Source organism: Danio aesculapii, chromosome 16 (assembly GCF_903798145.1).
Source record: "Danio aesculapii chromosome 16, fDanAes4.1, whole genome shotgun sequence".
NCBI classification, from domain to species: Eukaryota; Metazoa; Chordata; class Actinopteri; order Cypriniformes; family Danionidae; genus Danio; species Danio aesculapii.
Genome location: NC_079450.1, coordinates 36,438,980 through 36,511,068, shown reverse-complemented (window position 1 = coordinate 36,511,068; position 72,089 = coordinate 36,438,980). Strand labels below are relative to the sequence as shown.

Sequence of the window (72,089 nt, the reverse complement as noted above, 5' to 3'; positions counted from 1 at the left end):
TGCTGCTTTGTTTACTGTTTGTTTGTGTGCAGCACTAGTTCCGGTTTCCCTTTTGTGGGGAGACCATACCAAAGACTATATATATTATATAGAATATATAAACTATATATATGACTATAGAATACTACAAGACATGTCACTAGTGTAGTTTAGAATGGGGAAAAATGTAACGGTCAATATGGCGAATGAAGACCCATCTACTTGTACAGGAGCCAATCAGAGATCTCTATAGACTGACATTTCTCCAAGGGAAAAGCTTGGAGCAGACGTGTGTTTTTACAACAGTTTGGTGGTCAACAAACGCACTGGAATCTCAGCAAATACATGCTTCACAGACATAGGAAATATATCCAGATAAAGCTTGAAATTTGTACTTTTGAATGAACCAAGTGCACTTGAAAACAAAAGTTTTTTGGTTTTGTAATCTGTATGAAATGAACGCAAGGTGCAGTCTGTCCTGTCAAACGCACATCACTTGACAGCAGCAACAACTCAAACGCCCACAAACTTGTAAACAAAGAGTCGCTGTTATCTCTGGAGGAGACTCACCATCAAGACCAAGTTGTGGATTATTCAGAAGATCAGTGCAATCTGACAGTCATTACCCAGAGGATGATAATGTGTAGAACATAATGTGAGACAGTTGTTGTTGAATTTTATTGGTCATTCCAAATATGTATTGTAATTGTAAGCTTAGCAAACAGTCTTAGCAAGCAATTTTTGTTTCCCCATTCAGAGATAATGCCCGAGCATACTGCCCAAGAGGCGTTTCCAAGACGGCCGCCGAGTGCAATGATTTAAAGGGACTTTGACCATACACACTACAGCCACCTGCGGGTATAGAACGATACATCCTCTCACGCAGGTGAAGAACATACGTTCTCATTTCTGTCAACGCCCACCTGTTTGGTGTGTTCAGGTGCAGCTTTTTGGTTCAGACATGACCAGACCCAGCCAAAGCGAGTCAGTTTCAGACGCAGCTAGTACTTAAATGTTGGTTTGGTGTGTCCTGGGTTTCCCTCTATAAAATAATGCTCAGAGTAATCTTGGTCAATCCCAATTCTATTTTTGTACTCCTACCCCTTCCCCTTGGCCCTTGAAACAGAATGATAGGTGAGGGGCTTCAAAATTTATGCCTAAGAAATGGGACATCGCTACAACACTTGCACACATCATCTTTATCATCCTGATCTCTTGCTTCATATGAGATCGACGATCGCGACTGCTGTAATTATTCCAGTTGCGTTCTTTTTGGTATTTTTATTCAGGAAATCACTGAAGGCAACAATATCATGTTATCATAATGATATACTGTGGCAATAAGATCGTAACTATACTGCGCATTTACACCATGCCCATATTCACCTACGTAAACACACAAACACAATATTAACATTATAGCAGACCCTGTAAAAAGCTCATTCCCAGCCACTAGACCTTTCTGACAGGGTATTAGAGTGTCATCAAGTGACAGATGCGAAAGTATGTTGTGGGACTGCCATACAGGAATTATTAGTAGGGATTATAGATAACGGAATTTAGCAGTTTTTATTTTAGCATTTTTAAAAAAAACATGATGGTAAAACATGAACGCTGTTATGAATGTATTAAAACGTGCTTGTTTGTCGTAAAAATTCGTAATAATGACAAAAAAATACTAATTTGTGCATCTCCTTACTACTGTTTCGAGGTCTATGTAGCCCTTTGCCTTAGCCCTATGCCTTCAAGCTAAAGATAATTGGGACACCCCTACCCCTTCATGTGAACATGCAAAATGAGGGGTAGGTAGGTACGGGCTAAAGGGTAGAATAGGCATGGGCCTCAAACTCTCACAGTGCTGGTAGCCATTGGCTTGAGTTTAAAGAATCTTCTTTAATATTCTACTGAAGAAAAAAATAACCTACGTATTAGATGGTTTTAGGGGGAGTAAATTAACATTTAATTTTTGTTTTGGACAAATTATTCCTTTCACAGCCATATTCTAGCTGTTTCATGAATTGTATTTCCCATTTATTTTTAAATAAATCAGTCCTGGATGATGATGACTAAATATATAAGTGTCAAGTAATTGATACAGATTTTTAATAAACCTACAAAACATAGGCAAGAATGAAAAAAAAAAGAGGGGTCAGATTACAGGACCGCCAGAGTTGATTTCCCCCTGTTTCCTGACGTTACATCATCATTTGAACTCCGCCGGGCCTTAAGCAAGCACATGCCATATGCCTCCCACCCAGAACACACACAGTCTTGACAAAAGAGGCATCAGTCTCTCTATATTTGGGCCGAATCAGTTCTGGGAGGAGCCTGGGAAAGGACAGAGACTGATTCGGAACAGCACAAGCTCAAGCTGCTGTATGATTGTGGTTCATCTGGATAAACGTAAGGAGGAGTGAGTAAGAGAGAAACGCAGACATAAATTTCCATACCCTCTTTAGATAATGCATTTTGTCGAACAGAATGGGAGGAAGAAACGGCTATGTCATCTCCTGTTAAGACTGAAAGGATGAAAGCAAGAATGAAGAATCGCTAATGTTTTCTTAAGTCGAGCAGCCACTGATGTGGAGAGAAAGCTGTCATTTGGCTCGGTGTCAAACTCCGCCTACAGAATGATTTACAAATGGCAAGCTGTAATTTACTTGAATGAGAATGCATCACTGGAGTTAACAGGTGATGTCAGAGGGCTTTCCAACATATCGCTCGCGAACACACACACACACACACCCTATTGCATGCTGCCATTCACAAAGACACCTATTGAAGGGATCTTTGATAGATTGTAAAACAATGCTGTTTAACACACAAGTACACACAGGTTTTTTGGCTGTGCCTACAAAGATGAAGAGTAGGCTACCTGTAAATGTGCAGATTAGCTCATCTCACATAAAAGTTACTGTATATAAATCAAGCTTTACTGTTTTTATGCGATCATTATGATTTTAAGTACACCATGAAAAAAGGTACTTTGAATTATTACAACAGTAATAAAGACAGATAGTTGAGTTTGTGTGATAAATTAGCAATCAATATTTGGTCTCAAAATATAGGTGTCAATCATAAATGTAATACAGACTTTTTCTATTTACGTACATTAGAATTATTCAATTTTCTATCACACCAGGATTTACATTTTTTCAAACATATTTTGAGCATTTTAGTTTCACAAAAGGTATTTTGTACATTTTACTTGTACACAGAATCGGGTTTGCATGTTTAATTAGTCACTGAGTATGTTTACATTGACACCAATAATCCAATTTTAATGTGATTAAGACAATACTCTGATTAAGAGTCTACCATGTAAACAGAGATTTTTGAGTTATTTAATTCGATTAAGGTCATAATTGAACCAAACCATGAAAAACCTTTTATTATGTTTGGCTAGCTAAAGCGATCTACTCCCAGGAGGGGGTAGAAATTAGGGGCTGTGCAATTTACTTCCAGAAGGAAGTTGAAATTGGGGGGCACGTAATTAGAGTTGTAAAGCTTAACTTTTCGACTTTAGGTGGAAAATCGAATCTGTTGGAGACATACGATAGATTAATAGGTACCAAAAACGTCCACAGAGGGGTGGGTGATGCAAAGAATGGGGAAATCCCAGAGTAAAATGAGAAAATATGATACACTGGTGTTTTGGAATATGAAAAAACTGTCTTAACTCTGTTTTTATATTATTTGTTTTTATTTTCTTTATACATTTCTCTTTTATTCCTAATTATGTAAAGCACTTTAAATTGCCACCGTGTATGAAATGTGCTATATAAATAAACTTGCCTTGCCTTGTCTTGCCTAAACAGATATCGAATTAAGACATGGAATTTGCTGATTTTAGTCACATTATTGAAGTGCAGTACAGACATGTAAACACCTTAATCAAACTATTACCGTCATGTAGGATTTTTGCAGCATTTTGCAACAGGATAGTTTATACACACACCGCTGTTTGACACTATTCTCTGCACCTATCAAGTCAGCATCTACCGACACCTGCATCACAAAATGTGGAGGTATTTTCCCCATATGGCATGTGCTATGAAGTTCCATTAAAGCAACACTCTTCCAGCGGTTCATAACCACATCCAATATCTCATTTGTCATGGAGAGCATGCACATAATGTTCCTGAATGAAAGTGAAAGTGCCAAACTGCAGTTAAAGTCGACAAATTACAAATGAAACACCCAAAATGAAACTCAGAAGGAAATGTGGATAGCGCACTCACGCAATGACTTTAAACTAATTATGTGCTATAACATGTACAACGGAATCATGAACGGAATATTCAAAAAGCAACTCATGTAAACACCTTAATCATATTATTGTCTTATTCAGATTAAGGAAAATAATTTGATCACTGATGTCCATGTAAACGTAGTGATTGATTCAATTAATAATGTGGACACATATCACAAACACATGCATGTTCCTGACAACAATACCTTAATATTAGCTGGACCAACAATCTGATACACAGTCAGTGTCAGATATAAGGCACTTGCAACCAAGCAATCGTGAACTCTGTCAACCACTCTAAACCAAAAGTCATTTCTTAAATTTAATGTAATAGTGGCTTCCCCAGTGGCTATGACATCCATTTATATTTTCCACCAATTCCCAATGGTCAATCTGCTCAATTTACAAACTGTTTTTGCTATATTTCTATTATTTTTTTTGGGAGGGACAAAAATTAAATTTGCGACTTGGACGCAAACAACGTCTGCTGTTGAGATGCTTGTTTTGGATTGGTCAAACCATTAAAGCTCCCTGAACTGAAAACACAGAAAGAGAGAGAAAGTGAGAAGCAGAAAGAGAATGAGTCCAAGCGGCTGTTCTCAGACAGTGACTGATGCCATGAGCTCCAAACACAGTGAAGAGGTTAAGTACCTATTATGGGATTGTGGAGGCGTAATAAGGGTTGATGGAGTAGACGCCACAACCAGGACCCAGAGATCCCCATGCACACTCTCACCGAAAAGAGAAAGAAAGAAAGAGAGCGAGAGCTCCCCTTCTGTCCCCTTTCTCCCCTCTCTGACACTAATATGGAAAAAACCATGTTTTGAGTGAATACGAATGCAAATATTATTCTTCCTGACTATTACCACTGCAAGCACCTCTGCGCAGGCAGCCAAAGAGCTGGACAAAAAGGCCAAAGACTTTCTCAGCGCCTTCAAAGAGAGCCTACATAAAATAAACACCGCCATCAGATTACAGCCGCTAACATGGCTCAGTGTTAGGCCGAGGCCGGGCGCGCAACTGCCTGGTAAGTGTGGGGTCCGCTCAGTCAACACGATGACGCAGAACGGAACAAAAGCACGACAGAAAAAGCAGGTCTGTCGGAACGCAGCCCCAACCCGCAGCACCGCTGACCCCGTCCAGAGGAGAGACGAGGGGATGAGAGGAGCGGGGAGGACAGATGAGACGGGATGGCCAAAGGGCTTGAGCTGGGACTCGGGGTGTGGTGTGCGTTTTGGACCAGACCCCTAAACCCGAGACCAGAGCGGAGACTCCCAGGGAAGGCAAACCTGAAAGAGAGCAAATATAAAATGGAGGAAAGGTGGGGAGAGAAATGCAGAGCAAAGGTTAGGGTGGAGTTAGCCCAGCGAGATGAGAGATGAGAGGTAAAAGGGACATGTTTGGAGACAGACGCCAGTGGATAACCTCTTGCTATGACATCACGTTGCTCTTCTAATACGGTGGGCAGCGATGACGTAATGCGCCTGGCAGCAGGAGAAAGTGAATCGGCGCTGGAGGAGAGCTCGGGTGTTTCACTCGTCCCGCGTCTAACCCCAAACCTACACACAGTCGCTCTTTCCCAGGCGCACACGCACGCACTCTGACTATTCAAACACACACAGACCATTTCATATTAGACATCAAGGATTCGCTTCTGTGAGAATGTAAATGAACACTGACACGTGTTCACTCCCTCGCTGCTATTCACGAATAGAAATACACACGCAAATATGCAAGGATAGATTTTCTCTCTCTTTCACACACACACACACACGCACACAAACACACACACACAGACTTTGTCAGAGCAGGGTAGGAAACTCAGGGCAGCTCAACCTCAGTGACCGCAGCGGCTGCAGACACATCTACTGCGCACACACGTCTCCATTTATACTATTTGCCATCTTCTGCTGCAAACATAATGAAGAAATTTTCATAAATAGACATTTGGAACTAAGTGTGCAGAATATTTTAAAACAAAAAACAATTATTAATTAATACCAAACATACTCATTTAGATCCTGATAAATGCATCTGATGGAAAATTGAGAATTTAAACATTTGAATTTGCTATTGTATGCTCTTAAAAAAGATATTCCAAAATCAAATCATTTCACCCAAAAATGAAAACTGTGTGATCATTTACTCACCCTCCACTTTCTTCTGATAAACACTAAGATATACTGAAAAATTTGAGACTTCTATAGTTAAAAGAAATTCAAAAAATGTAAGAACCACTTGAGTGTGAGTAAATCGTAAGGAAATACTCATTTTGTGTGAACTATCCCTTTAAATATCATCCTACAATATTAATACCAGGTTAATGGAAACACTTGCTTTTATTCCTGTACTCACTTTTGTTAAATAGACAAATGTATTACCTAATTATCAGGACAACTCCAAGGTTTTCCAATCTGTGCTAATCAGAATTGAATTTTGATTTAAACTCTTTTTAACTCCACTTTAGTTAAAGTAGCATTACAATTTAAAATTTTTAGGAATTAAAATAAGGCACAGAAACCGAATAGAAAGATGATGTTTATGGGTGTTTTCACACCTGCCTTATTAAGTTTGGTTAAATCGCACTAGAGAATGGTTTTCCTGCTTGGTGCGGTTCGTTTGGGCAGGTGTGAATGTAGCAATCGCACTCGAATGCAAAAAAAGCGTACCAAGACCTCCTTGAAGAGGTGGTCTCGGTACACTTTCAAACTAACTCTGGAGCGGTTCTTTTGTGGTGAAAACATGATCCGAACTAAAACAACCGCAAAAAGTACTGCACCTTTTTGGACTAATCCAGCTGCCGTAGTCTGATGCGCTGTCTTATCTTATGGGGTGTGGAGGAAAAATATTTATTGACAGCGCTTTACCAACAATTTTAAACAGAGAGATAGGGAAAACATTACTTGATGGATCGTTGGTAATATTTTCGGAAGATTACCACGTCGCAAAATTAGCTAAATTATTTCACGCCTCCTCCTGAAGTGACTTGCAATGCGCCTTCGCAATTTGAAATGCATTAAAACATTGTTTTTTCAGCTGCAGCCAGGCTTCATTCTTGAAATGTATAGTTTGTCTGAAGTGATGTATACAAACTATATAGTATACTATGACCAGGAATACAACCAGCCAGCTCAGTCGTCCCTCCATGCCAGTTTGTTTACTTGCGGGAGTTCCATTGGCATTTTCCTGCACATTAATTCTGACCAATCAAAAAGCAGTTTAGCAAATACATTCAATAACATCTGGCCAATGAGTGAGGTGGATTTTGTCACATGACTGCATGGTTCTTTTCAACTGGTTCAGACCAAAGCAATCAGTGCGGTGTGAAAAGGATCCAAAAATGGCAGAAATATGCTACAATGTATCATTTGTTGCCCTTGGTCCAAACCAAGTGAACTGAACCACAGATGTGAAAGCACCTTAAAACTTATTGTATTAAACTCTTAATAACAAAATAAATAATGATTGGCCAATCAGAACCTAATATCATAATTTCTGTAGATTTTTAATTGATAAAAAACTTTTTAGTTATTAAAAAATAGAGACTGTGCATAACTCCAGAATTACTTCACAAATTTGATCCAAACAATCCTGATCAATGCGTGAAATGTAATAAAGAGATAGGAACTCTATATCATTGTTTATGGAAGTGTCCTTTGGTTGAACATTTTCGGGAGACAATTCAAAACTTTTTATCAGTAGAATTAAAACAGGATATACCTAAATGTCCAAAACTGTGTATTCTAATACTTTTTTCCTATTACGAGCACTTTTACTGGTTCAGATAAGAAACTGTAAACTATTCGTTTATTACATGCAAAACTTATGATAGTTTTTTGGAAAAATACAGACAGCCCACATTTTGGATAATGGTTGTGGGAATTGTCGCATTGGTTAACTTTATAAAAATTAACTTATGTAGTCAAGAGAAAACCTGAAAAGTTTTTTCAAAATTTGGAATCCCTTTGTAGGTTTCCTAAAGGAAGCCTCTTTATAACCTGCTATTGATATACCATTGTTGTTGTTGTTGTTATATGATGTACCTTTACATTGTATGTGTAAGTCCATGCATTTACTTTGTATATTTTTTATTATTATTTATTTATTTATTATATATTTTTCTATTTTTATTGTTTTACTTTTCATTTATTATTATTATTATTCTGTATGTTTGGTTTTGATTTCTGTTGTACATGTTAAAAGCTACCAAAATCAACAAAGATTTAAAAATAAGACTTTTTAAAAAGCTTACATTTTGTTACATCACAGTATTTTAAGATCAGTCTATTTTCTTCAAGAGGACACCTGTCCTGCAGCTAGCTAGCTAACCAGACAGACAGACAGATAGACAGACAGACAGACAGACAGACAGACAGACAGACAGACAGACAGACAGAGACAAACAGACACACAGACAGACAGGATAGATAGATAGATAGATAGATATAGATAGATAGATAGATAGATAGATAGATAGATAGATAGATAGATAGATAGATAGATAGATAGATAGATAGACAGATAGACAGACAGACAGACAGACAGACAGACAGACAGACAGACAGACAGACAGATAGACAGACAGACAGGACAGATGGATGGACGGACGGACGGACAGACAGACAGATTTTTACAACAGAGTAAAAAATTACATTTTAGAGAATTACATTAATATTAAATATCTTTAATTAATCAATGGGGTACTTTGAACTCAACCCTTACAAACAAAAGCCAAATACATTTACCGCTAATCTCTTCAGAAATATGCAACTAGCCCAACAACAACATCTTTGGTCATCCGGCTTAACCAGAAAAAAAAAAAAAACATGCTGCTTGGTCAGCTGATGAACAGCATGGCTAATCCACCATCTCGATAAACACCAGCCAGAAACACACCAGCCAGAAACAAATACTCAAGCCAGTGTATGGCGTTCTTTTCTGCAGTGTCAGCAAGCAGCAATTCCCCTATTGGTGGACAACTTTGTTTAATTTCTGATTTGTGTATTCTGTTTAGAGTACTTCAGGCCTGTGTTTTGTTATCCTTGAACAACAGATAAGATATTACTCCCAGAAGCTAAAGAGCAGCTGGCAGCCTGAAGGATCAGGTGATTTGGGCCTTGGCATGGCCCTGGAAAGCCCCAAATTGTGTAATAAAATGCAGAACTCATTACAAAGAAGATTAACACTGTCAAACAGGTGCTTGCATCAGAATTTTGAAAACTTATCCACATCATACAATATTTCCAAGGAGGAAATGTCCCGTACAAATTCAGAAACATGATTAGAGCGCGAGTGTGAACACACATCCCGACACATCTCTCTCTCCCTCTCTACTGACTCAGCGGTTTTGAAGGAAACCTGTGTTGCTTTGAAGAGGCAAGAATCTATCATTACTTGAGAGAAGTAGAAAAAGAAAGCAAAGCAAGAATAAGTGCTCCATTGTCTACCTTGTCAGCCCTCCGCCTCCTAAAAAATAATTGTGTTGTCCTAATTACAGAGAGGAGCTTCAACAGGTGCGTGAAGCTGCACCTGGAGCAATGGGTGTATATCTATGCTTGGCCCTTATGTGTGTGTGTGTGTGTGTTTAAGTGTAATGCAGACAGTTTTAAGGAAAGGGCAGACAGTGACACAGAAAGAGGATGGGGAGGCTGACTGTTCAAATCAACACTGCCATCACTGTCCCATAGCTGTATTACCAGTATGGCTGAAAAACATCTTTACTGCTCTAACTCAAACAATAATCATCAATTATTCCATGATGAACGGATGACAAGTTCAAAACAGCCCCTGGACAGTCTCGCTCATAAACCGCACAGATTTGCAAATCAGAAGTCATATAGTAACTTAATTGATTAAATTTCCAGCAGAGGGAGGCTGAATCGTGACTCACACCAATCTGCCACCGACTTGAGACGATGACATGGCTCGGATGATGATGAGGATGGGGGTTTGGGGCTGGTGCCGTTGGCTGGACAAAATTAAAAATCCTCGGTGATGTAAATGGCTCTCACGGGATCGCATTCTTACCGTAAAAACGGCGGAATGAAACAGTTGACCGGAAGGGATGGAGATCTGGCACGTTGTCAAGATACAACGCGGAAAAGAAAACACGCTTTTACAATAAGTGTGGATTAAAGACTTGATATGACGTCAGTGCGCGTCTTGGGAATTTTTTTCATATCCTCCAAAGCATGTACATCTAAACAAATGTGTAGCAAGGATGGACTTGACGCCACTTCCATCCATGACTGTAAGTGTTTATTTTCGAACGTCACCGTGAGTGAGAAATGTGTTTTATCAGGAAAAAGAAACTCAACAAACAGCAGCCGGCGAAGTGTGTGCTCTCCCTCACATCTTACCAGATAACCGAGTGAGTCTAAAGTAAATATACAGTTGTGAGGGGCTTATTAGCACTACTTCAGCCCTGGGTTTTATAATAAGCATTTTTTTTGTTTGTTTGTTTTTGAGTTTTGTTTACAGCGCGTAGGCCTATCCTTGTTTTTTATTTTAACAATGTAAACGTTTCAGATGGACGTCAGCTGGGAGATGACCAGATATGTCCAGCTTAAACCAGGCTGGTCAAACTGGTTTTAGCTGGTCATCCCAGCCTGACCAGCTATGACCAGGCTGGAAATGGCTGAAACCAGCATGGAAATGGCTAAAACCACTCTAAACCAGGCTGGCCGACCAGCTAAAACCAGCTTAGGGAACATACCAGAAACGTACATTATCTCTCCTTGACATAAAAACATAAATACAGTGAATGAAAAGCTAGTTCTCTCATCCTCCGTAGACAGCAATGGTCACTACATTTTCAAGTCCAGAAAAGAAACTAAAAACATTGTCAAAACATTCAAAACATCATGCTCCATGAAAAAGCTCCAAAGTTGTATTTTTTCCATATATATATATATATATATATATATATATATATTTTTTTTGGCTTACAAGTGTTCTTGAAGCTTCGTATGATTGCAGTTTACAATGCTAAGGATAATGGATCTCTTGGATGTCATCCAAAATATCTTAATTTGTGCTCCGAAGTGAAATTTGTGCTCAGATGATTAGAATGAGGGTGAATAATTAAAAGAAAATGGGTGAACTAACCCTTTAATTCCACAAGTCCATAGATTATCCCATTCATCATTTTAGGTTTCAGAAGTTCTGTACCCCCATTCATACTTCTTATGAGAATGCACAGAGTTGAGGTCAGAGCAGACATCTAGGCCACATGCCAGTCAAAGTAGCATTATGTACCACCAATGTGTACTCAGGGGAAGACCTCAAGGGCTCAGGGTGCCATTTTGGACTAAGCCACAATCCCAGAAATAAGACCAAGGCCCAATCTTAAAATGCCACCCAAAACCCTTGAAGTCTTCATGTGAGTTGTCACATTTCGTTCGCTCTGAGTGTGGGGTAATATGCTGTTGTGCTCTCCTCATTACTTTGTGAAAGAGTGCATCAAGGCAGCATAAATGTTGCAAAAGAGGCTCTCACAAGCACATCCTTTCATGAGCTAACAGATATGCACATATCGTATGCGTATGCGTATATCCTGTATATCCTATAGTCCTGTCTAGCCTACTTTAATTGGGGTACAGTGAAATGGATGAATCCATGCTTTCATGTTGTTGATGCCAAATTCTGATCCTACCATCCAAATGTCGCAGCAGAAATCGAGACTCATCAGACCAGGCAACGTTTCTCCAATCTTCTATTGTCCAATTTTGGTGAGCCTGTGTAAATGGTAGCTTGTTTCCTGTTCTTAGCTGACAGGAGTGGTACATGGTGTGGTCTTCTGCTGCTGTAGCCCATCCACCTCAAGGTTGGACGTGTTGTGTGTTTAGAGATGGTATTCTGCATACCTCGGTAGTAACGAATGGGTATTTGAGTTACTGTTGCCTTTCTATAAGCTGGAACCAGTCTGGTCATTCTCTTCTGACCTCTGACATCAACAAGGCATTTGCGCCCACAGAACTGCCACTCACTGGATATCTTCTCTTTTTCGGACCATTCTCTGTAAACCCTAGAGATGGTTGTGCGTGAAAATCCCAGTAGATCAGCAGTTTATGAAATACTCAGACCAGCCCGTCTGGCACCAACAACCATGCCACGTTTAAATTACCTTTCGTCCCCTTTATGTTGCTTGGTTTGAACTGCAGCAGATCCTCTTGACAATGTCTACATGCCTAAGTGCATTGAGTTGCTGCCATGTGATTGGTTGATAGAAATTTGCGTTAACAAGCAGTTGGACAGGCGTACCTAATAAAGTGGCCGGTGGGTATATATATGTAAATATATATATATATATATATATATATAATTTAATATATATATATATATATATATATATATATATATATATATATAATTTTTTTTTTTTTGAAGGCCCAATTGTCTGACATTTTCTAAAATGTTTGTATGAAGTGCTCATTTAAACCTTTATTTATCAACAAATATATTTTATATGACCGAGTTTTCATTTGAATGAATGTAAGTAAGACATCTAAATGCAGTGTCATACCTGCTATATAAAGTACTATATAGTAGGAAGGGATGCTGCCCTCTTAAATATATAAATATGAAAGTTAATCATTGGTTTAAATGTCAGGAATCTGACTGACACAGACTCTTATAAACACCAACACTCTTATAAATAAAGGTTTTAAAAGGTTTTTTTTGCAGTAATGTCATAGAAAAAACATTTTTGGTTCAACATTGAATGTTTCTGAAACCATTTGAAGAACACTGTTAAAAGCTGTTGGTTACTTTTCTTTAAAATAATGTGTACTTGTATGGAAGTAACTTACTTGTAACTTATTTTTTTATAGTTATGCAGAGTTCATTTACATAATTCTAAGAAAACGGTAACAAATAAAAACCAACTAATTACTTTAAAATCTAATTAAAGTCAATTAATTGTTTTTTTACACTGAGGCTTTTTCTATGATGTTCTTCACACAACCATTGATGCAGTTAAAGAACCTTTATTTGTAAGTAATGCACAGTTAACATGTATGTCAACAGAATGAGACACTAAAGAAGATAACCTTATTATATTTACTCAGGGTTTACCCAGGCGTGGAACTAGTAGGCCTATCTAAATGCTCCATTACCCTTACAAATATTTACCTTGGTAACCATAGGTTCCACCAAAACACTGTATAAACTAGAGGTATTATTGCCATAAAATTGTGATTGCTAGGCATTAGTCAAACCACTGTCAAATAACGTTGTTTAAAAGAAGAGAATTAAATCCCATACTAAAATATTATGGCTCAGCAGTAACAATAACTATAGTAACAGTGGATTAAGATGCGTAAGCACACATGCAAGTATCAGTATTTCCATAATAAAAAAACACATTCATGCCACATAAGGTGTTTAGAACTCACATCTGTACTGAACATAGCATAAATTAATTTTCAAGATACTGATACATGTTGAATATTAGTCATGATGAGTGATTTGCCTTTTAGTCTGATTTAACTGACCACTGGTGGCTTTCACTAACTAGTCCATTGCTATCATGCCACCCAGTGTTGATTGATAGAACAGCAGGTGGTCAACACTTTCTCCAACAAACAAATGAGAATGCATTAATAAAAACTTGACAGCAAGATGTATGTTATTTTATTTATTACATTAATTGGAAAAATATAACCAATTAGCCTGATCATAACATTTAAAATGTTTATGGTAGTATGATATTTAGATGTGTAACAGTGAACAAAAAAATCTAATTTAAAAGAATATAATAAGGAAATTTCATTTATCATTGCAACCAGGCAACGAATCTCCTATAGCATAAACCTTTAAGGTAACTAATGCAATGAATTATACATATTCATAAGTGATCCAGTTATGTCTATTAAAATCAAACGTGTGCTTAATAGGCAAGGAAAGTAGGAATGTCAGAGGAAATGTATTCAATGTGAAGCCTACTATTATCCAAAGACTGATAGTTTGTCTATGTGTGAAGTAGATAATGGTCATAATTTCACAAATGGGATGAAGAAATTTTTACAGTCTCGTCCGCTGATTAGCAGGAAGTTCATCCTGGTCGAGCCCCCACAGGAATGTTCGCAGGCGTGTCACTTCCTTCTGAAGCTCAGGGCTGGGGATTGGCTGAGTCAGGTCCAGGCGTGGCGTCTCATTAGGCAGGATAAGAGGAGGATGGTCCAGGAAACTCTCAAAAATATCTGATAAATTATTAAAGATAGAAAATAATAAATTGTATATAATTTTAAAAATAGTGTATATAGTAAACAGTTGGGGTTGGTGAGATTTTCTTTAAACTTTATTTAAGTCTTTAATGCTCAACATATATGTATATATAAATGGAAATCCAAATATATATGGTGGCACAGTGGCTCAGTGGTTAGCACTGTCGCCTCACAGCAAGAAGGTCGCTGGTACAAGTCCCAGCTGGACCAGTTGGCATTTCCGTGTGGAGCTTGCGCATTCCCCCTTGTTGGTGTGGGTTTCCTCCGGGTTCTCCAGTTTCCCCCACAGTCCACAGACATGCATTATAGGTGAATTGAATAAACTAAATTGGCCATTGTGTATGAGTGTGTGTGAATGAGTGTGTATGGGTGTTTCCCAGTACAACAGTTTATACAACAATTCTCAGAAATATCAGAACTCCTACAGCCTCCTCACCCTTCTGTATTACTCTGCCCACTTAGAGTGACTGCAGATCCATGAACACACTACAGTTGACAAATATTGCAGCTGTTGAACAACGTAATGTACTTTTGAGGCTTTTTTAGGATGTAGTTTTAGAGAATGTAGTTGTTTAGATTGCAACTATGTAGTTAATTTATAAGGATAGAGCCCATTTTTAAATATTTATAGTTTCTGCACGTCGGCATTCGTCAGCCTCCCATTGAACAGAACAAAGATGGTTGACGTTGTCCAACCACATAATGGCAACAGAGACCGCATAATAAACCATTAGAGGAGAAAAGATTGGCGTATTTTCAAACTACAGCTGATCAAAACATTATTAAATAGGTGAGTGACATTTTAAGTCAATTTCTCTCCTTTGTATGTTGTAGTGCTGTATGTATACCATAGTAATTGTAGTGTATGGAGTGTGAGATGGGACTCGCATATCAGGACTGTATGCATTTTGTGTTGGCCACTTTTTGTATAACCCTGAGCTACTTTTTGGTTGGCCATCTGCTTGTTTCTAATGAGTCTTCGGTTTTCGTTACTGCAGACTAGTTCAGCAAAAAGAAAGACAGAAGAAATGCTTACATGTCTTTAGCATTTTTTCTTATCACAGACACAACAGTAATCTGGTAGTGTTTGTGCTGCTTTAGCTTTTTTGGGGTTAATTATTGTGATATCCCAATTGCAACAGAGAAATACTGCGAAATGTCTCTAGACTGATGGCATTTCATGTCTTTCAGCCTTATATTCTTAAAATGTGAACAAAATCACCTGTTTTGTCAGCACTTTAGACATTATACTAGATAATCATTCAAATACTAGTTCTAAAGTGACGTTGATGTATTAGTAATGGTTTCTGCTTTTCTGATGGTCAGCAGCAGATGTGAATGAATGGCAGAAGAAAGTAGTTCCTCATGCAAAATAATTCTTAAACTCTCCATGTTTGATTTTCTTTTTTATATACACGATCATGCCGGCGAACTGTTGGATAAACGCAATATCACGCTCGTAGCAGTGCGATATCGCTGTACAATGCACTGCTACGCATGTGATATTGCTCATATATATATATATATATATATATATATATATATATATATATATATATATATATATATTTATATATATATATATATATATATATATATATATATATATACATATATATATATATATATATTTATATATATATATATATATATATTTATATATATATATATATATATATATATATATATATATATATATATATATTATATATATATATATATATATATATATATATATATATATATTATATATATATATATATATATGTGTGTGTGTGTGTGTGTGTGTGTGTGTGTGTGTGTGTGTGTGTGTGTGTGTGTGTGTGTGTGTGTGTGTGTATGTGTGTGTAACCTTGAATATATATACTATCTGAGTGTTTTATTTTATTATACATTTTAATCTTTTTATATATATATATACTATCTAACCACGCTCCTATTGGTTATTGAGTTGACACTCATCACAGCTGAAGTCATACTGCAGGAAAGTGTCTGAAATCTGAATCTGCCAAAACTTCATTGCATGGAAAATCTGATTGGCCATTAATCAAGTGTCAACAGCCTGGGATTATAGTCTTTAATAATCTTTTAGGATTTCCCAAATGTTTCTCAAATGACCAAATTGTGGCTGAAATCACAGTGTGAGCAGGGCTTTAGTGAATCAAAGTTGGTTAGCCTTTTGGTCCAGGGCCTAAGCATTTTCCTGCCTTGCTTGTCAACATTTCTGAGGGATGAGATATGGGCCTAGAACCATGTGCTTGTGTGTGCGTGACACAATTATGGCCAATTATGCTTTATTTACTTTTATATTATTATAATGTCTTGGTGGCGGCACAGTGGTGCAGCGGGTAGCGCTGTCACCTCAAAGCAAGAAGGTCGCTGGTTCGCGCTGGGTCAGTTGGCATTTCTGTGTGGAGTTTGCATGTTATCCCTGTGCTCGCATGGAATTCCTTGGGTACCCCGGTTTCCCCCACAAGTCCAAAGACGTGCGCTAAAGATGAATTGAGTAAGCTGAATTGGCTGTAGTGTAGGAGTGTGAATGATTATGTATGGATGTTTCCCAGTGATGGGTTGCAGCTGGAATGGCATTCGCTGTGTAAAAGATATGCTGGATAAGTTGACAGTTCATTCTGCTGTGGCAACCCCTGATTAATAAAGGGACTAAGCCGGAAAAGAAAATTAATGAATGAATGAATGAATAATGTCTTGGTTTTCCACCATCTTCTTCCCAAAGGCCAGGAAGCCAGTCAGCTATATCACTGAACCCCTATTATTTTATGTTTTTACTTACCCCCTCCAAGTTCGGTCCCGAGAGGCGGAGCCCATGAAGAAGGTGGGGCTCTTGTTGGCCCAAGCTTATAATGAGTGAGAAGATGGTGAAGCTGGGATGGACTTAGCAAGGGATGCTCTTCCTGTAAACTTGACCAGGATGACTAAATGGATACAGTGGAAATGAATTCAGTTGTGATGGCATGCTTATTTACTTATTAACGGCAAAGGTGAGTTTGTTCTCTCACCTGAATAAGGCGGGTCTTCGGAATGCACAGGAAGTTAACAGTAACTGAAAGCTTCTTCAGAAACTCTGACGCAATATCTCCAAGACCAGCTCCTTGCAGCCAGTCTAAGACCAAGTCCAGATTTGTTCGAATCTGAACCGCACGGGACCAAGAGAAGAGATTATCTGTAGAAAACAGAGCAGTTGAATCATTATAAACACCAAATCCAGATATAAACCCATTGCCATCAGATCTTTAGCTCTTGTGTTTATGAAAGACTGACCTCTCTCTAGAAGTGTGTTGAGAAGAGATGTGTTTGTGAAAAAGAAGAGGTAGCCAAATGTTTGGGAGGTCAGCGGCGGAGAGAGACAAGCTTCTCTGGAGAGCTGGAGAGAGCAGCGATACACTTCGACCAATCCTGCCACGGTGGGTGGCAAAGCGGACCCATCCTCTTCCTCGTCTCCTTCCCCTCCGCTTCCTGTCTTGTCCTTCACTCCTGCTTTCGCTTTCTTCCTCTCCTCGCTGGAGAACGGGTTTGTGTCCAACAGTGCTGGGAGCAAAGAGTACAACGTCTGAAAGAGACAGACATGTAAACACATAAATCCTGTGTTGCCGAAGCCGCACAGACAGATGCACATTCTCTCACCTTGGTCAGATGGTAAACGCACTGCTGGAAAGTGTGCATGATGACGTCATCGAGCTGAGCTAGAGCCTCAGAGCAGGTGTCCATGTCAGCCGAGAGAACAGGGTCACCAGGAGCTGCAGGTTTATGATGAGACACGTCAAAATACAAGTGGACTTAAGGATTGATGAGTGAACTGCGCAAAATTGTTTAAGATGGCAGTAAAATTACACTGAAAAGGTGGTCTTTTTTTTACATTCTTTATGAAAAAGAACTATATTCAAGTGTGTTATTAATATAGTTCTTTAAAACAAAAAATAGAAAGGTATACTTCAGGCTACATTACTTTTCAGAAATATACCTAAAATCACATTTATAGGGATAGTTCTCCCAAAAACGAAAATTTATTCTTATTTACACACCCTCAGGTGATTCCAAATGTTTTTTTATTATGTTGAAGACAAAAGAAAATATTTGGAAGATAGCTGAAAACCTGGTTTAAAGATTCTTCATAATATCTTCTTTTGTGTTCAACAGAATAAAGGCTATCACTTTAAGAGTGCTTGACTTACACTAACAGAAGGGTCTTAGTATACTGTATACACTCCCTGACAAAGTCTTGTTGCATATCCAAGTTTTAGGAACAACAAATAATAACTTCACATCTAGTTGATCATTTGGTATCAGAAGTGGCTTATATGAAAGGAAAAGGTCTCTAGATTGTGCTTATTTTACCAAAATAAAATATTGATATCTTAGAATTTTTAAATTAGGACAGTAAAGTCTGACTTTGCTTAGACAAAAGTCTTGTCACCTAATAGAAATAATGCACGGTATAGAATATAAAGTCATGGTGCAGTGGAAGAATAATTAATATTGTGTGACTCCCATGAGCTTGGAGGACTGCATCCATACATCTCTGCAATAACTCAAATAACTTATTTATAAAGTCATCAGGAATGCAAGCGTTCTTGCAGTTCATCAAGATTCTTTGGATTCATCTTCAATGCCTCCTCCTTCATCTTACCCCAAACATGATCAATAATGTTCAATCTGGTGACTGGGCTGGCCAATCCTAGAGCACCTTGACCTTATTTGCTTTCAGGAATTTTGATGGGAGGCTGAAGTATGAGCGCTATCCTGCGGAAGAATTTGCCCTCTCCTGTGGTTTGTAAAGTAATGGGCAGCACAAATGTCTTGATACCTCAGGCTGTTGATGTTGCCATCCACTCTGCAGATCTCTCGCATGCCCCCATCCTGAATGTAACCCCAGACCATGATTTTTCCTTCACCAAACTTGTTCTGTGAGAATCTTGGGTCTGTGCAGGTTCCAATAGGTCTTCTGCAGTATTTGTGATGATTTGGATGCAGTTCAACAGATGATTAATCTGAGAAATCTACCTTCTGCCACTTTTCCAAATGGTCAACTAGAAGTCAAGTTATTATTTGTTGTTCTTAAAACTGGGATCGACTTTCGTGTATGGCGTATACTTGTTCATTGACTTTAAAGTATAAAAATACTGTATATCCTACAGTAAGTATACTTGGCTTGTACACTAAAAACAAAAGATTAATTGCATTTAGTAAAATTTTTAAGGTAAGTGGCTGCAAACAGTTTATATTGGCTGAATTTATTTAAATATTTAAATTTAGTAATGTTCATCTTATTTTTTTTTGTTTAAATTCAGCCCAAATAAATTGTTTGCAACCAGTTACCTTAAAAAAAATGTAAAAGTACGGTAAAGTTGTTTTAGTGGCCTATAACATTTTTCCCCAGCATAATATGACATCCATCCATGGTTTCATTGACAAAGTTTAAGACAATTCCTGGATTAAATTGCATGTTTGAGCTGCTTTAACTGAAAGTAACATCTAATTTAACTAAAGCCTACCCAGGTGAAACTAATTTGTTAAGTACACTTGCATCATAACACTAGAAAACTACTAGTTAACAAAAAGTACACTAAAAGAGCACTTGTAAATACACATGCAGTATAACATTAGGAAGTACTAATTATCTAAGAGCACACTAAGAACTGTTGCGGTAGTCAGTGTCAGTAGCCTTGTGGTTAGTGTGCTGACATATAGTTATATGGTTCTTGCTGCAACCCAAGTTTAAATTCTGGCTTGAAGTCCTTTACTGATGCTGTTGCCCTGTGTCAGCACCCCATGCTTTCGTGTCAATCCCAAAACTGATTCATTCATTTGCCTTTGGCTTAATCCCTGATTATCAGGGGTTGCTACAGAATGAGCCAGCAACTATTCCAGCATATGTTTTATGTAGCGAATGCCCTCTCACATTCACACACACGCTACTGCCAATTTACTGTAGATCATCTATAGATCACCTTTACGACATGTCTTTAGACTGTGGGGTAAACGGGAGCACCCGGAGGAAACCCACGCGAACATGGGGAGAACATGCAAACTCCACACAGAAATGCTGTAACAGCTGTAAGTTGACAGTGCTGACCACTGAGCCACTGTGCTGCCCAAATCCCAAAACTGTCTTGTCAAATTAAAGGTGAAAACCCTCTAAAATGTAACTGTAAAAAAGAACTGCATAATAAAACTAACATTCTAGACAGTATACTTCAACTGGTACTTTCACAAATTAATTAGTTCATACAATTATTACAAAAATAAATGCCTAGTTCAGTGTTTCTCAACCACGTTCCAGGAGGACAACCAGCACTGCATGTTTTGAATGCCTTTTTTGTCTATCACACCCATTACAGGTCTTTATGTCTTTCGTAATGAGCTGTTGATCTGAATCAGATGTGTTGGTTAAAGAGATTTGGAAATGCTGGCGGGCCTCCCGGAACATGGTTTAGAAACACTGGTCTAGTTTACATATAATATCACCAGCAGTATATGAAAACGTAATTGTGAACTATTTGTGCATTTATTCTACTGTTAACTACTGTTGCACTTACTGTTTAGCTAACTTAAAAGTATACTTTTATATACTAAAATGGGCCAATTTAGTGGCAAAAAGTATTCAAGTAGTATACTTACAAGTATACTGCCAGTACATAGACGCTAGTATCCTTACTACATAAAGTATACTTAAATATACTGTATACTTCAGCATTACTTTAGCATACTTCATAATTTTTTTTAGTGAAGGATAAACCCTTCCAAGTGACTTCTTACTTTATTAGCATTTGAAATCTGTCATAAGTTTAGTTTGTTTTAATATTTATTGACAGTAGAATGTCTTATTTTACAAGATCATCCTTGAAAGATTGGCAACTGCTGGTTGGCAAGTATGTGTGTAATGCGTATATATTTAATGTGTGAGATTAATTTAAGTGTTTCACTCTTGGAAAATACAAGTATTTACTATGTAATGAAGCCTATCGAAATGCAGTTAGAATTAAATTTTGGATTGGTTTTTATTTTAATAAATCATGACACAGTTAAGTAATATGATATCACTCAAAATAGAACGCAAATTTCACAAATAATCAATGATTTCATATAAAATTGTTGCTTTTATAGAACAGTTCAACAAATAAGGTTAAGGTTGAGTGAGTAAAATTTTAGATACAAAGCCCCAAACTATTTATATTGCATAAATATAAGTTTATGAAACAAAAGTAGTAGTATTTTAAAATATTATAAATCTTTTTAAAGCTTATAAAGGCCTATTTTGCAGGGCATGATGTTTGCTTAGACTAGCAGGATTCCCAAAAAGAACAAGATGCCATAATAAAAGATGAGAATTAACAGATTTAATCTAACAAAATACACAAGATACTCTAGAAGATATGGCACATTAAGAAGATCTCTTTTGCTCACCTTCAAATTCCCACTCTTTCTCCAGGGCTTCAACTTTGACCTGGAAGAAGTTGAGGAGCTCTGTGGCGTTGGACATCCAGAACATGAGAGGCCGGAGGTCAGAGGACAGTTTCTGAGCGCTCGGTGGAGGAAGATCAACCTCAGCATCTGCTGAGCTGAACACACATCAGAGAAATGGTACAAAACCTCAGCATGGTGCACGAAATCCACACACAGCTGTTTAAAGCACAGTTCTCATACTGTATTTTTAAAATATGGATACATGGTTGGTCAACATCTGAAGTTTTTAGTTTGTGGCTAAAAAAAGCTTAGGCTAGTGTGGACAATTCTAGTTCTAATGTTTTCAAAGTCTTACGGGGATAAACATTAGACATTAAAAAACATTATATATACAGTTAAGGCCTGAATTATTAGCCCCCTGAATTATTAGCCCCCTGTTTGTTGTTTTCCCCAATTTCTGTTTAACAGAGAGACGATTTTTTTCAACACATTTCTAAACATAATAACTGATTTATTTTATCTTTGTCATGATGACAATACATAATATTTGACTAGATATTTTTCAAGACACTTCTATACAGCTTAAAGTGACATTTAAAGGCTTAACTAGGTTAATAAGGTTAACTAAGCTGATTAGGGTAATTAGGCAAGTTATTGTATAATGATGGTTTGTTCTGTAGACTATCGAAAAAAATATTGGTTAAAGGAGCTAATAATTTTGAGCTTAAAATGTTTTCAAAAAAATTAAAAACTGCTTTTATTCTAGCCGAAATAAAATAAATAAGACTTTCTCCAGAAGAAAAAATATTATCAGACATACTGTAAAAATTTCCTTGCTCTGTTAAACATCATTTGGGAAATATTTAAAAAAGAAAAAAAATATTCAAAGGGGGGCTAATAATTCAACTTCAGCTGTATATACAGTATATACACAGGGGTTTGGTCTTTTTAACCCGCCCAAAGCCAGTTTAGCCAATTGTATTACAGTATTTAATTTGGATCTAACAGCAGCTGTGCACAAGATGTAATATTGATCATTTTATAAAGCTTTACTTGTGAATTCTGGTTTTATATGGATGGTTTTATAAGCCTTTGATGCATACAGTAACAATGGTGTGATCAGTCGTGGCTAAAACCAGATATTTTCACAAAGAGGGCCAGAATGACGGTTCAAACTTTTTTTGTAATATTGTGTACAAAAATTATTAATATTATAAGTGAACTTCAAGAACATTTAAAAATAATTTTAAAAATCCATGTCATGACCTCTTTAAATGCTAGTCAAATTTTTTATTTGTGGCACAGTTTGACCAAAGCATAGATTCAGCCAGATAAGGAAGAAAATGTGTCTGTTTGGTGTTTAAATCATGTCATGTTTCAATTTTACTCGTCAGTTTTTTTTACTTTTGACATTTGTTATTCTAAACTATTTAACTAAATATAAAGTTTTATGTGTACTACACAAATATGATATTTGTGTTCACTTTTTTCAAATAATCCATGGACACTATACAGTGTTGGGATAAAGCAAGTTACGTAATAATATAACTTTTCTAAGTAACGAGTAAAGTAACGCATCACTTTTAAAATATTACTAATGATATTTAAATTACTTTTATAAAATGTAATGCGATTTACTTTTTAGTTTGTTTAATTAATTAGCCTAAAAATGGCTGAATTATAAATGAATCCCGCACTCAATGAGAGAATGCGCTATCCACAGGAACAGACAGAAATAAAATGGCAGAGCCTTAAATTTCTGTGATGGAAGTATTCTCATTGTTCTGAATGCATCAACGAAAAGGAAAAGGGGATTGTTTCAGTTAGTTTAGTTTGTTTAGTTTGGCAGTTATTTTATGTAACTAGTAAGACATAAAGTACAAAAGTAGAAAACACATTTCTTTCATTTTCATTAATCTGTATATACGGCATGTATAGCTCTAGGTCAGGACCAAGTCAGAAGATTATTTAATTATAAAAAGTTTTTTTTTTAAGTAAATGGAGGTTATACAGTGCGATGTTAATTGCAGAGCTCCTCTATTTAAAAAAAGCAGAAAAAAATCCCTGTAAGTTCTCAAAGAGATTAAGCCTCAGCCAGGTATGAAAAAATAACACAAAATTACCTCAAAAGAAATATAACGTATTACTTACCATAAAAAGTAACTAAGTAACGCAACTAGTTACTTTTTTGGGAGTAACTCAATATTGTAATGCATTACTTTTAAAAGTAACTTTCCCCAACACAAATAATAAATATATATATATATATATATATATATATATATATATATATATATATTTCTTTTATTATTGGAATGTATACAAATTCAAGGCATGCATGCTCAGACATTTCAGAGTGCAGGATTATGTGAAGAATGGCATAACTCAAGCTCAGTGTTGGTAAGGGGAGAGGAATCTGCTGTTTACAGGTCTGTCACTGAGCAACAGTGTTTCAACAGTGTATACAGATGTAGTGCAGCATGCAGAGGTGGTGCAGGTTCTTACTTTTGTGTTGGATGTTTGTCACCGAACTCTTTAATTTTGTCCTGAAAGATGAATAATGGAACAGAGAGAGAGAGAAAGAGAGAGAGAGAGAGAGATTAAAGCAGACTCGGATGAATGCATGGGCGGGAGTGTTTGGCTGATGTGTCCGGACAATGACAGCACATTTTCCAAACGGGTGGAAATGACATCAGTCAACCTCTGTTTACAAACTACGGCGAAATTCCAGTGAAAGCCCATCTGTGTCTGCAGCTGCGGCTCCTCCACCACAGCACTCGCTCCGTGCAGAGAGAGAGAGAGTGTCTGAAGCCTTGTAGATAAACCATTACTGCTGCTGCTGCTGTTTTAAAGGCGTCATGACATGAGAATTCAAATTTGCCTTGATCTTTTGACAAATAAGGGCACTTAATCACATTAAAACATCCTGCAGGATTCAACTCTTAAAGCATCCTCCTTATTATAAACCAAGCATTTATTTAATAATGCTGTAAAAGTGACTTGTCTGCCAATAAAGCTGAATGTGATGTCACAGGAGTGCATATATTTGCATAGATGTCGCCTACATAGCACCAGCTCTACCCATTGACGTTTAGTTACTCAGTAACTAATGCTGTGTTCACACCAGATGCGGAACGCTTGAATAAATCACACTGTCCATGCGTAAATAGACGTGAGAACATTTTTAGTTTGCTCGCTTCATTCAAGCGTCAAATTCACCTCACAACAGATGTGGATTCGCATCATGGGCAGGGCTTCTGTCTGTCCGAAGACTCTAGCTTAGTTTCTAAATGCCTAACATTGATTTTATTTAGAGAATAGCTGTGTTTGTGAGCTTTAGGAAGGCTATGGAAAGAGTATATGTTCAGTTGGCGCCGTGTCTGAGTGCACTAGATCTTTTCAGAGGTGCACCCAGCTCTGAGTTCATCAACTCCTCCAGAAACTATACCTACATGATGGAGGCTTTCAGCGGTGCTTCCGACTGAGCCGTGTCCAGTTTGATGAACTGTTGTCCGGTGTCAGCAAAAGGATTTCCCTTTGGGACACCAACAACAGGTGCTACGTCATAATCACGCTCCTACAAAAGAAAGCTCCTGATTGGTCAATGCGACGTGAATGTCCACTGAAGTTCAGATTTTTGAACACTAGTGATTGAATCGTGCAAAACGATCTACTCATGCTGCTCCATTCGCATCATTAAGTCACATGTAAGTCACTTGGGCTTGACACTTCATCCACGTCTGATGTGAACGCAGCATAACACTTTCCTACCAATGACTAAAGCATTGTGTTGCACCAAAAGCAAGTACAATCAATTATAAATAGTGGTGCTGTTTACAGTATACAAATGTAATAAGACACTGCAAACAGGAGAGATTACATGCAGAGCTGCAGTGGATCTGACAGATGCTGCGCACAAGATGTAATATTGATAATTTTATAAAGCTTTACTTGTGAATTCTGGTTTTATATGGATGGTTTTATAAGCCTTTGATGCATACAGTAACAATGGTGTGATCAGTCGTGGCTAAAACCAGATATTTTCACAAAGAGGGCCAGAATTATGGTTTAAACTTTTTTGTAATATTATGTACAAAAATTAATAATATTATAAGTGAACTTCAAGAACATATAAAAATAATTTTAAAAATCCATGTCATGACCTCTTTAAATGCTAGTCTAACCTTTTATTTGTGGCTCAGTTTGACCAAAGCATAGATTCAGCCAGATAAGGAAGAAAATATGTCTGTTTGGTGTTTAAATCATGTCATGTTCAACATCACCTTTTCACTCCGACAGCGGTCTCTCAGTGTGGTTATAAAACAGCCAAACCACTTTACTCCTACTGAGGCCTGTGATTTCACACGTTAGGATATCTGGATGCTTCATGAACTTTCTTTACCATTTTGCACCATTAGAAAGGGTTGTTGCTAGATTGGATATGGTTGCAGCTGGAAGTTAACGAGAATTATTTATATTATTTATTAAATTTCCCATTTTTTGTATTTTTATTAACATCTACCCCACCCCAACCCTAAACCCAACCATTACAGTACTGTAAAAATATTCATTATTGTTATATAGTGTCATAAAAAATGCTGCTATATTGATGTGCATATCGCTCTTCCGGCCGGCTGCATATACGATCTAGACTTTACCATTTGAAAAGCTCAAGCACTTCTTTATCAACATCAGATAAGAGAGCATGTGCTACTTTTGTACTCATTTTGTACTCATCCTGGATGTAATTTAACAGGATCATTAACATTATTGCTGCAATTACTATTAGAAAAAAAACATATTAGAAAATAACAAATCTTAAATGTACTATTTATGAAAATAACACTTATGTTCTAATTAGATTTACTTTGATATTGGTTTAAAATTGACAAAATATAAATGCGTTCCCAAAAAAATCTATCTGTTGTCTTTTAATTAATAAAAATTTATTTAAAATTTTTGTAAAAACAGTATTTTAAATTCATTCATTAAATTTAATGTATCATTTAATATATATTGTAATTTCATTATTGTTTTTTATGTTTAATAGTGTAGAGTTCCACATATTAAAGGTATATTTAGGGGCCAAGCAGTGAAGTTGCGAAGACACCTATTGTTTTCGTTAGCGTTCCTATTATTATTATTATTATTATATTATTATTATTATTATTATTATTATTATTATTATTATTCAGTTCCATTCTTCTGCAGGATTTGAATGGCAGCCCATATAACCGTATACAGGAAAGTTGTATATTTTTTGGCACAATGTTTTGTCCAAAGTTTCACTTTTGTTTATCTTTAAAACTTTTGAACCGAATGGGCTACAATCAAAATTCTTCCTATGGCGTCATTTTCCGTATTGAAAACATTTTTTTGTATTTTTTTACATTTTTGCAAAGCCTATTTGACTGAACTCATCCTAGGCCATTTGTGCAAGTTTCACTAAAATTGAAACACGTGATCTACAGAACATGGTGACCAAAAGTTATGAAATTTTAATAGTTTTTGTTAAACTTGCGAACAAATCTTACATGAAGCTTGCGAAAATGGACTTGAGGCGATATCTCTGTAACACATTGACGTATTCACACCAAGCTTGGTGTGTGTTATGACAACCATGGTCTGAGGTTACCTGCCACTTTTCAGCGCACTAGAAAGAGATACAAAAAATAGCTTTTTTGCTTAGAACTTATCAATCCTTTGTCCAAAACTCATAAAACTGGTCTCTTCACATCCGATAGAACATGCCAAATCAAATAATGTCTGATTTTCGCAGGTCAGCCATTTTGGGCATCGGCCATTTTGATTTTTGACCAAAAATGCTATAATTTGCAAACATATTCATGTATCATTACAAAGCATGGTATGCATCTTCAACACCATGCCCTGAAAGTACTCGAAAACGTTTGGAGCAGTGTCACCTTGTGGCCAGAAGTTATATGGCCTCTGGACTGGTTTGCTCATTCTGCCTCTGGACTGCTTTGCTCGTTATGGCTCTGAACTGCTTGGCCCCTTAATTGCTGCTTGCAGCTATATTTCCATTTAGTTTCATATTGATTTGGCAGACATTTAATGGGATGTAAGAAAGAAAAATCTAATAAAATTAATTTAGCAAAGTTGCGAGTTAACAAAAACACAAGCACAAAAAGCATTTAAATGTAATAAATTTAATATAAATGGCTAATACTTATTTTATATATCCATCCAATTGTTATTGTTTTTGTATGTATAAAAAATGATATAAAGAAAAATCAGATTGTTGGGGATCACTGCTCTAGACTAAATTATTCATTAAAACAAGTGCAAAATGTATTTCAAGTGAAAAAAAGTCCCACATTTTTAAGTTATTATTCCATTTAGTTTATGTTGGTTTGGCAGACATTTGGTGGGATGAAAAATGACATGAAAAATCACAGATGCAAAGCCTTGGTTGTGATTCACCACTTTAGACTTTCAGATACTCACCCAAACAATTCCTTTGATCTGATTGGCTGCCTTTAAAAGCAGCTGTGGTGTTAGTTCGGGATCCAGATGTTTAGAGGCGTAGTCAATCATGAGTGACAGAAGATATGCAGGTGCCAAAGCTCCGCCCCCTGAATCTGGGCTTGTATTCTTTAAAATAATTTCCTGAAATAAAAACAGCAGTAACCGATTCATTTAAATAAATATTATGAAGCCATGGCAAAACTGAAACTACTGCAGTATTTGTCACACTAGTTTACCAGTGATAATATTTTCCTCATGCCATATTGCTAATGCTGTATACCATATTATAAACAATGATGTAGAAATTGTGGCTTATCTGACTTTTGAACACAAGACACTGCAGGCGAATATAAATACCTAATAATTGTGACCATATTTAATCTGTTGATTGATTCTGTTAATACCTGCATAAAACTGTGTATCCCTAGTTTTAAAAATTGTCTACATGAGCAAATGGGCCATTATTTCATTAAATATTTGCATACACTCACCGGCCACTTTATTAGGTACACCTAATAAAGTGCTAATTTTTAATGCATTTAAATGCATTTAGGCATGTAGACATGGTCAAGATGATCTGCTGCAGTTCATACCGAGCATCAGAATGGGGGAGAAAGGTGATTTAAGTGACTTTTATCGTAGCATGGTTGTTGGTGCCAGACGGGCTGGTCTGAGTATTTCAGGAACTGCTGATCTACTGGGATTTTCACGTACAACCATCTCTAGGGTTTACAGAGAATGGTCCGAAAAAGAGAAGATATCCAGTGAGCGGCAGTTCTGTGGGCGCAAATGCCTTGTTGATGCCAGAGGTCAGAGGAGAATTTCCAGACTGGTTTGAGCTGATAGAAAGGCAACAGCAACTCAAATAACCACTGGTTAGTGTTAACCGTCGAATATTGAGGCAGATGGGCTACAGCAGCAGAAGACCAAAGCTAAAACCAGCTAAGAAAAGGAAACTGAGGCAACAATTTACACAGGCTCACCAAAATTGGACAATAGAACATTGGAAAAACGTTGCCTGGTCGGATAAGTCTTGATTTTTGCTGCAACATTCGGATGGTAGGGTCAGAATTTGGCATCAACAACATGAAAGCATGGATCCATCCTTCCTTGTATCAACGGTTCAGGCCGGTCGTGGTGGTGTATTGGTGTGGAGGATTTTTCTTGGCACACTTTAAGCCCACTAGTACCAATTGAGCATCGTGTCACAGCCTATCTGAGTATTGTTGCTGACCATGTCCATCCCTTCATGACCACCGTGTACCCATCTTCTTATGGCTACTTCCAGCAGGATAAATCATGTCAGCAGGAGAACTGTCTCAGACTGGTTTCTTGAACATGACAATGAGTTCACTGTACTCAAATGGCCTCCACAGTCACCAGAGCTCAATCCAATCGAGCCCCTTTGGGATGTGGTGGAACGGGAGATTCACATCATTGATGTGCAGCTGACAAATCTGCAGCAACTGCGTGATGCTATCATGTCAATATGGACCAAAATCTCTAAGGAATATTTCCAGTACCTTGTTAAATCTATGCCATGAAGGATTAAGGTAGTTCTGAAGCCAAAAAGGGGTCCAATTCAGTAAGGTGTACCTAAAAAAGTGGCCAGTGAGTGTACAGTTGTAACACACAAATCCATGCATTGGATGAAGTTTTACAGTGAGGATTTTGGAATTGTTTTTTACACCATAATTAAAAATAAATGTTTTTTCATTTAATAAAATGTATATTATCCAGCAAATTATGTCACTCAGTTAAAAAACACAACAGAATATGAATAAAACTGAAGTTTGGTGTATGTAAGTGCTGCTGAAGAGGAGATTTGTGGCTCATTGCAGGAGAAAAAACCCATTTTGATAAATCTGCTGTTAAAAACATGCATTGAATTTGAAATATACTCAAACAAATTGAGAAAGTGTGACAAAAAAAAACTTAAACAAGTATGTTTCTTCATATTAGACCGAAAAAACTCTATGAAAAGCCAAGAACCACAAAATGTCAAAAAAAAGCACAAAATGTCAAAACTGACAGGTGCTTGACAAAACAGTTTTGCCTTAAACAGCTGTTTTGATAGGGGAGTTGTGTATTGGCATGCACTGGTGTTTGTTTTACGACGGATAAATGAGATTTTATCAGTGTTTACCTGCAGCAGGGCATCAGCGTGTTTGGCCTGGTATCTCAGCAGGGACTCTGTGGACCCGAGATACAGCCGGAGCATTTCCTGTCTGTCTGTCATCCCGCCGGGCCCGAAGGAAGTCGAGATGTCACCTTGCCATGGTGGCGGTAGTGCCAGTGGCGGGACGGGAGTCACACGCGGGTCACGGTACAGGAAAAGGAAGTGGCTGCCAAGACCAAGAAGGTCTCCTGGCTTTAGGACTGCTTCCCTGTAAAGCGGAGCTCCATTAAGAGTAGCTTGTCCTCCTCTGAATGGACGTGCCAGGGCTGAGGAAAGAAGCATTAAGTAAGAATTTGAAGTTCAAAATATGATGTTTAGTTTATGTAAATAATGAAAATCCAAAATTTATAAAGGTAATCTCTCTTGCTGGTACCATTAATCTGCTTTTATTTGACAAAGTTGATGTGTTTTAATACTCAACTCTGTCGTCTCAAATAGACAACATTTAATCTTTAAATAAATCAAAATTTGGAAAAGGTATTTGCTGGGTTTTCAGAAGTAATTTAGTAGCCTATAGTGTATAGCCAAACACTTCACACTTGTTTGATACGTTTTAACTGCATTGTTGCTGCAGCAATATTGTTGATAGTTATTGGCTATATGCTAGCATAATTATATAATTGGCAATGCCAGTTTATTCTTAGTATTGCTTTTTTAATGTCTGCTGGTCTTTTTGTGTGCACACACACGCACACAACACTACTTTCACACTACTGTTATTTTTTTAAGCACTTTTACTGTTGCAGTTTTGAGAATTTTTTTATGTTCAAAGGGTCAAGAAACACCAAAATTATTATTTTATCATTATTTTATACATTTTATAAACACCAAAATTATTATTTTATCATTATTTTATACAGTATTATCCCCCCTCAATTATTAGCCCCCCTGTTTATTTTTTCCCCAATTTCTTTTTAACAGAGAGAAAGTTTTTAACACATTTCTAAACACAATAGTTTTAATAACTCATCTCTAATAATAATAATATTTGACTAGATATTTTTCAAGACACTTCTATACAGCTTAAAGTGACATTTAAAGGCTTAACTAGGTTAATTAGGTTAACTAGGCAGGTTAGAGTAATTGGACAAGTTATTGTATAACGGTGGTTTGTTCTGTAGACAGTCTGAAAAAAAAATAGCTTATTAGCTTAATAATTTTTACCTTAAAATGGTTCATAAAAAATTAAAACTGCTTTTATTCTAGCCGAAATAAAACAAATAAGACTTTCTCCAGAAGAAAAAAATATTATCAGGCGTACTGTGAAAATTTCCTTAATCATCATTTGGGAAATATTTAAAAAAGAAAAAATTGTGTTAAATTCCGGGAGTTTTCCGAGAGACAGAACAAAACGGTAGATGGGTCTAAAATACGGGAGACTCGCAGGATATATGGGAGTGTTGGCAGGTATGGCCGGTACAAAGTGACGTCATTGAGTTTTCAGCACATGAGTGCATTAATTCATGAAAAAGACAAATTAATTCTATTGTGAACGAGATGCAACTTAATTAATATGCATGATACATACCTGTCAACATTGGGATGTGAAACTAAGGGATATGCCCACTAAAACGCACCGCTATATGACTGTTTTGAGGATTGCATAGGAGGGGCGACGGCACTTGTAACGAAAATAAAGAAAATCATGCCGGTTTTTAGTTATTTCAGTCTTTTCATGCCTAAATAAAACAAAAGCACAGAACAGACTCAAATTTAGGAGTGAGGGGCGCCCCCTGGTGTTTCGGCGGTATGGGTTTCGTATATTATTGCCACCCTTCATAGAAAGATTGAAAATACCTTTACGGGATGATAGCAGGATAGAACTGTAAAAACAGGAGGGTTTACAGGTATGGCATGATATTGCTTCGAAGACTCCTTTTACTTGTTACAGTGTTCAAAGGGACGCCGCGTTGTGTTGCCAACCGTAATTCAAACAAGTAGTAGAAGAATTGTTCAAAGACATGGGTCGGCAGTGTTGCGTTTTTAAATGTGCCACAATGAATGTTTCACCGCAATGAGAGCAGAGCTCACATGTGAAGCCACATCAGTGGATTACAGTTGTCTGCTAACACGCAACAAAAATATGTTTGCAAGAAACATTTTTTACTCAAGAGCTTTTCGAATCTGGAAATGGTGAAATCCGGATTTACCTCTCGTCTTGTTTTTAAAAAAAGACGTGGTTCCAGTTCGTGTTGATTGTACTGTCTCTACGGATTTGGTAAGTGAGTGATCAATGATTTTTGTTTATGTTTATTCAGATGGCAGATTTAGCCACTATCGTCAGCAGTACTCTTTCAGTTTTTAAAGACATACCTTAGTCAAAACGATTTAGTTACTTAGTTTACAGTAATATCACTACAATATGATGGACTGAAAATCCTCCACTTCCACAGAGCTGTCAGATCCACTGTAAATGCTGCTCTCCCAAACACTGTCTATCTCCCCTGCATCTGTGTTTGTGTTGCCAGTGTGAAAATCAGCTGTAGTGGATGTAATGAAACTCCCCTTTTCATGCAAACGCTGTAACGAAAGTAACCCGAATATATTCTGTTGTACAGTACTTTAAATGTCCAGTAGGTGGGACCACAAATAAATATATTTTGTTGAACCGAATCTTGTTATATTTTTGACGTCAGTTGCGGGCCGGAGGGAGGAGGATGGGGGCCGCAAATGGCCCGTGGGCCAGCAGTTTGAGACCCCTGCCTTAAAGAGACTTTAATAAAAACAGTCAGTACTTAATATTCTAATGATTGTTGGCATAGAATAATAAAAAAAATTTTTTTGGCCCTTACTATGTAATTTTGACTATAACCGTGCAACATAAGATTGGTTTTATGGTCACAAGTGGGATTGCAAAAAAGAAAAATACACTTTATTCAATACCAGGTATAAATTAGGCTAAAGGTATTATGACTGCATGATCGATTTCATCAAAACAAACCCCAAAGATTTCATTTTGTTTCGCATTATTGTATTGATCTGTCATTCTTTGTCTTAGATGTCAGGGTACCTTGACCACGTGGTTGCTCCGGGACGGCTGTGTCTCTTCTGATCAGAAGGTGTCGGGCGAGCAGGTCAGGAGCTGAGAGGTATGTGTCCACTTTTAGAGGCCTTTTCCCCTTCTTCTCCCTCTCCCTGTCCATCTCTCGCTCACGAAACGTCGGCTTCCGGCCAAAAACGTGAGTGTGACCCGCCATGATGTACAGCACAAAGTCCTAAACAAACCACAAACCAGAGAAGGAGAATGAAGGGAAAAAAGCTGTGTTGTGGTTCTTACGACAATCTGTGCCATCTCCTATCTTAAGTTGCAGAAAAACAGCCATGATAAGGAATGAAGAGTGTTACAGTTTTCAACAATGTGTGCTTGTGTGAGGTCATTGAGGTAGACACAGCATGCTTGTGTTGGTATTGTCCGTCCCGCGTGTGTATATAGAGCTTCTGTATGCATGTTCAATGGCCATTGCACTCAGAGGTATAAAGGCATCGATGGTATGTTGTGATTAGAGGAATACAGGTATGATGTCATGGGATGGCGGTGAGATAAGTGTGGTGATGCATGTCTAGCCTTGCTCTGGTCATAGCCCTGCAGTAACAGGAAGTAAGGCCGGTCTGTCGGTGGAAGGATCAGGCTTTGCGACATCACTTCCAGGTCGCAGGTGTCTTTGTCTTCGTCTGCCATGCGAGTGCGTCTGTCTGACTCGCTGACGCCTCCTCTTGACCCGCTGACCTGAAAGAAGAAGGGTTATGAGAATGGGGGACATTATGCTCAACACTCATGTATTATGAAAATGCGTCATTATGGGGTTTAACTACCGTTTAAGGCTGCCATTGAAAGTTTTGTGGGCTGTTAATGGAATTGTCTTTTGACACACTGAGTAATATATACAGTGGCTGCGCAAAGTATTCAGACCCCTTACATTTTTCAATCTTTGTTATATTGCAGACAGTTGGTAAAATCCTTTAAGTACATTTTTTCCTCATAAATGTACACACAGCACCCCATTTTGACAGAAAAACACAGAATTGTTGACATTTTTGCAGATTTATTAAAAAAGAAAAACTGAAATATCACATAGTCCTAAATCAGGCATGTCCAAACTCAATCCTGGAGGGCCAGATATCTTACATAGTTTAGCTCCAATTTCCTTCAACGCACATCCCTGGAAGTTTCTACTAGAAAGAGCTTGATTAGCTGGTTCAGGTGTGTTTTATTGGGCTTGGAACCAAAATATGCAGCACACCAGCCCTCCAGGACTGAGTTTGGACACCCCTGTTCTAAATATATAGAGCAGACCCTTTGCTGTGACACTCATATAATTAACTCAGGTTCTGTCCATTTGTTCTGATCATCCTTGAGATGTTTCTACACCTTCATTTGAGACTTTATACCTTGCAATGGATGTCAGAGCAAATGACAATCATGAGGACAAAGGAACTGCCTGACGAGCTCTGAGACGGAATTGTGGCAAGGCACAGATCTGGTCAAGGTTATAAAAAAACTGCTGCACTTAAAGTTCCTAGGAGCACAGTGGTCTCCATAATCTTTAAATTGAAGACGTTTGGGATGACCAGAACCCTTCCTAGATCTGGCTGTCCAGCCAAACATAGCTATCGAAGGAGAAGAGCCTTGGTAGGAGTGGTAAAGAAGAACCCAAAAATCACTGTGGCTGAGCTCTAGAGAAGGAGTCGGGAGATGGGAGAAAGAAGTCAACCATCACTGCAGCCCTTCACCAGTCGGGACGCATGAAAGCTCTCATGGAGTTTGCTAAAAAAAAACACCTGAAAGACTTCAAGATGGTGAGAAATAAGATTATCTGATTTGATGAGACCAAGATAGAACTTTTTGGCCATAATTCTAAGCGGTATGTGTGGAGAAAACCAGGCACTGCTCATCACCTGTCCAATACAGTCCCAACAGTGAAGGATGGTGGAGGCAGCATCATGCTGTGGGGGTGTTTTTCCGCTGCAGGGACAGGACGACTGGTTGCAAAGCAAGGAACGAAGAATGCAGCCAAGTATGGGGATATCCTAGAAGAAAACCTTCTCCAGATTGCTCAGAACCTCAGACTGGGCCAAAAGAGTGGTTTCACAACAACCCAATTGAGCATCTCTGAAGAGACCTAAAAATAGCTGTCCACCTACGTTTACCAGCCAACATGAAAAAACTGGAGAGGATCTGCAAGGAGGAATGGCAGAGGATCCCCAAATCCAGGTGTGAAAAACTTGTTGCATCTTTCCCAAAAAGACTCATGGCTGTATTAGATTAAAATGGTGTTTCTAATTAATACTGAGCAAAGGGTCTTAATATTTAGGACAATGTGATATTTCAGTTTGTCTTTTTTAATAAATCTGCGAAAATGTCAACAATTCTGTGTTTCTCTGTCAATATTGAGTGCTGTGTGTAAATTAATGAGGAAAAAAATGATTTAAAATTTAAAAACTTAAATGATTTTAGCAAATGGCTGCAATATAACAAAGAGTGAATAATTTAAGGGGGTCTGAACACTTTCCGTACCCACTGTTTATATATCTTACTTTAATACATGCATTCTTTTATGAAATTATTGACTGTTTGCAACATTTAGTTGTGAATTCTGCTTTTGACCTTTTGTTTTTAAATTATTAGTTTATATGATCTAGCTGGTCAGTTGAAATACTTACTTAGTATGTAGTATAATTAGTAATGTAGTAATAGTTTTGAGATATTTAGAATATATTTCTGTTTGGAAGATTTCTTTATGACTATTATGCTTATGTGTATTGTACATATTGTTAAATAATTAGAATTAGAACAACCTTTAATTAAATGTTAAAAATAATATAAAAAACAATGTTCAAAAAGTATTAAACTTAACACATTAAACACTTCTAAAATTGTATTTTAAGATTTTAATGCTATTTAACAATGAAGAGTGCTCTTAGGTCACAGTTAAGGTCAAGGTTTCACATTCTTATGACAAAAAAAAGGTTAGTTCAGGTTGTAAAATACAAAAATGTAATGTTTTTGTCAACTATGGAATCAACTATTGAATTAAAATGACCAAGATTTGCTCGTGTTTGTACATGTGTGAGTTTAAAAATAACTGTAAAATGTATATATTTATGGGGAAATAAAGGAGGGGCAAGTAAAAATTAAGGTAATAAGTTCTCTGAAAAAATCATATAACAAGGAAACCTTAGTTCATGTCATGTAAACATTATTAATTCATTTTAAAATATCATCGTTAAGGTTAAGAATAAAACTCTGATGTGTAAGATTCATTCATTTATTTTATTTTCGGCTTAGTCCCTTTATTAATCTGGGGTCACCACAGTGGAATGAACTGCCTACTTGTAAGATAGTATAAGTAATAAAAAAACTAATTTTGTTCTTAAAATTAAATGACATAAGAGCAAATAAAAATCTGAACTACGGGCCCAAAACTATTTTAAATTTGTAACTTGTTAACTTGTTTCACATTATTGAGCTTGCAAAGTACTGAAAAGCGGGCCAGTTTCTTTCTTTTACCTCTCCTCCTTCGGTTGCGATCATGCTCACTATGTTCTTCCTGTCCTGTCCATTGTTTTGGGCACAGCCAGAGCGACGAGGGTCATTGCCAGTGTTTCCCTGTCGGCGCCTCACACTGAGGTTCATGTCACTGATGCTCCTCCTGAGCTCTGAGTTCCGCCCTCGATGACCTCGCTCTTCCTCAACTCCACCCCCAGATGACATGCGGCTCCGCCTCCAGCGCACACCTGTCACCACAACAGATCTCTCATTTGTTTGTTCATAGACTTGACTTATAACCAATTGAAGTCAGAATGATTAGCCAAATTATTATTTTTTTCTTTTTAAAATATTTTCCAAATGATGTTTAACAGAGCAAGGGAATTTTCACAGTATATGTCTGATAATATTTTTTCTTCTGGAGCAGTCTTATTTGTTTTATTTTGGCTAGAATAAACATTTTTAAAAACATTTTAAGGTCAATATTATTAGCCCCATTAAGCTATATATTTTTTTCAATAGTACAGAATAATACAGAAAAAACTTATCGTTAAACAATAACTTGCCTAATTACCCTAACCTGCCTAGTTAACCTAATTAACCTAGTTAAGCCTTTAAATGTCACTTTAAGCTGTATAGAAGTGTCTTGAAACATATCTAGTCAAACATTATTTACTGTCATCATGGCAAAGAGAAAATAAATCAGTTATTAGAAATGAGTTATTAAAACTATTATGTTTAGAAATGTGTTGAAAAAATCTTCTCTTCGTTAAAGAGAAATTGGGGAAAAAAATTTACAGGGGGCTAATAATTCAGGGGTGGGGGGAGGGGGGGTTAATACTTCTGACTTCAACTGTATAAATAAAGATCAACAGTCACAATTATTGACGTCCTTGGTAAATATGAGCTAAATAATCTTTTTTTAAAGAATCTACACAAAAAAAATCTAACTTTCATTTAAATAAAACAATTGAAAATGGGTGGAAATCAATGCTTTTGATTAAAAAAAAATTCTAATACATATTGGATGAAATTATTTTATTATTTATTTTTTGTTTGTTTGCTATTGCAACCTCCATTTGCCCTGATAACATCTCTGTTTGTTTTCCCAAAATGTCTCTTGGAAGAAACCTGGATAGAGATTATGGAGAGCATTTTTCTATACAGAATCTCTCCAGATCCTTATCTTTCAGATCCTGTCCAGCTTTTTTTCCAGTAAGGAGACTGGCCTGCTAATGGCACACTGTAAAAAAAATCAAGCTGTCCTAAATTTTTTAGTTGAATCAAATGAACTTTTCTAATCATCTCAAATTACATCAATGAAACTGACTAAAAATATTAAGTTAAACCTTGTATAACTTTAACAATTGAGCTGAAACCGGATTAAGTTATTAAAAATCAGTTAAAGCAACATAAAAATATTTGTTGTCTTGACTTTTTGTCATTCAATTTTTTTTTACTGTGTCAATTTAGATTTTCTTTAGGATCATTGTCATTAGGAGATCCAATCAAGGCTTATTCATTATAACACATCTAGTATATTAGGCTGTCAGGCTTTCATTGTTTAAGTTTATGGTATTTGATCGAATGTGTGATCCTCACTCAAAAAATATGTTTTTGCAGCTTTTTAAAACTACTTATTTAGAATGAGCTGAAACAACACAATTCTTAGGGTATTTTTGGGGACAACTTAATCGTTTTATGTTCAATTCACTTAAATTTGTAAAAAAAATAAATAAATAAATAAAAGTTACCTTAATGGATTTGTGTTGGAACAACATGAAGGAATTGTGTGGAACCCAGCGATAAGTTGATTTTACTTAAACTAGTTAGTTGTCTTTACTTTTAAAAAGTGAATTGCCTTGAAATTTTAAGTACATATGGGCATAATTATAAAAATAATGTTAAGTCAACTTAACTGTTCCAAGTTACAATAGGTTTAATCACCTTTTAGTAGGTTTACTCAAGTAAAGCCAACTTGCCGTTTTTAAAACAATGGATTTACTCACTTTTATTGTGTAAATGAACTAATCACTTTTTATAGTGCATGTTTAAAACATCTGGCAGAAAAATAGGACTGTAATATTAAAGATTCTGCAAAATATTTACCCTGCACAAAGGGTACAAACCTATCTCGCATTTGCAGCTGAAAAGTTTTTTTTGTTTGTTTGTTTTATCTAACCATAGAACCTGTCCTATTTGAAGCTCCAGTAGTTCCTGATATGCTGGAGTTTGTTCTTAAACGACTGCAGAGGATTTTTTGTGAAAGCATTGCAAACAGCTTGTGGACACTTTTACTTATTTTGTTTTGTTTATTATAATTCTGTCAAGAATTTTCTGCAAATTCTGCAGCTGTAAGTATTTTTTCAAAACTTTGCCTATTCTTTGTCAACCACTTTCAAGTTTAGGAAGCAAAACAGTCTTTATTAAGGATGAATAACAGAATTTGGCTTTTCTGTTTTACATCTATACTCTTGTAAAACAGAACTATGAACACTTTTGAGTTTGTTTTTCACTCAAAAATGAATGAAAATATGCTGTGGAGATATTTCACTACTAAGAATGTTTCAAGAGTTCACACTTAGCTGATGATTGATTATAAAGCGTGTTTGGCATGGTGTCCCAGGAGAGAGCCCTGAGCTCATAAGATCCCGAGCCCAGGGCTCCCACTTGTGACAGGGCTAGAGGGGAGTTTGAGCTCAGGTAGATCTCGAAACTCCCCTGGCGTAGTGGCTAATAAACAGATAGTGATTGCTCTTAAGAGATAACTACTTACTAGGAGCACGTCTATGGTGCCGATTTGGATTAGTCAATTAAATTAGGTAGCATGTTTTTGGGCGGTGGGAGGAAACCGGGTGACCCAGGGGAGACCCACGTGAACACAGGGAGAACGTGTAAACTCTGCACAGAAACGTCGGCTGGCTTGGTAAGGACTAGAACCAGTGGCTTTCTTGCTGTGAGGCAACAGTGCTAACCACTGAGCCACCCGGAGTAGGGGTGGAAGGGGGGATTCTTCAAAACAAAGATGACTGTTATATTGAACTTAGGGTATTGTAATGACTTGGAAATTGTCTGATTGGTGAATCATGAGTTGAGTAATGAATGACCAGCTGTGTTCAATCATAAGCACGTGCTCCTCTTGAAATTAGTTTATAAATAAACTTCACTTAGGGCTGCCCAAAATGTGTATGTGATTTGGAGAAAAGTATTAATTTCATAATATGACATCCCATTTTCAATTGTTTGATTTCAATGAAAGTTTTTAAAGCATGTTCATTTTCACAGCATTCTTTGCTGCTATTCTCCAAGGGTGTCAATAATTTAGACCATGACTGTATATGAAGATGTTCCAACCTTGATAGCTCTCTCCATCCCTCTCTCTCTCCTTCTCCTTCTCTTTCTCCTCCCTCTCATACTCATCCAGGCGCTGGATCTCGAAGCGTCGCTCGAAACCGTCTTTGGGCCTCCACATATCCACCAGCTGTAAGGGACATTCCCAGGACGCTACACCCCTCCGGCACTCCGTTTGCCATTTAACGGCTCCATCTGCCTGGTGAATGGGCTTTCCAATGACATCACACAACAGGAAGTCTTCGGGGGAATATTTCTGGAGAGCTGACCAGGTGAACAGGAAGTTGGGATATTCAGAAGGGAAAGGCACAATGAGCGGGTAAAGCCTAGCTTCCTTCAGCTAATCTGTTACGTTTCAGAATGCACATTTGACTATTTGGGGCTTGCTTTTGATGTGAAATACAAGATTTAGATAATGGCTGACGAGCCTAGTATGCATAATTATATGAAAGTTTCAAAACCATTTTTCACTTAACCTCACATCATATTGGCTATTTAAATTATTTTTACTTAGTTCTTTAAAAAAAAAAAACACTTCAAAAGCACTATTTAATGGATTGTCACACCATTAAATGTTAAATACACAACATTGTGTTGTGTAAGTGTCCCCTTAAAGGGATAGTTCACACCCAGAATGTACATTTACTCTCCCTCCTGAGGTTCTTTTTTCTGTTGAACCAAAAAGAAGATATTCTGAAGAAAGTTGGAAACCATAGCCTATTTTATACATACTATGAAAAAAGATACTATGGAAGTCAATGGCTACCGGTTTCCAACATTTTCCAGAATATCTTCTTTTTGGTTTAACAGAAAAATCTAAATTCAAACAGGTTTAGAACAATTTGAGCATGAGTCAACAACAGTAATAATAATAACAATAATTCCCTACATTTATATAGCGCTTTTCTGGACACTGGGGGGAATCTCCTCATCCACCACCAGTATGCAGCATCCACCTGAATGATGCGACGGCAGCCATATTGCGCCAGACCGCACACCACACACCAGGTGATTGGTGAAGAGGAGACAAAGTGATGAAGCCAATTATTTTATGGGGATGTTTAGGAGGCCATGATGGACAGAGGCCAGTGGGCAAATTAAACCTCTACTCTTATTCGAAGGACATCCTGGCCTTTTTAATGACCACAAAGAGTCAGGACCTCGGTTTAACGTCTCATCTGAAAGACGGCGTTCACTAAGCAGTATAGAGTCTTTATCAATATACTTGAGTGTTAGGATCCACATAGACCGCAAGTTGAGCACCCCCTGCTGGCCTCACTAACACCACTTCTGGCAGCAACCTAGCTTTCCCATGTAGTTACTGACCGTGCGCAGCCCTGCTTAGCTTCAGTGGGCGACTATGTGAGAGTAGCCGAGAGCTAGCTGCCGAGCTAGCTATGTTTCCATCCAAAGATGCGAATTAGGTGGAAAACTGAAAAATTGCATAAAACATTTGTGAATAAAACACAACAAAATCGTCACTTCCTGATAAACTGGTGCCAAATATCAAAATAAAAATGAAAATCGCTGCATTAGGCGAAGACACAGGCCTTTTTATATAATAACCCACTTGCATTACACCTTAGAACATAACGACCAAAAGCAATGAGCGCAATGTGGCTTTTGGAGATGTGAGACCAGTCTTTGGGAGCGCAGAGCAGATACTCAAGATATTCAAGAAGTTGCTCAAGAAGTTTGGGGAGGTCATAATACTGAACCACTTTGATGACAGACTTTGGCAAAGTGGTTTTAGAATGACCAAAATAACATTTCAGATGTTTTACAGTGGTCGGTCTGCTAGTGTGTCCACTGATGTCAACCCATCGCGCCCCAGTTCCTACATGAAATCGGATTGCCATTGTCCTGTATACATATTTGTGACAACTGAAACAAAATCTAATTACTTTTTATGCACATTTTATACTTCATGGAAAACACAAAATCTTAAGCAATTCACAAATACACTTCAATGAAAAGGTATTATGCACATAGATATCATATATTACATTATTCAGTATATGTATTTGCATTGTAGTTTCTGTACTATTTTCTAATTGTATAAAATCTTTATCCAGTATGCGAAATGTTCATACAAATTGGTGGATGGAAACATAGCTACACTGTAAAAATCTGCTAATTAATAGTTTCTGTATGTAAGTGTTTTTCATTTATTTACGGTTGTGAATTGCATTATGGGATGTTGATCTGTGATCTGCTGAAAATTCAACTCTGTAGTTTTACGAAGTGACTTTTATTGACATTTTAGTAGTTTGAAATAATTTAATGTATAAGAAATAATATATGGAGAAGTTAGTCTGTAAAATACCACAAAATGTCCTGGCAGTTTCAAGAATTCACACTTAGCTCATGATTTATACATAGCTTGTTTGGCATACTGTCCCGGGAGAAAGCCATGAGCTCAAGGGATCCTCGGGCCTAGGGCTCTCTCCCTTTTGCAGGGTGAGGGGAGATCGATCTCAAAACTCCCCCGCTGCTGAGGCTAGGGTGAACTTCCTGAGAGTAAGACATTAAGAAAAAAAAATTTAGGCTTATTTTATCTATAATATAGAGCATATTTGGACGGTGGGAACCCAGGGAACCCAGGGGAAACCCACTCGGACATGGGGAAGACATGCAAACTCCGCACAGAAATACCAGATGGCCCAGCGAGGACCCGGCGCCATTGTTATTCTTGCTGTGAGACAACAGTGCTAGTCACAGGGCCACCGTGCTGCCTATTCTGGATAAAGGTGAAAGAAGGGTAGGAGGGGGTTTCTTCCAGACATATATAATAACTTGAGATCCTTTGATTGGAGGATCGTGATTAGCTAATGTGGGCCAGCTGGGTCAATCATGAGCACATGCTCCTCTCGAAATTAGTTTAATATTAAACTTCACTTATTACAAGGTTTTTGTACCATAATATACAACACCAGCCCAGACAATATATCACTTTAAACTATTAAAAATGTTCATAAAAGTCACTTTTTCAAACTTTTTATGATTAAAAGATGTTGGAAGAAAGACCAAGGTCACAAAATGTCATTCAAAGACATAAATAAAGGGGGGAAATAAAAACATATGCAAAACTTCTCATTTCCGTATATTTTTTACAGTGTACGGACAATTTTCATTTTTGCGTGTCACTTTTATGGTGTTTTAGCAACCCAGGCTTTTCTGAAAACATACCTCTATATACATTTCTGGAGACCACGAAATACATCCCAGGGCGTACGTTTTTTGCAGTTTTTGTATTCGGCAATTCCACAAGAGGCTGCTGTGTACGCTTTTTGAGATCTCAGATTTCTCTCACGAGTGCCATTCATGCCTGCTGTTCTCACATAAACCCACCAGAGGCCGCTGTTTACGGACTGTTTGACTGACAGAACAGCTGGTGACAGAACTGACTGACCGAACGACTGACCCACCCTCCTGTTTTCCTAAATCCAACCAATAGTGTTTTCAAAAGCACCGACTGACCCGCCCACCCACTTCCCTAAACCCAACCAACAATTTTCAAAAGCAATACAAAAAAAAAGGCCCCATTTTTACCACGTTTTCAGATTTTAACACATTCTTACCCTGTTATTTACTTGATTATTTTATTTTTTGGATTCTGTTTTTGTCTTATCTGCTTTCTGGAACTGTTCTTTGCCGGACTTAAACCCCGTGGTCGTGGTCAACTCCTCTCTGCATCTCAAGTCCGCCAACGGACATGGCGAGCTAACGGGACAAACTGGTTACAGTGGGAAAGCCGTCCATATGGAGGTAAGCGGTCAGCTGGTAAGTGCGAAAAGGAATGGTGACATACCGCCCTGTAGCATTTGTTTAAAATGCAAATGAAATGCAGCCATGTGTACCTCTGGCTACATAACTCATGATCTCCAGAAATGTATATAGGGCTACATTTTCAGAATGAGCCTATGTTGTGTTTTTGTTGTTTTGACAGCTGTGGCCACTGAAATCATGTGACTGTATTTTTACCTGTGTCTTCACTCTCGTTCTCTCGCTCTCTCTCCATGTAGCGGGTGATGACCTGCTGAATGAGCTGGCGGGCAGTGGAGTGCATATTCGCCAGCAGACTCCTGTAGTTGGCTCCACTGGACAGGGCATCTCCATAGATCTTGACCAGCCCCGGAGCATTAGAAGAGGCAGGAGGCAGGTAGTGATGGGATGAAGGGGTGGCTGAATGTGCCCATATCTCCCGCTCTCGTTCTCCAATGGCCCGGTCCCGGTCACTATTGGACCGGCCTCTCAGGAAGAGATGGGACAGACGCTTGGCCCGGGATTGCTGATTGGCAGGGCGAGGGCGGAGAAAGGCGGGGGAGGGGGATGGAGAGGGCGGGGCTAGAGAAGGGGTGGAGTGAGAGAGGGAGGAGGGGACTGATGATGGGGCCTCGTGCACTGAAGCAGCATCTGAGCTCGTGGTGGATCTGATGAAATGAGGCAACAGAAAGAAGGTGATGTACATGTGTCATATTTTAAGATGTCTAAACAAGAAGTGCTGTATGTGGGTCAAAGATGAGAGACGTCCTGTTTTGGTGTCTGAATCAAATTTAGTTTACAAAAGTCATTTTATAAACAGTTGATGTCAGAATTATTACCACAGTAAAGTTAGTTTGACGTTTAACATTCATTAGACCTTCAGTTTCAAACTAATTAAATTTTTTGCTCCATAAATATGTCGGATAGACATAAATATGCGCCCTTTATGTTGCACAAGGCTTAATTTCTCAATTTTAAAAATGTAATAGAAATACAAAATATAAAAATGTAAAATACCTAAATAAGTACTGAAATGTACAGAAAAACCTCCTTCTTATTGCACAAGACTGGAATTGACACTTTATTTATTTTTATTATATTTTTAAAATAACTTTTAATTTAAAAATGGTAAAAGTAATTAAACTCTGACACCATTTGAGATAAAATATTCAAATATTGAACTCTACAATGATCTAAATATTATTCTGTATGATGCACAAGCTTTGTTTTTTACAGTTATGCTTTTGTTAATTGAATATAAAGACATTTTTAGTAGATCGAATACACTGTAAACATATAAATAATTTAAACTCTGACACCATTTGAGTTAAAAGATCTAAAATGATCTAAAACCTATTCTCTATGATGCACAAGCTTTGTTTTTACAGTTATGCCTTTGTTGATTTTATATACAGTACTGACTACATATTTTTATTATATCAGATACACTGTAAACACTTAAATGATTAAACGCTGACACCATTTGAGATAAAATATTCAAATCAACTCTAAATATTATTCTGTATTACAAATATTGAAGTGTTTATTTTAATGCTTTAAAAAACATTTTGTGAAAACAAAATGTGAAAGATATGGGTGAAATGGTGGTTCATCATCATATATTTATGCCGAATTGAAAAAGTTAATTACTCTTACCTGTACATCTTAAAATATATAAAATAGTGTGTGATGTTTGATTGCACTTTAAATGATTAAGACCTTCTTTCTGACATATGGATGGTTTAAAGGATAATGGCACATGATAAAAAGGGTAACGTAAAAAAATGTATTAAAAATAACTTTTTTTCACTTATAGAGGCTATATGTAGAATCCAGAAACTTGTGTTATTAGTGACACAGGAGGCAATTAAGTGAAAAAAATAAATAAATAAACAATTTTTAGTTAAGGAAAGGTAAGGAAAACATAAGGAAAAAAGGCTCTGAGATACATGTAAATATCATTTGTTTTTGATTTTTTTTAATAGTTAAAAACATTGTTCAACTAAAAATAACTGTACTGAAAATATATTAATAAATGATCATTCTAACATATAGCCCCATGGATGTTTAAAATTCATTATGGAATGAAAAAAGTGAATGAAGAACGTCATGTGGTGCAAATTATTTTTATTAAAAATATCTTTCATGTAACAAACTTATTTACAATCTTTTTAAATGTAAAAGCTAAGATATGTACATGTGAATTCACTGTGATTAGTTTCTCATCCTTGGTTACACCACAAAACTTTTTTTTTTTTGAGTCATTAAACAATAAAACAAGCATATTTCTGAAAACTTGGCACATAATTTAAATGAGCTTTTCCTTTACTTTCTTGTGTATATGTCAGGTTTGTTTATTTGATCAAGATTAATAAATTAAGGATCAGTGCACTAACTTGACTGAGGCAGCACTGGGCCATCGAGCTCCTAGCTTGGCAAAGTGTTTCCGTGGGGAATTTATCCACAAGCCCACTGGGAAATGGAGCTTCCTAAATCGGGGACTGCCAGACTCCTCCATCTGAGGGAGTATAGAGAGGAGAAAGATAAATTGACTAAAATAAATGGGGAAAGGAAGGATCGGGGAGGAAGTAGGACAAAGCTAGAAAGGGAAATGTCTTAACAGTCAGAACATACACAAGAAGAAGATTTTTTAAATGATTTCTTTTTGTAGATTTTGTGCTGTGGAAATTAATTTAGGCTGACCATACGTACTGTTTTTTTCCAGGACTGTGCCTCATTTATAGCTGACCGACCGACTCACAAATTAAAGTACGTGATGTGATACTTTTCTAATGGTACACATTTGCACTAAAAGGGTCCATATTGGTACCTCCATGGTATATGTTAGTACCTAAAGATGTCAAGAGGTAAGCCTACACTTTTGTACTTTTTAGATACTATCGTGTACCCTTGGCATATATTAATAAGGACACTTTAGTTACAAATGTGTGAAAAGGTACCACTAGAGTGACAGCTCTCATACCATTATTTCTGAGAGTGTGGGGAAAAAATTGTCCTGTTTTTCATCTTTTTGTAAGAAATAAATTAGTCCTTGTTGTAAGCTTCTATGTCACACAAAAATAGGCTAATCAGTGGTATGGTATCATGTCATAGTTTAATTGTGTAACAGAGGCCAACTAGCGAAGTGCTATGCAGGTAAACCTCACACCTCTAACCTCAATAGGTGCGACAGAAGCTAGGGGCTATGGTCTTTAGCCTCCTTGTTATAGCAACCGACTCCCATGCAAAGAGTAGCCGGTTCGATCCTAGCTCAGACAGGATTTGGTGCAGAAGTACTGGTGGGTTACACGTGGGGGCTCGTCCGGGATCATTTTTCACATGTAACCCCCCAGTCCTATTGCAACCAACCCGCTCTGAGCTGGGGAGCTCTGAGCTCTGAGGAGGCTAAAGACCATGGCCTGTAACATTTGTAGATCTATTTGTAGACATTTGTGCATCTTTTGAGGCCAGAGGAGTGAGGTTTACCTGCATAGCACTTCGTTAGCTGTCCTCCAATACAATTGCATGAACAAAATTACCATCCAATCACATTTACATATCGATTGACAGTTAGTGAAGGCAGGACCTGCATGCAACCAGTTAATCAATTTTTCAGCCTCTGAAAGATTAAACAGCATCTGATACACAAATACCAATGGATTATGATTTATTTCAGAATCAAAAGGCTTAAGTAGTCAGTTTTCTTGGTTAAACTGATCAGAATTTGTACTTTTAACCATTTCTTTACATGTTTTTCCCATATTTGAATTGTTATAGCAAAAAACGTAAATATGCAGAGCATTTGGGTGAACACATACATTAATGTCTCATTTAATGAAAAGTGTTTGAAGAAACAAGTTTTAATTTCATATTTTTTCTCAGCCATATGAATATGTTTATTTCAATATTTAAAGGCAAAATTATCAGCTCTATAGTAAAATTGTAATTCTTTTTCACATACTGTGCTTCCCAAGTGCTATTTAACGTATTAACACCTTTTTAAACATAATTGTCTTAATAACTAATTTCTATGATGACAGTAAGTAATTGTTTATGTGTTATTTCAAAAGATACTATTATCTTGCTTAAAGTGCAATTTAAAGGCTTAACTAGGTTAATTAACAGTGATTTAAATAAACATCTAAAAGACTACTTTTTTTGGAAGTAGGCTCATTTTACAGCTCTACTAGAGTTAAACAGTTGAATTTGAACATTTTTATCCATTCAGTCAAACTCCAGGTCTGGTGGGGGCACTATTGGTTTAGCTCAGCGTAGATCGTTGAATCGGATTAGACCAGTGTTTCTCAATTGTGTTCCTGGAGGACCACCAACACTGCATGTTTTGGATGTCTCCTTAGTCTTTCACACTCATTACAGGTCTTTCAGTCTCTTCTAATGAGCTTATGAACTAAATCAGGTGTGTTTGGTTAAGGTGACATGCAAAATGTGCAGAGCTGGTGGTCCTCCAGAAACATGGTTGAGAAACACTGGATTAGACCATTAGCATCTTACTTTAAATAAATTTTAAAAAACGAGAATTGATAGCTTTCCTATTTTAAAACTTGACTTTTCTGTAGTCTATCCTGATATGGATAGAAACTTTACTCTCATTTTCCCTGCTGAAAAATCCAGCTTAAACCAGCCTAGGCTGGTTGGCAGGTTTTAGCTGGTTGACCAGCCTGGTTTTAGATGGTTTCCAGCCATTTCCAGCCTGGTCTTAGCTGGTCAGGCTGGAAAATGACCAGCTAAACCCAGCTAAAACCAGCTTGAGCACCCTGGTTTAAGCTGGACATAGCTGGTTTTGGCTGGGCTCCTAGCCTGTCTAGGCTGGTCAAGCTGGTTTTAGCTGACCAGCTAAGACCAGGCTGTAAGTGGCTGGAAACCAGCCTGGAAATGGCCAAAACCCCTCTAAAACCAGGCTGGTCGACAAGCTAAAACCAGCCAACCAGCCTAGGCTGGTTTAAGCTGTTGTTTTTCAGTGGGGTTGGTTTAATCAAGAATTATGGCAAAATGAGAGTAGAGTTTCTAGCCATATTGACCTTGATAAAAGCAAGTTTTCATTTTCCATCAGTCTTAGTAAACTACAGAACTAAAGCTTTAAAGAGCCTCTATAATGGGTTTTTGAAAATTACCATCCATGCAGTGTGTATGATAATGAATGATTCATCCTTGCATGCATATCAGCCTGTTGTTGGAGACCCCGAAAACCAAAATATGACCTTTTGTAATGCATAATAGAGGCTCTTTAATTAGGAAAATTTTTAAAACATTTTTTTTTTGAGTGAGTTGCTAATAATCTAATCTGATTCAATTATTTTTGCTAAGCTACGCTAATAGTGCTCCCACCAGACCTGGAGATGTGCTAAATAGATAAAAAAAAGTTGTAAAACTCTAACTGTTTAACTCTAGGGAAGTTGTATGAATTTGTTAGTGTTTCTTTAAATAGATATAAATAGCAATAGAATTGAAAGTTGTAACGTACCCTATCAAAATCAGATTTCAGAATGGAAGGGAAAGCTAATGTCGTGTTAAATATTCGGGATCTGCAATGTCATGCTTTCTTCGTCATCTAAGAGTCTCTGAGTAACAGAGCGTCAGAGCAGCTAGCAGCAAATGCCACAAAGTTGACAGTGCAGGCGGTGAATAGTTATGGCTCTGAGAAAAAGATTTATTTCGCATTCATGTCTACATGTCTAATGAAAAGCAGAGGTTTGGCACGGTTGCTCCTGAGCTAAGCAAACTGGTGGAAGTCAAGTAAGAGTCAAGTGGCTTCGCCAAGAGGCCATGACGAGGATATCAACCGACATGAAACTATCACTGCTGAGGATCAGCCGTGCAGCCAAACCACATTCTATGAATATCATCCTTTGATTAAAAGCGCTCAAAGTCGGCTATCGTAATAACATACATTTTTTTCGTCCTCCGCCCTGATTGTGGACTTCACCTCCATGTATCCTCACAGACAGACAGGGAAAACCCCTGAGTAGACCCCCTAAGTGTCATCTGCCCTCTGTCGTCCCTCCAAAAAAACTGAAGTTCACTATAATATGTTGACTCTGTGACCATAATTGATTTCATCACATTCTACGGAGTAAATGGTGGATGTAGAACAACCAAGAAATAAAATTTACAACTTTGGGTTGGGAAAGGCTTTCAGGATATGCTGACTGCAGCTCTAGATCTGTAAAATTGGTAAAATGACTTTTCACATCGTTGGAGACAAATGAATGCGACTTACCCACTGTGATGGACGTCCTCTTTATTTCAGGATAAATCTTCAGAATAGCTGTTGTTGTTTGTGGAAAGTTTCAGGATGATAAAATATCAGTGGAGGTCAGCTTTGTGTCGTCTTACTCCAGAAGTATTAGACTTAAACAGTCCATTTTCTGCCTCAGGCCTTGCTTTGACTGATCAGGAACTTTTCGTTCTCTTGGTTTTTAGTTTGTTTTTTCCATTTTTGAAGGTAAAGTTGTTCTAGAAGGTTTTTCTAGTCCTTGCTTTCTATTTCTCCCTCCACTTCGTTCTCCCGTTTCTGCGTCTATAGATAGAGAAGCAGGCCCATTGTTCTAAATGACAGAATTTCCTTCCTCCCCAATGGACAACACCTATATCCTGAGAAAAAGAGAGAGAGAGAGAGAGAGAGAGAATATGAAGTATACATATAAAGCCATGACAGTGACACTGTTGTACATACTGAGTGTGAGACTAAAAAATGGAATAAGCACCAGTCAGGATGTCCATTCAAAAACAGAAGAGAGCCGGAAAATCGTGTGACAGTCAGAGAACTCAGTGGGCCTAATCAGGACGGAGGACATTTTGAATTTTCCACAGATTTTATAAAAAGACTTTTTTGTCACATACTAAGTCTGTCCATCAATACTTTAATCTCATTCTTGTCAGATATTTATTATGGCACAATACTGACTTGGCAGGATGTTCTCTGGAAATAAAGTATATGTACTTTCACAAATCATATAAAGTATATTTGTTTACTACCCAAAAAGTACCAACAATGGGTACAAGACTAGTTAACACTTGCCTCAGCATGTTTTATCCAGCAGTTTTAGTTTGTGTTTAGGGTTTCGAAAAAAAAGAGGAAGCAGGAAACCTGGGACAGGATGTCAAAGACAGAGCGGCACCTGTAACCTTTGACCTCGTCAACAACAGAATGATGTGTCAGGAAAGAAGAGCCATGTGTATATCCGCATATATGAATGTGTGTATATAGCTATATATCCTATTTGAGTTTGTACAATACAAACATTTGTATGAGGGTCAAATAGGGTTTCTCAAACATCATAAACAATAAAAATGTGATGCAGTTTTATTTATTTTTTGTTTTGTTTTAGTTTTCTGTAAATTTAGTTTTCTGAGTAAAACTTAATGACCATTATACATGTCATTCAGTTTATATTAAAGAAATCTTGTCCGGCTTAGAATGAGAAACATATTAAAAGGCTCCTACAAACCACAGTATTTGCCCATTTGTTAGCAAAATTGTAGGCTATGGTCAATTATTCTTTCATATATCTTAATAACGGCTAAGTATTTTACATAAATATATAGCCTGAATGATAATAGAGCATTATTACACCCATATTTTTTTACAAAAGTTACTTGAATCAGACGCTCATTTGCATTTAATGTACTTTCCTTCTATAAAAAATACTTAAATTTTATGTATTTTACCAGTGAATGTACTGATTTGTTTTCTTCATGTTTAAAACTACATGTAAGTACATCTAACTACATATAGTGAGATTAATGCATAAAACAACTACAGAAAAGAAAATATCAAGTAAATGTCTGGTTAGGCTACAAATTGTGCTCTTCCATTAAGTTGTTCCGCAAATGTTCATTGACAAAAACACGTATTTAAAATATTTTTTCCATATTTAACACCGTCATGCAGTCGTACATAACATGTAAATACATGCATCATGTCAGACCAAAACCCAAAAGCTCGGTGAGCAGTTGTTCTTTCAGACAGGAAGCGCTGACAGCAGCCTGTGAAAGCTCGTGTGCGTCATTCAGACTTGTCCCTCCATGTTTGTTTTTAGTGTGTAAGTGAAAGCTGGCTTCTGGTCAGAGGGGATGTGTTTTGAATGAAGTGGGCATACAGTAACACACGCTCTCTCTGGTTCTTACTGTACATCATCTCTCAAACTCCGACTTCAGTTGTGGCCGTCCAGAAGGTGGTTTGGAGGCCAGCAGTGCCCTACAAAGGCAAAGGACAGTAACTGCAATCTCTTCAATAATAATTGCTTTCTAGTTCGTCCAGGTGATAAGCAGAAATTTCGTAAAGGTAGAGTTGACCAAATGATAAAAGTCTGCCGATAATTTGCTCACCCTCAGGCCATCCTATTGTTGTATGCACCTATTTTTCTTTATTAAAACATTAAAGATTTTTTAGCTGGAAATGTGGTGTTTGCTGATTAATGCAAGTCAATTGCTGCTGGCATTTTAAGAGTCTAAAAAAGTAAGTAAAACAAAAATGAATACTTGTGACAGAAGATGCATTCAGGTCTTATGTATGTATATATAATTTCTAATCAGCAGCAACTCCATGCAGTTAGGCATGTAAACATGGTCAAGACGATTTGCTGCAGCTCAAACCAAGCATCAGAAAGGGGAAGAAAGGTGATTTAGGGGACTTTGAACGTGGCATGGTTGTTGGTGCCAAACGGGCTGGTCTGAATATTTTCAGAAACTGCTGATCTACTGGGATTTTCATGCACAACCATCTCTAGGGTTTACAGGGAATGGTTCGAAACAGAAAATACCCAGTGAGCGGCAGTTCTGTGGGCGCTAATGCCTTGTTGATGCCAGAGGTCAGAGGAGAATGGCCAGACTGTTTTGAGCTGATAGAAAGGCAAAAGTAACTCAAAAAACCACTCGTTACAACCGAGGTATGCAGAAGAGCATCTCTGAATGCACAACCTCCAACTTTGAGGCAGATGGGCTACAGCAGCAGAAGACCACACTGGGTGCCACTCCTGTCAGCTAAGAACAGAAAACTTGAGCTACAATTCAAACAGGCTCACCAAAATTGAGCAATAGAAGATTCAATAAACATCGCCTGGTCTGATGAGTCTCAATTTTTGCTGCAACATTCGGATGGTAGGGTCAGAATTTGATGTCAACAACATGAAAGCATGGATGCATCCTGCCTTGTATCAACAATTCAGGCTGGTGGTGATGGTGGTGTAATGGTGTGGGGGATATGTTCTTGACACACTTTGGGCCCATTAGTACCAATTGAGCATCGTGTCTATGCCACAGCCTTAGTATTAGTATTGTTGCTGACCATGTCTATCCCTTTATGACCACAGTGTACCCATCATCTGATGCCTACTTCCAGCAGGATAACGTGTAATCTCATAAATTATAAATCATCTCAGACTGGTTTCTTGAACATGGCAATGAGTTCACTGTACTCAAATGGCCTCCACAGCCACAAGAACTCAATCCAATAGAGCACCTTTGGGATGTGGTGGAACAGGAGATTTGCATCATGGAGGTGCAGCTGACAAATCTTTGTGATGCTATCACTGTGTGATGCTATCATGTCAATATGGACCAAAATCTCTGAGGAATATTTCCAGTACCTTGTTGAAGGATTAAGGCAGCTCTGAAGGCAAAAGTGTGTCCAACCCGGTACTAGTAAGGTGTATTATTTTTACAGAAGACATAACAGTAGACTGATGTAAATAGAAATGAAGATTACATTTGATAAAAAAAATAATTCAAAAATCAAGGAAGTGTTTACATTTTACGTGGTTGCCCATAATTGATTTAGTTTTTTTAATTAAATCAAATTAACCTTGGGCCATTTTAACTTGCGCAACATGAAACTGACTAATGCAGCTTGACTTAAAAAAGTTAGAAACCTGATTAACTAAGTTATAATAGTCATAAAAACATATATTGTCGTGACTTATTGATCATATAATTTTTTTTAGGTAAATGGTTTGTTAAGTTTATTAGCAAAGTAAGCATGTAAATGAAAATATGTATCATTTATTACATTTATGACATATTTATAAATAAATATATAGAATTATGTATTAATTTGCTGTGGCCACAACATCAATAAATTATTAATATTTGTCAAAGAATATGTCAGTCAAAATAATGACGACTTTAGCTGCCCAGCAAGTCAAAATCATTAGCCCTCCGGGAATCTTTTTTTTTTTTCTTTTTCAAATATTTCTCAAATGATGTTTAACAGAGCAAGAACTTTTCACAGTATGTCTGATAAAAAAATTTCTTCTGGAGAAAGTCTTATTTGTTTTATTTCGGCTAAAATATAAAAGCCGTTTTTAATTTTTTAAAAGCATTTTATGCTCAATATTATTAGCCCCCTTATATTTTATATATTTTTTCTGATTGTCTACAGAATAAACCACTGTTTTACATTGACATGCTAATTACCCTAACTTGCCTAATTACTCTAACCTGCCTAGTTAACCTAATTAGCCTAGTTAAGCCTTTAAATTGCACTTTAAACTGAATACTAGTATCTTGAAAAAAAATTGGTAAATATTATTTACTGTCATCATGGCAAAGAAAAAATAAATCAGTTATTGGAAACAAATTATTACAATTATTAAATAGTTTATTGAAACTATTATGTACTTTGCGTTAAACAGAAATTGGGGAAAACATATAGGAGGCTGATAATTAAGGAGAGCTAATAATTTTGACTTCAACTGTATAAATGCAACAGAAAAAAATATGAACACAAAGAGGTAAGTAAACTGAAATAAATTACATAAAAATGTAATGAATGCATGAATAAAGCACATAAAATAATAAATTCCTTGTTAAAGTTATTCAAATTTGTTATTAATTATAAATATTATAAATTATATTAATTTTAATAATATTATACATTGTGTTTATATTGTGAATTGAAAATCATATTTTATAAGCAACCTTTTTGTAGTTTATAGCTTTTTGTTACAATGCATTATTATTTTACATTATTATTTTTACATTATTATTACTAATATAGTATACATGCGGTTCATTCCGCTGTGGCGACCCCAGATTAAGGGACTAAGCCGAAAAGTAAATGAATGAATGAATTATAGTAAACACTATAGTATTACAATGTTATTTGCCTCACATTGCATAAATGAAGAATAAACTCTGTTGAACGTACATGAATGATTACGCTTTGTGTGGAAAATAAAAGTGTAAAAATAAATAAAAGAATTGGTCCCGTAAACTCCGCCTCTCTTCGACTCCCGCCCACACATAACCCTGACTTCCCATAATTCACTGCGCTCAAGTCTTTCGAGAGGACGTTACGATAAGGGCACAGCGAGAGGTAGGCCGAACTGTTTATATTTGTTTAGTGCAAATTGTGAATGAATAGTCTGTAGTGTAAAAGCTCTCTATAGTCGCTTTACGTTTACCTCATTGCAAAATATACAGACTAACAACGACTGTTTAAAGAGAATGATTCATTTGAGTTGGTTAGCGCGTTAGCAAACATGCTACTTAAACCGGTTACATCAAGGTTATGTTACTTCAGTGTTGCTTTAAAGCTGTAATACACTTATATTTACGCATTCAGACTTAACTGCAATACACAAGTAATTCCTAAAGTTGAAAGAGCTTGTGTAAATATTAACAGATACAATAGCAATAACGTTAAAGGTCTCACAGTATGAGACTGACTGACTGTAGTACCTTACTGAGATTGTCTGTGTAAGAATTTAGGTGTTTTCTTCATTCCACTACTACTACTACTACGACATTTGTACGATATACTTTATTTTAGTACATGGATCATGTTGTTAATCTGTGGATGTTTATTATGTCAAGCAGAACCATTATAACTGACTGAAGATGGCTGATGTTATTGAGGAGAAGATCAAGAACTACAGAACGGCTCCATTTGATGCCCGTTTCCCAAACACCAACCAGACAAGGAACTGTTACCAGAATTATCTAGGTGGGAATAGAATACATTATTACATGACCTATGTTTAAGTAGGAAAAAATGTAGAAGCCAGCCAAAATGCAAAAAGTGCAAATGACATATTCAAAAAAGGCGCAACACCAAAGCTCCAAAAATGCTAATTTATTCAATTAAAAAGGCTGACGCAAAGCGTGTAATACTTCGAACACACAGCTCTTCAGTGTTTAACACAGTAAGGTGCGCATTTTTTACATTTCCAGAACACATGATCTCCTATTATCTCACAAAAAAATAATAAATAAAATACACATTTATAAATTATACAACTTATTCAAAGCGAAAATACAAAAACAAACCATAATGTTGCTTCACAAATTATAGAAAACAGAATATAACAAAGGAAATACAACAAAATATAGCAAAATACCAAACACCTATTTAAACATTGAAAATGTATTAAGGAAAAGGATGAATGTCAAATTCCTTATTTAAACCTCTTGGAGAAAATGTATCTAGAGTGAAAATCCACAAGGTTTCACATTGTAACAAGCAATTTGTTAAGATCTCCCCCAACCCCCCTCTCATAACTGAGAAATGCTGCGCAACAGGACTTCTAGGATCATGATGTCGAATAGCATATCAATGTTCAAAAATGCTAATTTTTAAAGGCCTACTCGTCTTACCTACATAACATAAACCACACAGGCACCGCTAACATAATCTATATCTTGCACACAATAGTGCCACAAATTTTGAACGTTTTGGCTGTGAGGATGTGTAAAAGTTGACGTTTTGTATGTGAATTTGCATTATAAACAATTCCCACATTTAAAATTACCATGTGGTATATTATTTAAAAAATGTGGAGCAGGTTTTAGATCAGCTCTTACCAATATATTTCGGATATTAGATGCTCTTTTGTGTACTAAAACGAGGTGAACACTCTTTGTAGGTAGGATCACTTGAAATAATATGCCAGTGTTTTAATAGCACTTTATTAATCTCTTTAGTATATAGAATTTAACTATTAAATTGTGTTATTAGTGAGGACACTGGTACTTTCTAAGTTACTTATTGCAGATGTGTTTTTTTTAAATGAACGAGAGCAGTTTGATTTTTACACACAGGCATGTACAAAATCACTTCAGTCTTAGCCAGCTCGGAGTATTAATAGTATAGTGAAGTCATATTTTACTTGGAGTAGCTTCGACTTAAAGGGATAGTTCACCCCAAAATAAAAACCCTTTCCCTCAAAGAGATCCAAACCTTTGAGTTTTTTCAAAAGCAAATAAAATCTATTTTGAAGAAAGATGAAAACCTGTAAGCTCTGACTCGATCAACGGTTACAGATTTCCAGATTACTTCAAAATATATTTTGTGTTCAATAAAAGAAAGTCATCATTTTTGGAACAAGTTAAGTGGTGACACAACTTTTCAGGCAAAATATGTCTTAAGTTTTTTTTTTTCTCTCTCAAGGTCACAGCAGTAAATCAGGGTTGTTTGTTGTGGATCTCAGTTTGTGTGTCTGTTAGTCATGTGCACAAGGGCATAGCACAAAATGTTTGGCTCTGGTCACACAGTCAAAGTACTGATCCCCTCAAAACACCACAGAAAACATCCAAGACTGATTTGTTGTCTCTGTTATTTATTTCTGTATTTACACAGTCTATTTTTAGAAGGTCAAAAAGAAACCCGTTACATAGCAAGATACTAATATCATATTAACTTATTTGTCCCACGCTCTTCCAACAAACCTGCTGATGAAAAATACTGTTGTTAATAATTTTCATCAGTTATTGTAGAATAATTTTCTCTCAGTTTTCAGTGTTTACATAATGCCTTTTCTTTCTCTCAGACTTCCACAGGTGTAATAAGGCTTTGTCAAGCAAAGGGCAGGATACCTCTCCCTGTGAATGGTATCAGAGAGTCTACAAGAGCCTGTGCCCAATTAGCTGGGTGAGTCTTTTTTACTGTAAACTCTTTTCTTCAAATCTATTCTTGTCTTTTGAAAAAATTGCGCATTTTCATTTAGCCTATTATTACACACTTATTGAAGCACATGCAGCACTACTGGTCTGTCACTTCAAGTGAAAACAATCTGATATATTTGATGCAGACTTGGCTATTAAAGAAAGCATTCTACTTTTGTGCCATAGAATGTATCTCTTGAAATATAGTAAAGCATATAAACAATCTTTCTTCCATGTTTTTGTTTGAATGTACCATTTTTGTGGACATACAAATCAGTTTAAATCACTGAGAAATTACAGACAATTATGTTTTTTGGCAGTGAATGAATGAAGAAATTAATTGCAAGGAAAAACAATGTTTGAGGAAAAAATTAAAGGATTCATTTTTCCTAACATTTTTTGTCGTAGCCTGTGAAAGATTATGTTATTATAAAGTTATTTTAAATTAGAAAAGCTTTCTGATTACTTGGAATTTCATCGCTGAAAGTCCAGAAAAACTAAATAAAAACCAATGTTATCTAGAGATATCAAAATTGGTGTAAAATTTTATATATATATATACCATGACCACCTCATTGAGGCGATCTCGGACCAATTAATTTGGCATGGATCAGAGCACGATTACGGTGTTTACATATGCCAAACGAACCGCACTAACTGGCCAACCGAGACAAAACAAACGCCAAGGCGTGAAAGCACCCCAAGATTGTATTTGCACGCAGTTGACAAACAGTCACAGCCATATTAAACTTTAGTGACAAGGCAGCTCTGGCCCAATCGGGCCAGTAACCATCCTGTCTTCATTCCCGAGGGTCTCGCACATTGACCCAAGGCCATTGGGCAGTCCTTATTGTCGAGCCCTGCTCAGCCATGTACAATATCTCAATTTGAGATTTTAACTTTCTAATTTGAACAAATTGAATTGTAAAAAGATGTTTCCTTTTTTTTTTTTTTTTTTTGCTCACCCAAATAGATGCTTTCTAGGATTTGGTTTTTCCTCTACATCTCAAATATACATCGGCCACATCTAATGCCACAACACAAAGCAGAGAATTGCCAAAACATACAAATTGAGGTTATTAGTTTGACTGTAAGCATCTTCATCCAAACTTTGGTCATCAGATCTTTACTTGAATAGATTCTGGCTTATTACAAATACATAAGTTATTATTAAATATTTGATTTAAACAATTTTGAGAATAAAGGCAGTGTCAGGAAATCTCTCTGAATGAACTGGTTTAATGGTAAACGTTTCCATTTATGCCGGTGTCCACTTTAATGCATTGCATGAGAAAATGTGAAATTTTCTTTATTTTTGCTTTCATTGTAAACACTCATCGAGCATTAGGTATTTATTGTATATGGGAATGATGCAAGAATCACCAGATTCTCGTAATTTGTTGGCAGTGCTGGTTAATATCAGTGTCCCCGGAAACCTGGGGTTCTTGGTTCATTTAATTACAATTTTCATTATTTACTGCAGACGTTGGCTGCATGGTGTCCAGATTTTACTAGTCAACAAATGCTTAGATTTGAGTATGGTCAAGGGTTCGATCTCATACTGGCACAAAGTTCTCTGTTCTTCATTCTTGTCACACATCCAAGATCTTTCCTGATTTCAGTTCATCACTAGTATCATCTTTCTAATCTTTTCTGAGTATGGCTGTAAACATTTCAGTGTTTCCACAGCCAATACGAGTCTCCTTTTAGGATCTGTTAAGTACTGTGCAGAAAATCCTCTTGGTCTAAATGAAGAAGCTGATTTTGTTTTTATGAACCATCAATGCCTGAAACAAATTTTCATGCAAATGAAATGCTTTGTCAGTCAATTTGTTGTTGGTGGTTCCCCTTTTCTTTTTTTTTTTGTTGATAAAACAGAAACCGTCACTGAAAGCTTTACTTGAAATTGATGTTTGTCTTTTCATTCCATCAGGTGGGGAAATGGGATTCACAGATCGAGGATGGAAGCTTCCCTGGAAAAATCTAAATGGTCGCTGTTACTTTCAATTTTATGAACTCCCAACTATTTGTAGAGTACCTCATAATATATTACTCCGTTTTGATGTCTTGAGTATCGGTTTGCCCTGCTGAAGCATGAAAGGTCATTCAGATTAAAATGTTATGACCTTTTTACCTTCAGCAGTTTGAGGTCCTACATTAGCATTAAGCTTTGTCACTCTACATATTGCTTATGCAATTTACAAAATAAAAAAGCGCACAATTTCAACTAATGTTTGTGTATTTGTGTGTAGCGGAATTTACAAGTAAACACAAGAACTGTGTTGGCTGAAGAAAGACTTAATAACAGATAAATTTACTGAAGAAAATTGTTTCAGAGTAGAGAATAGTCTAAAGTCAGCTTCAACACTTTCAAAAATGTCATAGGCTGCTCTGTGTACAATCTCAAATCAACTGCAGTTATACTCTTGCAGAAGGTCACTGACTACTACACTAGCCTTTTGGTAGAACGATTCTGGTTGGTTGAGGAAAAACACATTTCCACACCTTAAAGTAAAGTTCAAAGCATATTTTTCAATACACAGTGGGGGAAATAAGTATTGAATTTTGAAGTATTGGATTTTTCTCAGATAACATATTTCTAAAGGTGCTGTTGACTTCAAATTTTCACCAGATGATGGTAACAACCAAAAGAAATCCATATATGTAAAGAAGGCAAAACTAATTAGTTTACAAATAAAGCTATGTGTAAGGAAATGACTCAAGAAATGTGTATTTTTTTGAACACCTGAAGAAAAGGTGTGGAAAGGCAGTAAAAAGCCCAGACAGCAGCTGAAATCTCTCTCTGTTCGTCAGCAACCCTCTGCCCTTCATCATTGTAAATGAATATTATTTGCTTCAGTCCAACATCTACATTAGCAGTATGATGAAGATAAAACCAGGGCAGACATTTCAACAAGACAACGATCCAAAATGCAGACAAGGAAAGAGAAAGAAAATCATGCTGTAGAATGGCACATCCAATCACCGGACTTGAATCCTATAATAAAAATAGAAAATAAAGATCAGATTTGATAGACGAGACACACAGAACCATCAAGATTTTTATACTTTTAAGTCTGTGGGGGAAAAAATCAAACCTGAACAATGCTTGTGACTTCATTCTCCATATTTGAGTCGTCTTTAAGCTGTCATCACCAAAAACTATTAGAAACATTTCAGTAGTTTCAGTACTTTCACTTTGTGTCATTCCATTTGTTATTGCACATAACTAATCTTTCAGATTTTGTTTTGTTTTTATGTTTGGGTTTTTACCAAAATCTGGTTCAATTCTCTATTATTTCCAGGAAAAAAATCATGTTCAATACTTATTTCCCCCACTGTATCTGCTGCTGCTGCAGAATGTTGGAGATGTCCAAAACGTCTGGGGAAAACCTTTCAGACATCATCCCTTGAAAACAATCTCACACAAGCATATGATTGTAATCAGGCTTGTTTTCCAAAACACTTTGTATTAAATTAAGTCTCTCAGGATGAGAACAGTGATCATTAACTAATATCTTGATTCATTCAACCCAATCTAAATCTTTAGATGGCGATTAATAACTTGATTACTCCAAGTTTAAATGAGAATATAACTCTGTGGATCCAGATCTTCATGTGTTTTCTGTTGTGGTATATTACATGGGTAGTCTCTTCATTCCTCATGCTTAATTTAATTTCAGATGTCTTAAAACACTAGCCTACATTTAGTAAGTCAATAAGGCTTGCCATAAAGGCTAATCCAGTTTAACCGAGCAAGAAAACATAAGAGGTGAGTGATTACATAAGCAGTTAAGATGTTATGTGTGAGTTTGGTCATTTATTTAACCAGCTCTGTTTAATCCCGTTTTTACAACAGCAGATGGCGCTAAAGTAGCCTGCATTGTGATGGCAACCATTGCTACAATAGTTCAAATGTAGCAATTTCAGTGGTGGCATACTGATTGCTCACAGCACCTAGAAATTCCTCATTTTCTAAATCTTTTTTTAATTGTCTGATGTAAAACACAAGAGCAAGATGTTAAACGTTCGACGGTGTCAAGTTTCTTGCTAAAAGACGCACAGGAAATGTTGCAATCAAGATGTGAACTTGACACTGTTGCCAGTACAGTGGCCTGGGTCACAGTTGAACTATACTGTGTGTCTAAATAGTGCTTCTCTGAAAAGTAACAAAGTAAAAGTTTAAGAAACATTAAAATACACACCATTGTGAGATTAAGTGTAGCTGGTTAAACATTTAGCAGGTAAGTAAACACTTTTTATGTTTATAAACTACACACGTATTTATGTTCCTGACACATTTCATGCTATATATTGATCCACATGCTGTTATTACGCATTTATTTGAATGTTTTCATTTGATATATGTTACCCACATTTTCACATATGCAACTTCATTTATGCACTGTAAACATGTATTTGTTCTCTTTTTTTGCGTTTAAAATAAACCAGAATTTACAGTTATACATTCAAATAGACAATTTAATTTGAAAGAGGTTTTCTTGCTGGCATGATAAACATTCTTTTTTGTTTTTAAGGGTTTAAAGTTTAATTTTCAAACTGACAAAAAGAAAACTGACAGGATGCTGTTATACACGATATCGGTTTGTAAATGTTTCCTCCAGCAAGTTCCTGTTTGTTGGTCACAGACATCTAGTCTGATGACACAGTTTTCAGCCAATCAGATTCCAGAAACTTCATTGAATGTGTATAAAACCATTTTCTCTGGATTTATTAGATGTTTGTGTAAATGTAATATTTGCTTTATTCTATAAAGTTCTGATGAGATTTCTTCCAGATTTCTAATAAAAACTTTGTACTTTATTTTATTTGTTTTCAGTTAGTTGTAATTGAAAATGAGGGTTATTTCATCCGATATAATGTTCTTACTTTTTCTAAACTCAAGACACTGATATTGTGTTAACCTGTCTGAGGAAAACACTTTTTCATGACAATGTTTTATTTTACATTTGGAGGAAATGTTTATGATTATTAAAATAGCTATAGTGCATATTATGAATTACATGTATTATATTATGAATAAATAAAATGATTATTATTATAAAATTTTTATTTGAAATAAATAGCAAATCAATCCAATGTAAAGACACATCTGAACTGATATAAAAATGTCTAAGAAATCTTTTGCATGAATTTTATTTTCATATGCAAAACACACACAAAAATGTGTGTATGGCCACCTCCACCCCTTCCTCTTGGAAGGACATCTATCTATGCACATCCATCTGCCTTTGAAGGATATTTCTGATTATCTGTTTCGTCATTTCTGAGACGTGTGATTCATATTTCTCTCCACATGCTGCAATCCAGTCTCTAATAAACAGGACTAACAGAGATCTACTTGCTTGCTGAGCTCCAGCAGTGCACAAGATGTTCTCCAGTGTTGTTCAGATAAATCTCCACCGATCCTCTTAAGAAGGAAGTTTCCTACTTCTGCATGTTGTGTATCCATTGCCTGAAAAAGAAACACCTGCCACAGACAAGACGTCTAGCTATCTAAGCCCACCACCACCCCCTTCCTCTTGGAAGGAAATTTATTTATCCATATATCCAGGAAATACCTAACCAGACTATCAGTTTCCAGTCGTTGCTGAGGTGTGATTCCCATTTCTCCACATGCCCCAGCTTAATTTGCAAAAGTCAAAAACATGACTTACAAAACTCTACTTGCTGGCTGAGTTCCAGCAATAAACAAGCTGTTCTTTAGTGTTCTTCATACAATTCAATTCATCTTTATTTGTATAGCGCTTTTACAATGTAGATTGTCAAAGCAGCTTCACATAAAAGATCATAGTAAATTGTAGTTCAGTTTTTAGTGTTTAAGTTCAGTTCAGATAAATCTCCAGCAATGCTCTCATGAGTCTCCTTCTTCTGCCTGTTGTGGCTCCATTACCTAAAAAAGAAACACATGCCATAGACAAAACATCTAACTATCTAAGCCCACCACCACCCCCTTCCGCTAGGAAGGACATCTGTTGTCGATAGGTGATACTTGACCATCAGTTTCTGAGATGTGTGATTCCCTAGTGTCTCCACTCCACTCTAAAAGACAGACAACATCAACAGAACTCTACTGGCTTGTTCGATACCTACCTATCTATCTGTCTGTTGTAAGTGAGAACGTGGCTTCCCCTCTTGTGCACCACCAGAGGGAGCTATCACCTGAATTCTAATCGGACTCTCGGACTCAAATTCCCATAAGCCATTCTGCTTTTCACTGATTGAGGTACAGGTGTCTCAGGTGTCTAACAGCCATGACGAAACGAAGTGCAATTAAACTATCAAGGTCTTCCGAGGCACAGCACGCTTTCTCCGAGCTTAAGGCCTGATTCACCACTGCCCCCATCCTCTGTCATCCCAACCCGGATCTACCCTTCATTGTGGAAGTAGATGCGTCCAGCACAGGAGTAGGGGCGGTGTTATCCCAACGCCAGGGCAAACCACCTAAAAGGTATGCCTGCGCATTCTTCTTCTCCCGTAAACTGACCAGCGCCAAACGAAACTATGATGTGGGTAATCGCGAACTATTGGCAATGAAACTGGCTCTGGAAGAATGGCGACATTGGCAAGTTCACAAGTTCACAATCCTGACCGATCACAAGAATTTGGAATACCTTCGCTTGGCCAAACGGTTAAATCCAAGGCAGACTCGCTGGGCTCTATTTTTCACCCAATTCAACTTTGTGGTTACCTACAGGCCGGAAAGCAAGAATTGTAAGGCGGACATGCTCTCTAGGCTAACAGATGACAGGTTAGCACCAAGTGATGAAACAGTCATTTCTACGAAACTGCTGCTCACAGCTCGGTACAGTGGGATATCCTCACTGAAATTCAGTAGGCCAATCAAGAAGAACCACCTGAAAATCTTACCTTTGTACCCGTCGATATACGTCCACGATTACTAACGCACATTCACGACACTCCAAGTTCAGGTCATCCGGGTATCACAGCAACTCTGGAATTAGTCACATCCCGGTTCTGGTGGCCCACTCTCTCTAAGTACGTGATCACTTACATTCAAAACTGTAATGTCTGCCAAATAACCAAGGCATCACATCAAACACCTGCTGGTCTATTACAACCCCTGCCCACTCCTCAACGTCCATGGTTTCACAATGCAGTAGATTTCATTACCGATCTCCTCGTACCACAGAACAACACAGTCATCTTGACAGTAGTCGATCGTTTCTCCAAGGCATGTCGCTTGATCCCGTTACCCAAACTACCCTCTGCCTTCGAGCCTGCTGAAGCTTTATTTAACCAGGTGTTTCAGATCTATGGCTTACCGGACGATATTGTATCCGATCGTGGTCCGCAAAAACCTCAACATTAACGTCAGTCTCACATCAGGGTATCATCCTCAGTCTAATGGACAAACTGAATGCCTAAATCAAGAAATCATCTGCTCTTACTGCTACAACATGAATGGAGTTATCTCATGTGGGTGGAATATGCGCAGAATTCATTGATAAAACACACTACGGGCATCACTCCCTTTAAATGTATTCTGGGCTATCAACCATCTTTGTTCCCCTGGTCGGGAGAACCAAGGAATTTACCCGCTGCCACAAACTGGCTACAATGCAGTGAGGAGGTTTGGAATCAAGCTCACCCACATCTAATGCGAGCAGTCAGGAGGAGAGAAATTCAGGCCAACCGCCATCGGTTCTACATCAGATTACTCCAGTGTCTTTCCGCTTGGCTTTGCCTAATCATTTTTGTATTTTTCTCCCACTTTTCACATGTCTTTACTCAAACCCGCTGGTGGTCCACGAGAGGCGGAACCTGAAGAGGGATCGGAACAGAGGACCCCCACAGCCGATTAAGATTGAAGGCGAAGATGCCTATCTCATTCGAGAAGTGTTGGACTCTAGACGCCGGGGTGGCGCTCTCCAGTATCTGGTGGACTGGGAGGGTTACGGTCCAGAGGAATGGTCCTGGGTTAATGCTAGAGACATTCTACACCCAGCTCTTACTGAGGAGTTCCAACAAAGGTTTCCGGAGAAACCGGCCCCCCGACAGCACAGTAGACCTCGGCGTCAGGTGCATTCTCGCTTCAGGAGCCGCTCGCAGGGGGGTTCTGTTGTAAGAGAGAACGTGGCTTCCCCTCTTGTGCAACACCAGAGGGAGCCATCACCTGAATTCTAATCCGACTCTCTGACTCAAATTCCCATAAACCCTTCTGCTTGTCACTGATTGAGGTACAAGTGTCTCTCATCATCTCAGTGCATTTAAACCACACTCTCACCCTCACTCATTGCAAAGTCTTGATTTGCCCAGCAGTCATTACCAAGCGTTTTCCATTTAATTTCTGCCTGATCTGTGTACTGAACTCTAGCCTGTTTCGTCGACTGTGATTGTCATTCGCCTGCCCTGAACTCTAGCCTGCTTCCTTGACTGTGAATGTTCTCTGCCTGCCCCGAACTCTGCCTTTTCTATGACCTGATTCCTGGTTTGTATATAATATGTACATTATATTTGTATATAATTTCAAATTACGATGTACTTGTCAATACTATGGTGTGTTTCCCTTTTTCTCCACACGCTCCATCCATCTGCCAAAGAGAAAGATATCAAGTCTTTAATCAGTCTCAATACTTTTCTTTGGGAACTAACTCTATTGTTTAGTCTGTTCAAGCAGTTCTACCTGTTTGCTGATCTTCTGCAGGTCTTCCAGTATATACCCACCAATTTCAATGTAAGTCTCCTTCTTCTGCTCCACTTCAACCTGCAAAAGACAAAGACAGCACCAACAGAGCCCTACCTGCTCTGTTTTAGATAATTGCCCATTGATGCTCTTGTGAGTCTCCCTCTTCTGCCTGCTCTCTCTCCATTCATCTGCTTCGTCTTGAAAGGATTTTTAAAAAATAAGTTCCTGACCATCACTTTCCAATCATTGCTGTGGTGTGTGATTTCCTTTTTTCTCCATGTGGTCCATTCCAACTTGCAAAACACAATAGAAAGATATCAAGTTATTAATTCATCTTAATACCATTCTTTACATGTTTCATCTACCATTGTCTCCAGTCTGGTTCTGTTTTAACACTAACAAATAATATTTCACATCAATAAATAAATACTTAGGAGCTTAGCTTAGCTTAGGAGTCGTCTGATTGGTGCATTGATTATTGGATAATGCGTATCCAGCCGCTAGCAATTATTAGCACGTGATCCTCTCAAATTTTGTTAATAAATAAACTTCACTTATAAGGAATTTACAATGCATAAATAATCCTTGCCTAATAAACAATGCATAAATAATCCTCCCTAAAAACTAGGAAAGCATACAGTAACTTCCCTCCTGAAAAATAAGACGTATTTGAATGGTTTATCCCTTGCTTACACACGATGTAATTTTTACATCATAAATTATTTCGATGTACTTGTCTGAGGTGTGTTTCCCCGTTTCTCCACATGCTCCATGCCAATCTGCAATCAAGTCTTTAATTAATCTCAATACATTTCTTTGAAAACTTGTGCTATCTGTTCAAGCAGAGAACAACATCTTTATTCTGGGATGACCACTCTTAATTAATACACTTGCATATAAAGAAAAACTGTAACTAAACGCACATAGGGGCACTGGCCGTAGGTGGGGTCTAGCGACGCCTTTGATAGTATTTGTTCTTATGATTGTTTTTGTACACTGAAAAAATACAGTGTATGTTGTGCTTAAAAAAATTGAGCCAACTATTTGCATCAGCCTTTTGGGTATTTCAAACTCATTTTATTTTCATTCATTCATTCGTTTTCCTTTGGCTTAGTCCCTTTATTCATCAGGAGTCGCCACAGCAGAATGAACCGGCAACTTATTTACAATATCATATGCTTTACACAGTGGATGCCCTTCCAGCTGCAACCCAGTGCGGGGGAAATAAACCCCCACAAACACTAATGCACACACATACACTACAGCCAATTTAGTTTATTCAATTCACCAATGTCTTTGGACTGTGGGGGAAACCGGAGCACCCAGAGGAAACGAAAACAGGAAGAACATGCAAATTCCACACAGAAATGCCAACTGACCCACTGAGATGCGAACCAGCAACCTTCTTGCTGTAAGGCGACAGTGCTAACCACTGAGCCATCGTGTCACCTCCTTTTATTTTAGTTTGTCCTATTAGATTTTGCATGTTCTCAACTTACAGTTTTAAATAACATCAACTCAATTTTATTAATTTTCAACTTGTAGATTTAAGTTCGTCAAACCTGTACTTATTCTAATAATCCACACAGTATTTTCAGCTACTATTATGCAGTGAAACTTGGGCTTTTAAGTAATGCTAACATAATTTTATTATTTTTCTACCTATATTAATATATTATAGTAACTTAATTAATTATTATTAAGTTTAAATCTTTAAAAAGCACACATTTAAAATTTTGTATAAAGATTAATCTTTATTTATCTGCAAGTATCAAACAATAAACACAAAAACAGCTAAATGAATTTATTCAATTGAAAAACAATTTTTACAGTATTGCAGAAATAATTTAGCAATAGCCTACAATTCTTGTTGTGATTACTATCATGGCTATCAAATTCACCACAGGAAACAATAAAACAAAATGTAATTCAAATTGATTTCTAATAATTGTTAATACTCTCAAACCAGTTTTCAAGGAACAAACGAGCTATAAGTGTGTGGGCAACGAAACATTTGTTATCACAAGATCACACACTTTGTATGAAGTGCCAGCACACCCCGCAAATTGTCCGTTCTCGAAAGAGAGGAGCGCTTGTTTACAAACAAAAAGACGTCATTCTTTCACAGAGACGCTCACATGATGAGGATAACTGTTTCATTGTGACAGACAGTAACTTTTGGCAGGGATAAAGCCGGTGGGAAGCTGCGCGAGCGGAACACAGGCGCGATTCACGTCAAGTCTGGGTGACGAATAACCCGCGAGTTACCAAATAAGGACATAAAAGCAGAGGATGTGTCTCAAAACCTTACAAGCTAAATATACAGTGAAGGTTTTCTGTCAGGTGCCACAGACGTGTTCGAATATTAAAATGTGAGACCAGCCGCACTCATTGTATATGTTAAGTGATGCTGCGGTGTTTGTTGTGTGCTCGCTAGATCTGAGAGGCGGTCATAATTTCCAGTGAAATGATGCGAGCGTCTCGAAATGAACTTCTGTTTAATGCGATGACTCGATTATTACAGAGAAAGGGGGAGCATCTGTGTGACGACAAAAAAAGAGCAACGTGCTTGAAGTCATGCAACAATCTGAATAAAACCCACGAGCGCGTGCATGTTTCATCACACACCCGCGACTACCTGAACTACACACGAGCTCTGCAAACATACACGTAATTATTGTTTTTTTAATTCTTTTGACTGGTTATTTTACAGAAATATACTGTAATTGGAGAGGTCTTAGATAAAAACCAATAACCAAGACTGCTTTATTTGATGCTTAGAATGTTTTTAATGTAAGCATGCAGTTCGTCTGTTACTGAAGAAAACAGAAACTTGCCAATGGAAATGACAGCTTGTTTTGACAAATAAAGGGATAGTTATAAAGGGATAGTTCACCCAAAAAATGAAAATTTTATCATCATTCAGGCTACTCACTGCTAACTTTCAAACATTTGTGTTCTTTCTCCTGGTTTACGCAGAAGAAGATGTTTGTAAAAATGTACACTACTATAGCATTTGTTTGTTCTATGGAAGTCGATGGTTACAGGTTTTTAGCTTTCTTCAAAAGATTTTTTTGTGTTTAACATAAGAAATAGTCTCATAAAGGTTTGGAACTACTTGAGCGTGAGTAAAAAGTAGGTACATTATAATTTTTTGTTGAACTATCCCTCTTTAAAGAAAAGTTAAATGTTTTTGCAAAAGTATTTTAAATGAAAGTTGGTCTGTGTGAATAATTAAAGATAAATGCAACTCTAACATCAAAATACTCTATGTTCCAAACGCATTAAATCAAGCAACTGAAAAAATATAACTGCTGCTACAGAACTAAAGTATTTAGTTAATTGTATATACTAGTTGTCAGTGTGGTTTATCTTAATTAGGATTAAAGTTACAGGAAATCCTGAAGGCAGTTCATTTTAACCATGAAACCACAGCTGGTTTTATGATATAGCTGAGTGATGCATAGCAAGGCCGATCCTGAGCTGATGGAGATGCACTTGTGTTTGACTTCCACATTTACAATTCGCAATTCACTTTGCACAATACTGCTGCTCAACAGTCATCTCAGCTCAGCAGACATCCGCCTCATGAAATTAACTATTTATGGTGCTTCTTGATGAAGACAAATTCTCTCAATCTGTTGCAATGCTAAAACTAGTTTTCATATTCTCTTTATTCCTTCTAGACCCTTTTGAAAATACGGATTTGTGTTTGATCGAAAAACACAAGACATAAGTTTGGTTTTGCTGTAAGAAGAGGAAGAACAGAAGACTTCGCAATAGCTTGACTTTCGCAACACAGAGCAAGATGGAGAAGATGAAAGACAGTAAGGTAGAGTCTTTCTTTTCCTCTGCCAGTGTCATTACATGCAGTGAGTGATGCATAAATGCTAAAAGGGTGAAATTAAATATCAACTTCAATAGAAATGGCACTTAAGTATTATGTTGTTTGTCATAAATGGTGTAATTATTAAATATAATTTAATTGAATAATTTTTTTCAGTGATTTAAAGATTATTTTACAGCTTCATTACTCCAGTCTTCAGTCACATGATCCTTCAGAAAATATTATTATAATATATAAAATATTATATTATAGAAATAATAATTATTGGTATTGTTATTATTATTATTAATGATATTGTTATTATTAATAATATTAATATTATTATTAACGGTAATAGTAATAAAAGCAATAATGACTGGAGTAATCATTTCATTTTCAAAATAAAATTAATAATAAAAAAACTGACCCCAAAATTTTAACCGGTAGTGTATATTATCTGCTAATTTTATGACAATTGTACATAGTGCTGTGTAAATATGACCTAATGGTTAGGGGGTTGGACTTATAATTGAAAGGTTGCAGGTTCAATTCCCGGCAGAAATTGAAGGTGGGCAGTGATTTAACTGTTTGTGTGTGTGTGTGTGTGCACTCGATTGGGTTAAAAGCAGTGGACCAATTTCGAGTATATCAAGGCTCATTTCACTTAGCATTTAGCATAAACATCAGCATGCTGATGAAAAAGCTACCCGCACTGTAAAAAAAAAACTGGGGTTAATTGAAGAACATAAAACAATTAAGTTGTTCCAAAAAAGGCTCAAAAACTGCATTGATTCAGCTTAAATAAATAGTTTGGAAAAACAAGCAAAAATATTTTTTTCTTTCTTTCTTTTGAGTTCAAGTAAGTTGGCATTACCATAATTATCTGTAAATTGGGCAAGAACTGTAGTAAATGCTCAGCAGATGAGTAATTGATGCAGATTTGAAACTGTTGTAATATGTTTGTATTAGATAAAATGCACTTTTATTATCAGTAACTTTGAGTAATGTTTATTTGTTTCACCCCTGATGAATATCATCCATGGTTTTACTACCAAAAAAGCATGTTTAATGTAAAATAATATTGATTTGAGTTTTAAATAGGATTGTTTCTCTAAGCCCTTTAATGTGTTATTTTGGTAGTTTTTAGGGAAAACTCACTTAATTTTGACTTATTATATCTCAGAACAATATGTTGTACGTGTCTAGTAAATGCTTTTTGATTTAAAATTTATATTTTAGAAATCTGAGCTAGAAACAAGACAAAACTCTATATAAGATTTGCAGTGTGGGATGGGGAAATGTTATGAAAGTGTAAAATTGTTATCATATTGCTTAAAGGGATAGTTCACCCAAAATTTACTCTATTTACTCACCTCTTTTGAGGTTCTTTCTTCTATCAAACACACAAAAATTATATTTTGAAGAAATCTGAAAACCTTCAATCATTGACATCCAAAGAAGGAAAAACAAATACTATGGAAGTCAATGGTTACAGGTTTCCAGTGTTTTTCAAAGTGAAGTTTCATGAACTAATTTCGAG

General features: G+C 36.9%; 3 protein-coding genes across 4 annotated transcripts in view; 2 read left to right on the top strand and 1 right to left on the bottom strand.

Moving 5' to 3' along the window:
• Positions 1-13,287: 13,287 nt before the first annotated feature.
• rasip1 (Ras interacting protein 1) lies at positions 13,288-50,715 on the bottom strand. The gene is made up of 16 exons (XM_056475689.1): positions 50,389-50,715; positions 46,547-46,668; positions 44,370-44,818; positions 40,389-40,649; positions 37,056-37,282; positions 34,113-34,274; positions 33,558-33,762; positions 30,515-30,813; positions 28,348-28,509; positions 24,385-24,425; positions 21,880-22,034; positions 18,100-18,212; positions 17,737-18,025; positions 17,475-17,638; positions 17,249-17,390; positions 13,288-14,433 (listed from the first exon to the last, which is right to left on the bottom strand). The coding sequence occupies exons 2-16, from the start codon at positions 46,666-46,668 to the stop codon at positions 14,255-14,257; spliced, it is 2,970 nt and encodes a 989-aa protein (XP_056331664.1). The 5' UTR covers positions 50,389-50,715; the 3' UTR covers positions 13,288-14,254.
• Positions 50,716-55,401: 4,686 nt separating this feature from the next.
• On the top strand, positions 55,402-60,279 carry LOC130243641 (cytochrome c oxidase subunit 6B1). 2 transcript variants are annotated; one of them, XM_056475897.1, is made up of 4 exons: positions 55,402-55,485; positions 55,989-56,115; positions 57,938-58,038; positions 59,986-60,279. In XM_056475897.1, the coding sequence occupies exons 2-4, from the start codon at positions 56,010-56,012 to the stop codon at positions 60,037-60,039; spliced, it is 261 nt and encodes an 86-aa protein (XP_056331872.1). In that variant the 5' UTR covers positions 55,402-55,485; positions 55,989-56,009; the 3' UTR covers positions 60,040-60,279. The 2 variants fall into 2 exon arrangements, with proteins under 2 accessions (XP_056331872.1, XP_056331873.1); XM_056475898.1 differs by having other exon boundaries at positions 55,403-55,485; positions 55,986-56,115.
• Positions 60,280-69,187: 8,908 nt separating this feature from the next.
• The window catches only part of slc2a3b (solute carrier family 2 member 3b), a 19,152-nt gene continuing 16,250 nt past the window's right edge, over positions 69,188-72,089 (top strand). Inside the window, exons 1-2 of the mRNA XM_056475234.1 lie at positions 69,188-69,393; positions 70,410-70,555. Of these exons, the coding sequence (XP_056331209.1) occupies positions 70,532-70,555 (24 nt within the window). The 5' untranslated portion in view covers positions 69,188-69,393; positions 70,410-70,531. The remainder of the gene's footprint in view (positions 69,394-70,409; positions 70,556-72,089) is intronic.

What these genes read in the sequence shown, in the direction of transcription:
- rasip1 (XM_056475689.1), bottom strand. Translation starts at nt 46,668, where the DNA reads ATGGAGGAGTCTGGCAGTCCCCGATTTAGGAAGCTCCATTTCCCAGTG. An exon ending in AGGGCTATGACCAGAGCAAG is followed by an intron (nt 33,763 to 34,112) that starts GCTAGACATGCA and finishes TGGTTTGTTTAG; the next exon opens with GACTTTGTGCTGTACATCAT. An exon ending in CAACACACTTCTAGAGAGAG is followed by an intron (nt 17,639 to 17,736) that starts GTCAGTCTTTCA and finishes TGTTTTCTACAG; the next exon opens with ATAATCTCTTCTCTTGGTCC.
- LOC130243641 (XM_056475897.1), top strand. Translation starts at nt 56,010, where the DNA reads ATGGCTGATGTTATTGAGGAGAAGATCAAGAACTACAGAACGGCTCCA. An exon ending in CTGTTACCAGAATTATCTAG is followed by an intron (nt 56,116 to 57,937) that starts GTGGGAATAGAA and finishes TCTTTCTCTCAG; the next exon opens with ACTTCCACAGGTGTAATAAG. An exon ending in GCCTGTGCCCAATTAGCTGG is followed by an intron (nt 58,039 to 59,985) that starts GTGAGTCTTTTT and finishes TCATTCCATCAG; the next exon opens with GTGGGGAAATGGGATTCACA.